The following is a 72,089-nucleotide window of genomic DNA, read 5'->3' as shown; positions in this document are numbered from 1 at the left end:
GGAGCTAGTCACAGGAGCAGGTATTCTTCTGGGATTTTCAGTCACCTCTTTGTGAGGATGGTGGGTTTCTGCCCTGCCCCAAGAGAATAACGCCATAGCAAGCCTGCTGACCTGATATTCTCAATTTCAGACATTCTGCATTTTCAGAAAGTAAAGCTCAGTAGATCGTACTCTTTTCTGCTTCATCAACAGGGTAGGAGGGGGTGTTGGGTGTTTCGGAGTGTGTTTTCGATTTAGCAGTTTACTATAATAATGTTTGATTTTTCATGTGGAGATATTTGGCTGTCACTTAGACAATATTATTTCTTTATCCAAGTTCATTTGTGGATTCGACTGCACTAGTGTGATAACTAATGCATACTGAGGTGGCATCCTTCAACCAACCTATAACAAGCAACCTGAGACTCAAGACTTTTCTCTTGCCTGAAGGGTGAGTGGCCATTACAGATGGGTGGTTGTTCCAAAGGGACTTAATATTCTGAGGGGTTTGAAGTAAACTCTCGATGAGAAGGGTGGGTATATTCCATGTTATGAGAGCATTACCCTTTGTAAATCTTCTAACTTCACATTCTAAAATTCAACATTATGGCCCTTGGAGAAACCAAGTCTATGAAAACAGGATTTGTTTTCCCTGCCTGTCAGCAAAGTCGAAGCTTAGTGTGTGCATGTGTGGTTGTGTATGAGTATGTTTGTGTGGGATTTAAAATTTTCGTATGACAATGAATGCATTTTTATGGAGAGATATTAGGTTAACCACTCTAACGTATGAAAATATATAAGGTGCTTTACAAATACAACTTCACTGCCTTAATCAGTAATATATGATGAGGTGGCATCTGTGAATCAACTTACAACAATTTAGGACGGATTCCAAAATTTAAATCTTACCTTGAGTGTGATTGTCCAGTACAGAATGGAGATGTTTCCACTAGCCAGTAATCTTCTGGGAGTTTCTAAATCAACTTTTCTTGAAGAGGTTGTGTTTATTCCCAGTGGCAAGAGCAATACCCTCTATGAAGCTTCCTGACATCATATTTTAAAATTCTATAGTCCTGGAGTTGTGAAGCTAGGTAGGAGAAAATCATACGTTTTCTTCGTTCATAGTTGAGTTTTAGCGTGTTTGTGGGTGGGTGTGGGTGTGCGTGTGTATGTTTGTGTGTGCGTTTGTATGTGTGGGATTTAGAAGTTTGCTTTAACAATGAATGAGTATACATACAGAGATATTGGGTTATCAAATCAAGCATGTTATGCAAAGGTATTAGCTGGTTTGCAGGTTCAACTTCGTTGCCTTGATTAGTAATAGATAGTGAGGTGGCATCTTTGCATCAACTTCAAACGATATACGTCAAATTTGCAGATTTCTCTCTTGCCTTCCGTGTCAATGGCCAACGTAGAGTGGAAGTGCTTAAAGTGGCAGCAATATTTTGGGGTCTTCTAGGTTCACTTTTGGTGTGAAGCGGAGGTTTATCCCCTGTTACCAGAGCAATAGCGTAGGTGAAGCTTCCTGACCTCCTCTGTTATATGAGAGTTTGAGAAACTAAGTATGAGAAAGTAGAAAATTTTCTTCGTGTTCACGAGTGTTCGAATGTGTGAGTGTGTCTTTGTGTGTTTTTGTCAGTCAGCCCACTGTTTTACAAGTTTATTATCACCCTCATCGAATTTATGTGGAGATATTTTTCAGTTACTTGTTACCTATTACCAAAATGTATAAGGTGGTTCCAAGATGCCCAGTCACTACATTGAGAAATAATATGTAGTGAGGTGGCATCTTTCAATCAACCTATAACAGTATATGTCAGATTCAAAGATATAAATCTTGCCTTCAGCGTCTATCTCCAATGCACCATGGAGGTGCTTAAAAGGGCCGGTAAAGTTTGGGCGTTTCTAAGTCAACTTTTGGTGAGGAGGGTGGGATTCTTCCCTGTTACAGGAGCAATGCCCTATATGAAGTCTCCTGACCTCATATTTTAAAATTCTGTAGTACTGGAATTTGAGAAATTAAGAATGGGAAAATAGTAAATTTTCTTCCCCCCTTAAAAGGGGTAGGGTCGTGCGTCTGGGTGTGTGTGCGTATGTGTGTGGGTGTCTGGGTGTCTGTGTGTCTGTGTGTGTCTGTGTGTGTGCAGGACTTACAATTTTACTCTAGTAATGATTGAGAATACATGGAAAGAATTTTGGTTACCAAATAAAGCATGTTATGAAAAGGTAAAAGTTGGTATGCAGATTCAACTTCATTACCTTGATTAGCAATATATCGTGAGGTGGCATCTTTGCATCCACTTCTAACAATATACCTCACATTTACAGATTTCTCTCTTGCCTTCAGTGTCAATTTCCCATACACAATGGAAGTGCTTAGAGTTGGCATAATATTTTTGGGACATCGAAGTCCACTTTGGGTGTGGAGCATGGGTTTATCCCCTGTTGCCAGAGCAATAACCTCTTTGAAGCTTCCTGACCTCACGTTTTAATATTGTGTTGTAGCAGAGTTCCAGATGCTAAGTATGAGAAAGTAGAAACTTTCCTCCATCTTCAAGAGAATTGGAGCATGTGAGTGTGTCTGTGTGTGTGATTTTCAGTGAGTCCGGCGTTTGTAAATTTTATGATAATAATCATTGAGTGTATTTGGAGATATTTTTCTGCGATGTGTTAAGTCTTATCAAAATGTGTAAGGTGGTTTCAGGATGCCACACCACTACATTGATAAGTAATATGTAGTGAGGTGGCATCACTGAATCAACTTATACCAATGTGCGTCACATGCAAAAATTTCAGTGGTACCTTCAGCGTGAGTGTCCAATAGAGAATGGAGGTGCTTCAGATGGCCAGTACTCTGCTGGGAACTTCTCCATCAACTTTTCGTGAGGAGAGTAGGCTTATTCCATTCCAAAAGCAGTATCCTATGTGAAGCGTCATGTCCTCATGTTTTATAATTCTGTAGTACTTGAGATTGAGAAAGTAAGGATGGGAAAATAGTAAGTTTTCCCCCTCCTCAACCGCGTTGGAGCGGGTCTGTGTGTGTCTGCGTGTGTGTGAGTGTGTGTCTGAGTGTTTTGTGTGTGGGTGTGAGAGAGCATGTGTGTTCATAGCCAGGGTATTTCCAAGTTTGTTGTAATAATCAGTGAGTTTTTGTGGACAAGTTGGGCTGTCACTTGTTGAATATTCTCACCATGTGTAAGGTGGTTTAAAGATACCAACTCACTGCACTGATATATGATATGTAGTGAGGTGGCATCTTTGAATCAACTTATAACAAAAAACTGCAGATTCAAAGAATTTGTTCTTGCTGTAAGTGTGGATGGGCAAAAGTGATTGGAGCTAGTCACAGGAGCAGGTATTCTTCTGGGATTTTCAGTCACCTCTTTGTGAGGATGGTGGGTTTCTGCCCTGCCCCAAGAGAATAACGCCATAGCAAGCCTGCTGACCTGATATTCTCAATTTCAGACATTCTGCATTTTCAGAAAGTAAAGCTCAGTAGATCGTACTCTTTTCTGCTTCATCAACAGGGTAGGAGGGGGTGTTGGGTGTTTCGGAGTGTGTTTTCGATTTAGCAGTTTACTATAATAATGTTTGATTTTTCATGTGGAGATATTTGGCTGTCACTTAGACAATATTATTTCTTTATCCAAGTTCATTTGTGGATTCGACTGCACTAGTGTGATAACTAATGCATACTGAGGTGGCATCCTTCAACCAACCTATAACAAGCAACCTGAGACTCAAGACTTTTCTCTTGCCTGAAGGGTGAGTGGCCATTACAGATGGGTGGTTCTTCCAAAGGGACTTAATATTCTGAGGGGTTTGAAGTAAACTCTCGATGAGAAGGGTGGGTATATTCCATGTTATGAGAGCATTACCCTTTGTAAATCTTCTAACTTCACATTCTAAAATTCAACATTATGGCCCTTGGAGAAACCAAGTCTATGAAAACAGGATTTGTTTTCCCTGCCTGTCAGCAAAGTCGAAGCTTAGTGTGTGCATGTGTGGTTGTGTATGAGTATGTTTGTGTGGGATTTAAAATTTTCGTATGACAATGAATGCATTTTTATGGAGAGATATTAGGTTAACCACTCTAACGTATGAAAATATATAAGGTGCTTTACAAATACAACTTCACTGCCTTAATCAGTAATATATGATGAGGTGGCATCTGTGAATCAACTTACAACAATTTAGGACGTATTCCAAAATTTAAATCTTACCTTGAGTGTGATTGTCCAGTACAGAATGGAGATGTTTCCAGTAGCCAGTAATCTTCTGGGAGTTTCTAAATCAACTCTTCTTGAAGAGGTTGTGTTTATTCCCAGTGGCAAGAGCAATACCCTCTATGAAGCTTCCTGACATCATATTTTAAAATTCTATAGTCCTGGAGTTGTGAAGCTAGGTAGGAGAAAATCATACGTTTTCGTCTTTCATAGTTAAGTTTTAGCGTGTGTGTGGGTGGGTGTGGGTGTGTGTGTGTATGCATTTGTATGCGTGGGATTTAGAAGTTTGCTATAACAATGAATGAGTCTACATACAGAGATATTGGGTTATCAAATCAAGCATGTTATGCAAAGGTATTAGCTGGTTTGCAGGTTCAACTTCGTTGCCTTGATTAGTAATAGCTAGTGAGGTGGCATCTTTGCATTAACTTCTTACGATATACGTCAAATTTGCAGATTTCTCTCTTGCCTTCCGTGTCAATGTCCAACGTACAGTGGAAGTGCTTAGAGTGGCAGCAATATTTTGGGGTCTTCTAGGTTCACTTTTGGTGTGAAGCGTAGGTTTATCCCCTGTTACGAGAGCAATAGCATATGTGAAGCTTCCTGACCTCCTCTGTTATACGAGAGTTTGAGAAACTAAGTATGAGAAAGTAGAAAATTTTCTTCGTGTTCATGAGTGTTCGAATGTGTGAGTGTGTCTTTGTGTGTTTTTGTCAGTCAGCCCACTGTTTTACAAGTTTATTATCAGCCTCATCGAATTTATGTGGAGATTTTTTTCAGTTACTTGTTACCTATTACCAAAATGTATAAGGTGGTTCCAAGATGCCCAGTCACTACATTGATAAATAATATGTAGTGAGGTGGCATCTTTCAATCAACTTATAAAAGTATATGTCAGATTCAAAGATATAAATCTTGCCTTCAGCGTCTATCTCCAATGCACCATTGAGGTGCTTAAAAGGGCCGGTAAAGTTTGGGCGTTTCTAAGTCAACTTTTGGTGAGCAGGGTGGGATTCTTCTCTGTTACAGGAGCAATGCCCTATATGAAGTCTCCTGACCTCATATTTTAAAATTCTGTAGTACTGGAATTTGAGAAATTAAGAATGGGAAAATAGTAAATTTTCTTCCCCCCTTAAAAGGGGTAGGGTCGTGCGTCTGGGTGTGTGTGCGTATGTGTGTGTGTGTCTGGGTGTCTGTGTGTCTGTGTGTGTCTGTGTGTGTGCAGGACTTACAATTTTACTCTAGTAATGATTGAGAATACATGGAAAGGATTTTGGTTATCAAATAAAGCATGTTATGAAGAGGTAAAAGTTGGTATGCAGATTCAACTTCATTACCTTGATTAGCAATATATCGTGAGGTGGCATCTTTGCATCCACTTCTAACAATATACCTCACATTTACAGATTTCTCTCTTGCCTTCAGTGTCAATTTCCCATACACAATGGAAGTGCTTAGAGGTGGCATAATATTTTTGGGACATCGAGGTCCACTTTGGGTGTGGAGCATGGGTTTATCCCCTGTTGCCAGAGCAATAACCTCTTTGAAGCTTCCTGACCTCACGTTTTAATATTGTGTTGTAGCAGAGTTCCAGATGCTAAGTATGAGAAAGTAGAAACTTTCCTCCATCTTCAAGAGAATTGGAGCATGTGAGTGTGTCTGTGTGTGTGATTTTCAGTGAGTCCGGCGTTTGTAAATTTTATGATAATAATCATTGAGTGTATTTGGAGATATTTTTCTGCGATGTGTTAAGTCTTATCAAAATGTGTAAGGTGGTTTCAGGATGCCACACCACTACATTGATAAGTAATATGTAGTGAGGTGGCATCACTGAATCAACTTATACCAAAGTGCGTCACATGCAAAAATTTCAGTGGTACCTTCAGCGTGAGTGTCCCATAGAGAATGGAGGTGGTTCAGATGGCCAGTACTCTGCTGGGAACATCTACATCAACTTTTCGTGAGGAGAGTAGGCTTATTCCATTCCAAAAGCAGTATCCTATGTGAAGCGTCATGTCCTCATGTTTTATAATTCTGTAATACTGGAGATTGAGAAAGTAAGGATGGGAAAATAGTAAGTTTTCCCCCTCCTCAACCGCGTTGGAGCGGGTCTGTGTGTGTCTGCTTGTGTGTGAGTGTGTGTGTGTGAGTGTTTTGTGTGTGTGTGAGAGAGCATGTGTGTTCCTGGCCAGGGTATTTCCAAGTTTGTTGTAATAATCAGTGAGTTTTTGTGGACAAATTGGGCTGTCACTTGTTGAATATTCTCACCATGTGTAAGGTGGTTTAAAGATACCAACTCATTGCACTGATATATGATATGTAGTGAGGTGGCATCTTTGAATCAACTTATAACAAAAAACTGCAGATTCAAAGAATTTGTTCTTGCTGTAAGTGTGGATGGGCAAAAGTGATTGGAGCTAGTCACAGGAGCAGGTATTCTTCTGGGATTTTCAGTCACCTCTTTGTGAGGATGGTGGGTTTCTGCCCTGCCCCAAGAGAATAACGCCATAGCAAGCCTGCTGACCTGATATTCTCAATTTCAGACATTCTGCATTTTCAGAAAGTAAAGCTCAGTAGATCGTACTCTTTTCTGCTTCATCAACAGGGTAGGAGGGGGTGTTGGGTGTTTCGGAGTGTGTTTTCGATTTAGCAGTTTACTATAATAATGTTTGATTTTTCATGTGGAGATATTTGGCTGTCACTTAGACAATATTATTTCTTTATCCAAGTTCATTTGTGGATTCGACTGCACTAGTGTGATAACTAATGCATACTGAGGTGGCATCCTTCAACCAACCTATAACAAGCAACCTGAGACTCAAGACTTTTCTCTTGCCTGAAGGGTGAGTGGCCATTACAGATGGGTGGTTCTTCCAAAGGGACTTAATATTCTGAGGGGTTTGAAGTAAACTCTCGATGAGAAGGGTGGGTATATTCCATGTTATGAGAGCATTACCCTTTGTAAATCTTCTAACTTCACATTCTAAAATTCAACATTATGGCCCTTGGAGAAACCAAGTCTATGAAAACAGGATTTGTTTTCCCTGCCTGTCAGCAAAGTCGAAGCTTAGTGTGTGCATGTGTGGTTGTGTATGAGTATGTTTGTGTGGGATTTAAAATTTTCGTATGACAATGAATGCATTTTTATGGAGAGATATTAGGTTAACCACTCTAACGTATGAAAATATATAAGGTGCTTTACAAATACAACTTCACTGCCTTAATCAGTAATATATGATGAGGTGGCATCTGTGAATCAACTTACAACAATTTAGGACGGATTCCAAAATTTAAATCTTACCTTGAGTGTGATTGTCCAGTACAGAATGGAGATGTTTCCACTAGCCAGTAATCTTCTGGGAGTTTCTAAATCAACTTTTCTTGAAGAGGTTGTGTTTATTCCCAGTGGCAAGAGCAATACCCTCTATGAAGCTTCCTGACATCATATTTTAAAATTCTATAGTCCTGGAGTTGTGAAGCTAGGTAGGAGAAAATCATACGTTTTCTTCGTTCATAGTTGAGTTTTAGCGTGTTTGTGGGTGGGTGTGGGTGTGCGTGTGTATGTTTGTGTGTGCGTTTGTATGTGTGGGATTTAGAAGTTTGCTTTAACAATGAATGAGTATACATACAGAGATATTGGGTTATCAAATCAAGCATGTTATGCAAAGGTATTAGCTGGTTTGCAGGTTCAACTTCGTTGCCTTGATTAGTAATAGATAGTGAGGTGGCATCTTTGCATCAACTTCAAACGATATACGTCAAATTTGCAGATTTCTCTCTTGCCTTCCGTGTCAATGGCCAACGTAGAGTGGAAGTGCTTAAAGTGGCAGCAATATTTTGGGGTCTTCTAGGTTCACTTTTGGTGTGAAGCGGAGGTTTATCCCCTGTTACCAGAGCAATAGCGTAGGTGAAGCTTCCTGACCTCCTCTGTTATATGAGAGTTTGAGAAACTAAGTATGAGAAAGTAGAAAATTTTCTTCGTGTTCACGAGTGTTCGAATGTGTGAGTGTGTCTTTGTGTGTTTTTGTCAGTCAGCCCACTGTTTTACAAGTTTATTATCACCCTCATCGAATTTATGTGGAGATATTTTTCAGTTACTTGTTACCTATTACCAAAATGTATAAGGTGGTTCCAAGATGCCCAGTCACTACATTGAGAAATAATATGTAGTGAGGTGGCATCTTTCAATCAACCTATAACAGTATATGTCAGATTCAAAGATATAAATCTTGCCTTCAGCGTCTATCTCCAATGCACCATGGAGGTGCTTAAAAGGGCCGGTAAAGTTTGGGCGTTTCTAAGTCAACTTTTGGTGAGGAGGGTGGGATTCTTCCCTGTTACAGGAGCAATGCCCTATATGAAGTCTCCTGACCTCATATTTTAAAATTCTGTAGTACTGGAATTTGAGAAATTAAGAATGGGAAAATAGTAAATTTTCTTCCCCCCTTAAAAGGGGTAGGGTCGTGCGTCTGGGTGTGTGTGCGTATGTGTGTGTGTGTCTGGGTGTCTGTGTGTCTGTGTGTGTCTGTGTGTGTGCAGGACTTACAATTTTACTCTAGTAATGATTGAGAATACATGGAAAGAATTTTGGTTACCAAATAAAGCATGTTATGAAAAGGTAAAAGTTGGTATGCAGATTCAACTTCATTACCTTGATTAGCAATATATCGTGAGGTGGCATCTTTGCATCCACTTCTAACAATATACCTCACATTTACAGATTTCTCTCTTGCCTTCAGTGTCAATTTCCCATACACAATGGAAGTGCTTAGAGTTGGCATAATATTTTTGGGACATCGAAGTCCACTTTGGGTGTGGAGCATGGGTTTATCCCCTGTTGCCAGAGCAATAACCTCTTTGAAGCTTCCTGACCTCACGTTTTAATATTGTGTTGTAGCAGAGTTCCAGATGCTAAGTATGAGAAAGTAGAAACTTTCCTCCATCTTCAAGAGAATTGGAGCATGTGAGTGTGTCTGTGTGTGTGATTTTCAGTGAGTCCGGCGTTTGTAAATTTTATGATAATAATCATTGAGTGTATTTGGAGATATTTTTCTGCGATGTGTTAAGTCTTATCAAAATGTGTAAGGTGGTTTCAGGATGCCACACCACTACATTGATAAGTAATATGTAGTGAGGTGGCATCACTGAATCAACTTATACCAATGTGCGTCACATGCAAAAATTTCAGTGGTACCTTCAGCGTGAGTGTCCAATAGAGAATGGAGGTGCTTCAGATGGCCAGTACTCTGCTGGGAACTTCTCCATCAACTTTTCGTGAGGAGAGTAGGCTTATTCCATTCCAAAAGCAGTATCCTATGTGAAGCGTCATGTCCTCATGTTTTATAATTCTGTAGTACTTGAGATTGAGAAAGTAAGGATGGGAAAATAGTAAGTTTTCCCCCTCCTCAACCGCGTTGGAGCGGGTCTGTGTGTGTCTGCGTGTGTGTGAGTGTGTGTCTGAGTGTTTTGTGTGTGGGTGTGAGAGAGCATGTGTGTTCATGGCCAGGGTATTTCCAAGTTTGTTGTAATAATCAGTGAGTTTTTGTGGACAAGTTGGGCTGTCACTTGTTGAATATTCTCACCATGTGTAAGGTGGTTTAAAGATACCAACTCACTGCATTGATATATGATATGTAGTGAGGTGACATCTTTGAATCAACTTATAACAGAAAACTGCAGATTCAAAGAATTTGTTCTTGCTGTAAGTGTGGATGGGCAAAAGGCATTGGAGCTACTCACAGGAGCAGGTATTCTTCTGGGATTTTCAGTCACCTCTTTGTGAGGATGGTGGGTTTCTGCCCTGCCCCAAGAGAATAACGCCATAGCAAGCCTGCTGACCTGATATTCTCAATTTCAGACATTCTACATTTTCAGAAAGTAAAGCTCAGTAGATCGTACTCTTTTCTGCTTCATCAACAGGGTAGGAGAGGGTGTTGGGTGTTTCGGAGTGTGTTTTCGATTTAGCAGTTTACTATAATAATGCTTGATTTTTCATGTGGAGTTATTTGGCTGTCACTTAAACAATAGTAATTCTTTATCCAAGTTCATTTGTGAATTCGACTGCACTAGTGTGATAACTAATGCATACTGAGGTGGCATCCTTCAACCAACCTATAACAAGCAACCTGAGACTCAAGACTTTTCTCTTGCCTGAAGGGTGAGTGGCCATTACAGATGGGTGGTTGTTCCAAAGGGACTTAATATTCTGAGGGGTTTGAAGTAAACTCTCGATGAGAAGGGTCGGTATATTCCATGTTATGAGAGCATTACCCTTTGTAAATCTTCTAACTTCACATTCTAAAATTCAACATTATGGCCCTTGGAGAAACCAAGTCTATGAAAACAGGATTTGTTTTCCCTGCCTGTCAGCAAAGTCGAAGCTTAGTGTGTGCATGTGTGGTTGTGTATGAGTATGTTTGTGTGGGATTTAAAATTTTCGTATGACAATGAATGCATTTTTATGGAGAGATATTAGGTTAAACACTATAACATATGAGAATATATAAGGTGCTTTACAAATACAACTTCACTGCCTTAATCAGTAATATATGAAGAGGTGGCATCTGTGAATCAACTTACAACAATTTAGGACGGATTCCAAAATTTAAATCTTACCTTGAGTGTGATTGTCCAGTACAGAATGGAGATGTTTCCACTAGCCAGTAATCTTCTGGGAGTTTCTAAATCAACTTTTCTTGAAGAGGTTGTGTTTATTCCCAGTGGCAAGAGCAATACCCTCTATGAAGCTTCCTGACATCATATTTTAAAATTCTCTAGTCCTGGAGTTGTGAAGCTAGGTAGGAGAAAATCATACGTTTTCTTCGTTCATAGTTAAGTTTTAGCGTGTGTGTGGGTGGGTGTGGGTGTGCGTGTGTATGTTTGTGTGTGCGTTTGTATGCGTGGGATTTAGAAGTTTGCTATAACAATGACTGAGTATACATACAGAGATATTGGGTTATCAAATCAAGCATGTTATGCAAAGGTATTAGCTGGTTTGCAGGTTCAACTTCGTTGCCTTGATTAGTAATAGCTAGTGAGGTGGCATCTTTGCATCAACTTCTTACGATATACGTCAAATTTGCAGATTTCTCTCTTGCCTTCCGTGTCAATGTCCAACGTAGAGTGGAAGTGCTTAGAGTGGCAGCAATATTTTGGGGTCTTCTAGGTTCACTTTTGGTGTGAAGCGTAGGTTTATCCCCTGTTACCAGAGCAATAGCGTATGTGAAGCTTCCTGACCTCCTCTGTTATACGAGAGTTTGAGAAACTAAGTATGAGAAAGTAGAAAATTTTCTTCGTGTTCACGAGTGTTCGAATGTGTGAGTGTGTCTTTGTGTGTCTTTGTCTGTCAGCCCACTGTTTTACAAGTTTATTATCACCCTCATGGAATTTATGTCGAGATATTTTTCAGTTCCTTGTTACATATTACCAAAATGTATAAGGTGGTTCCAAGATGCCCAGTCACTACATTGATAAATAATATGTAGTGAGGTGGCATCTTTCAATCAACATATAACAGTATATGTCAGATTCAAAGATATAAATCTTGCCTTCAGCGTCTATCTCCAATGCACCATGGAGGTGCTTAAAAGGGCCGGTAAAGTTTGGGCGTTTCTAAGTCAACTTTTGGTGAGGAGGGTGGGATTCTTCCCTGTTACAGGAGCAATGCCCTATATGAAGTCTCCTGACCTCATATTTTAAAATTCTGTAGTACTGGAATTTGAGAAATTAAGAATGGGAAAAGAGTCAATTTTCTCCCCCCCTTAAGAGGGTATGGTCGTGGGTCTGGGTGTGTGTGTGTCTGGGTGTGTGTGCGTATGTGTGTGTGTGTCTGGGTGTCTGTGTGTTTGTGTGTGTCTGTGTGTGTGCAGGACTTAAAATTTTACTCTAGTAATTATTGAGAATACATGGAAAGGATTTTGTTTATCAAATAAAGCATGTTATGAAAAGATAAGAGTTGGTATGCAGATTCAACTTCATTACCTTGATTAGCAATATATCGTGAGGTGGCATCTTTGCATCCACTTCTAACAATGTACCTCACATTTACAGATTTCTCTCTTGCCTTCAGTGTCAATTTCCCATACACAATGGAAGTGCTTAGAGGTGGCATAATATTTTTGGGACATCGAGGTCCACTTTGGGTGTGGAGCATGGGTTTATCCCCTGTTGCCAGAGCAATAACCTCTTTGAAGCTTCCTGACCTCACGTTTTAATATTGTGTTGTAGCAGAGTTCCAGATGCTAAGTATGAGAAAGTAGAAACTTTCCTCCATCTTCAAGAGAATTGGAGCATGTGAGTGTGTCTGTGTGTGTGATATTCAGTGAGTCCGGCGTTTGTACATTTTATGATAATAATCATTGAGTGTATTTGGAGATATTTTTCTGCGATGTGTTAAGTCTTATCAAAATGTGTAAGGTGGTTTCAGGATGCCACACCACTACATTGATAAGTAATATGTAGTGAGGTGGCATCACTGAATCAACTTATACCAATGTGCGTCACATGCAAAAATTTCAGTGGTACCTTCAGCGTGAGTGTCCAATAGAGAATGGAGGTGCTTCAGATGGCCAGTACTCTGCTGGGAACATCTACATCAAATTTTCGTGAGGAGAGTAGGCTTATTCCGTTCGAAAAGCAGTATCCTATGTGAAGCGTCATGTCCTCATGTTTTATAATTCTGTAGTACTGGAGATTGAGAAAGTAAGGATGGGAAAATAGTAAGGTTTCCCCCTCCTCAACTGCGTTGGAGTGGGTCTGTGTGTGTGCGTGTGTGTGAGTGTGTGTGTGAGTGTTTTGTGTGTGTGTGTGAGAGCGCATGTGTGCTCATGGCCAGGGTATTTCCAAGTTTGTTGTAATAATCAGTGAGTTTTTGTGGACAAGTTGGGCTGTCACTTGTTGAATATTCTCACCATGTGTAAGGTGGTTTAAAGATACCAACTCAGTGCATTGATATATGATATGTAGTGAGGTGGCATCTTTGAATCAACTTATAACAGAAAACTGCAGATTCAAAGAATTTGTTCTTGCTGTAAGTGTGGATGGGCAAAAGGCATTGGAGCTACTCACAGGAGCAGGTATTCTTCTGGGATTTTCAGTCACCTCTTTGTGAGGATGGTGGGTTTCTGCCCTGCCCCAAGAGAATAACGCCATAGCAAGCCTGCTGACCTGATATTCTCAATTTCAGACATTCTGCATTTTCAGAAAGTAAAGCTCAGTAGATCGTACTCTTTTCTGCTTCATCATCAGGGTAGGAGAGGGTGTTGGGTGTTTCGGAGTGTGTTTTCGATTTAGCAGTTTACTATAATAATGTTTGATTTTTCATGTGGAGATATTTGGCTGTCACATAACAATATTAATTCTTTATCCAAGTTCATTTGTGGATTCGACTGCACTAGTGTGATAACTAATGCATACTGAGGTGGCATCCTTCAACCAACCTATAACAAGCAACCTGAGACTCAAGACTTTTCTCTTGCCTGAAGGGTGAGTGGCCATTACAGATGGGTGGTTCTTCCAAAGGGACTTAATATTCTGAGGGGTTTGAAGTAAACTCTCGATGAGAAGGGTGGGTATATTCCGTGTTATGAGAGCATTACCCTTTGTAAATCTTCTAACTTCACATTCTAAAATTCAACATTATGGCCCTTGGAGAAACCAAGTCTATGAAAACAGGATTTGTTTTCCCTGCCTGTCAGCAAAGTCGAAGCTTAGTGTGTGCATGTGTGGTTGTGTATGAGTATGTTTGTGTGGGATTTAAAATTTTCGTATGACAATGAATGCATTTTTATGGAGAGATATTAGGTTAACCACTCTAACGTATGAAAATATATAAGGTGCTTTACAAATACAACTTCACTGCCTTAATCAGTAATATATGATGAGGTGGCATCTGTGAATCAACTTACAACAATTTAGGACGGATTCCAAAATTTAAATCTTACCTTGAGTGTGATTGTCCAGTACAGAATGGATATGTTTCCACTAGCCAGTAATCTTCTGGGAGTTTCTAAATCAACTTTTCTTGAAGAGGTTGTGTTTATTCCCAGTGGCAAGAGCAATACCCTCTATGAAGCTTCCTGACATCATATTTTAAAATTCTCTAGTCCTGGATTTGTGAAGCTAGGTAGGAGAAAATCATACGTTTTCTTCGTTCATAGTTAAGTTTTAGCGTGTGTGTGGGTGGGTGTGGGTGTGCGTGTGTATGTTTGTGTGTGCGTTTGTATGCGTGGGATTTAGAAGTTTGCTATAACAATGACTGAGTATACATACAGAGATATTGGGTTATCAAATCAAGCATGTTATGCAAAGGTATTAGCTGGTTTGCAGGTTCAACTTCGTTGCCTTGATTAGTAATAGCTAGTGAGGTGGCATCTTTGCATCAACTTCTTACGATATACGTCAAATTTGCAGATTTCTCTCTTGCCTTCCGTGTCAATGTCCAACGTAGAGTGGAAGTGCTTAGAGTGGCAGCAATATTTTGGGGTCTTCTAGGTTCACTTTTGGTGTGAAGCGTAGGTTTATCCCCTGTTACCAGAGCAATAGCGTAGGTGAAGCTTCCTGACCTCCTCTGTTATACGAGAGTTTGAGAAACTAAGTATGAGAAAGTAGAAAATTTTCTTCGTGTTCACGAGTGTTCGAATGGGTGAGTGTGTCTTTGTGTGTCTTTGTCAGTCAGCCCACTGTTTTACAAGTTTATTATCACCCTCATCGAATTTATGTCGAGATATTTTTCAGTTACTTGTTACATATTACCAAAATGTATAAGGTGGTTCCAAGATGCCCAGTCACTACATTGAGAAATAATATGTAGTGAGGTGGCATCTTTCAATCAACATATAACAGTATATGTCAGATTCAAAGATATAAATCTTGCCTTCAGCGTCTATCTCCAATGCACCATGGAGGTGCTTAAAAGGGCCGGTAAAGTTTGGGCGTTTCTAAGTCAACTTTTGGTGAGGAGGGTGGGATTCTTCCCTGTTACAGGAGCAATGCCCTATATGAAGTCTCCTGACCTCATATTTTAAAATTCTGTAGTACTGGAATTTGAGAAATTAAGAATGGGAAAAGAGTCAATTTTCTCCCCCCCTTAAGAGGGTATGGTCGTGGGTCTGGGTGTGTGTGTGTCTGGGTGTGTGTGCGTATGTGTGTGTGTGTCTGGGTGTCTGTGTGTCTGTGTGTGTCTGTGTGTGTGCAGGACTTAAAATTTTACTCTAGTAATGATTGAGAATACATGGAAAGGATTTTGGTTATCAAATAAAGCATGTTATGAAAAGGTAAGAGTTGGTATGCAGATTCAACTTCATTACCTTGATTAGCAATATATCGTGAGGTGGCATCTTTGCATCCACTTCTAACAATGTACCTCACATTTACAGATTTCTCTCTTGCCTTCAGTGTCAATTTCCCATACACAATGGAAGTGCTTAGAGGTGGCATAATATTTTTGGGACATCGAGGTCCACTTTGGGTGTGGAGCATGGGTTTATCCCCTGTTGCCAGAGCAATAACCTCTTTGAAGCTTCCTGACCTCACGTTTTAATATTGTGTTGTAGCAGAGTTCCAGATGCTAAGTATGAGAAAGTAGAAACTTTCCTCCATCTTCAAGAGAATTGGAGCATGTGAGTGTGTCTGTGTGTGTGATATTCAGTGAGTCCGGCGTTTGTAAATTTTATGATAATAATCATTGAGTGTATTTGGAGATATTTTTCTGCGATGTGTTAAGTCTTATCAAAATGTGTAAGGTGGTTTCAGGATGCCACACCACTACATTGATAAGTAATATGTAGTGAGGTGGCATCACTGAATCAACTTATACCAATGTGCGTCACATGCAAAAATTTCAGTGGTACCTTCAGCGTGAGTGTCCAATAGAGAATGGAGGTGCTTCAGATGGCCAGTACTCTGCTGGGAACATCTACATCAACTTTTCGTGAGGAGAGTAGGCTTATTCCGTTCGAAAAGCAGTATCCTACGTGAAGCGTCATGTCCTCATGTTTTATAATTCTGTAGTACTGGAGATTGAGAAAGTAAGGATGGGAAAATAGTAAGGTTTCCCCCTCCTCAACCGCGTTGGAGCGAGTCTGTGTGTGTCTGCGTGTGTGTGAGTGTGTGTGTGTGAGTGTTTTATGTGTGTGTGTGAGAGAGCATGTGTGTTCATGGCCAGGGTATTTCCAAGTTTGTTGTAATAATCAGTGAGTTTTTGTGGACAAGTTGGGCTGTCACTTGTTGAATATTCTCACCATGTGTAAGGTGGTTTAAAGATACCAACTCACTGCATTGATATATGATATGTAGTGAGGTGGCATCTTTGAATCAACTTATAAGAAAAAACTGCAGATTCAAAGAATTTGTTCTTGCTGTAAGTGTGGATGGGCAAAAGGGATTGGAGCTAGTCACAGGAGCAGGTATTCTTCTGGGATTTTCAGTCACCTCTTTGTGAGGATGGTGGGTTTCTGCCCTGCCCCAAGAGAATATCGCCATAGCAAGCCTGCTGACCTGATATTCTCAATTTCAGACATTCTGCATTTTCAGAAAGTAAAGCTCAGTAGATCGTACTCTTTTCTGCTTCATCAACAGGGTAGGAGGGGGTGTTGGGTGTTTCGGAGTGTGTTTTCGATTTAGCAGTTTACTATAATAATGTTTGATTTTTCATGTGGAGATATTTGGCTGTCACTTAGACAATGTTATGTCATTATCCAAGTTCATTTGTGGATTCGACTGCACTAGTGTGATAACTAATGCATACTGAGGTGGCACCCTTCAACCAACCTATAACAAGCAACCTGAGACTCAAGACTTTTCTCTTGCCTGAAGGGTGAGTGGCCATTACAGATGGGTGGTTCTTCCAAAGGGACTTAATATTCTGAGGGGTTTGAAGTAAACTCTCGATGAGAAGGGTGGGTATATTCCATGTTATGAGAGCATTACCCTTTGTAAATCTTCTAACTTCACATTCTAAAATTCAACATTATGGCCCTTGGAGAAACCAAGTCTATGAAAACAGGATTTGTTTTCCCTGCCTGTCAGCAAAGTCGAAGCTTAGTGTGTGCATGTGTGGTTGTGTATGAGTATGTTTGTGTGCGATTTAAAATTTTCGTATGATAATGAATGCATTTTTATGGAGAGATATTAGGTTAACAACTATAACGTATGAAAATATATAAGGTGCTTTACAAATACAACTTCACTGCCTTAATCAGTAATATATGATGAGGTGGCATCTGTGAATCAACTTACAACAATTTAGGACGGATTCCAAAATTTAAATCTTACCTTGAGTGTGATTGTCCAGTACAGAATGGAGATGTTTCCACTAGCCAGTAATCTTCTGGGAGTTTCTAAATCAACTTTTCTTGAAGAGGTTGTGTTTATTCCCAGTGGCAACAGCAATACCCTCTATGAAGCTTCCTGACATCATATCTTAAAATTCTATAGTCCTGGAGTTGTGAAGCTAGGTAGGAGAAAATCATACGTTTTCTTCGTTCGTAGTTAAGTTTTAGCGTGTGTGTGGGTGGGTGTGGGTGTGTGTGTGTATGTTTGTGTGTGCGTTTGTATGCGTGGGATTTAGAAGTTTGCTATAACAATGAATGAGTATACATACAGAGATATTGGGTTATCAAATTAAGCATGTTATGCAAAGGAATTAGCTGGTTTGCAGGTTCTACTTCGTTGCCTTGATTAGTAATAGCTAGTGAGGTGGCATCTTTGCATCAACTTCTTACGATATACGTCAAATTTGCAGATTTCTCTCTTGCCTTCCGTGTCAATGTCCAACGTACAGTGGAAGTGCTTAAAGTGGCAGCAATATTTTGGGGTCTTCTAGGTTCACTTTTGGTGTGAAGCGTAGGTTTATCCCCTGTTACCAGAGCAATAGCGTAGGTGAAGCTTCCTGACCTCCTCTGTTATACGAGAGTTTGAGAAACTAAGTATGAGAAAGTAGAAAATTTTCTTCGTGTTCACGAGTGTTCGAATGGGTGAGTGTGTCTTTGTGTGTTTTTGTCAGTCAGCCCACTGTTTTACAAGTTTATTATCAGCCTCATCGAATTTATGTGGAGATATTTTTCAGTTACTTGTTACATATTACCAAAATGTATAAGGTGGTTCCAAGATGCCCAGTCACTACATTGAGAAATAATATGTAGTGAGGTGGCATCTTTCAATCAACATATAACAGTATATGTCAGATTCAAAGATATAAATCTTGCCTTCAGCGTCTATCTCCAATGCACCATGGAGGTGCTTAAAAGGGCCGGTAAAGTTTGGGCGTTTCTAAGTCAACTTTTGGTGAGGAGGGTGGGATTCTTCCCTGTTACAGGAGCAATGCCCTATATGAAGTCTCCTGACCTCATATTTTAAAATTCTGTAGTACTGGAATTTGAGAAATTAAGAATGGGAAAAGAGTCAATTTTCTCCCCCCCTTAAGAGGGTATGGTCGTGGGTCTGGGTGTGTGTGTGTCTGGGTGTGTGTGCGTATGTGTGTGTGTGTCTGGGTGTCTGTGTGTCTGTGTGTGTCTGTGTGTGTGCAGGACTTACAATTTTACTCTAGTAATGATTGAGAATACATGGAAAGTATTTTGGTTATCAAATAAAGCATGTTATGAAAAGGTAAGAGTTGGTATGCAGATTCAACTTCATTACCTTGATTAGCAATATATCGTGAGGTGGCATCTTTGCATCCACTTCTAACAATGTACCTCACATTTACAGATTTCTCTCTTGCCTTCAGTGTCAATTTCCCATACACAATGGAAGTGCTTAGAGGTGGCATAATATTTTTGGGACATCGAGGTCCACTTTGGGTGTGGAGCATGGGTTTATCCCCTGTTGCCAGAGCAATAACCTCTTTGAAGCTTCCTGACCTCACGTTTTAATATTGTGTTGTAGCAGAGTTCCAGATGCTAAGTATGAGAAAGTAGAAACTTTCCTCCATCTTCAAGAGAATTGGAGCATGTGAGTGTGTCTGTGTGTGTGATTTTCAGTGAGTCCGGCGTTTGTAAATTTTATGATAATAATCATTGAGTGTATTTGGAGATATTTTTCTGCGATGTGTTAAGTCTTATCAAAATGTGTAAGGTGGTTTCAGGATGCCACACCACTACATTGATAAGTAATATGTAGTGAGGTGGCATCACTGAATCAACTTATACCAATGTGCGTCACATGCAAAAATTTCAGTGGTACCTTCAGCGTGAGTGTCCAATAGAGAATGGAGGTGCTTCAGATGGCCAGTACTCTGCTGGGAACTTCTACATCAACTTTTCGTGAGGAGAGTAGGCTTATTCCATTCCAAAAGCAGTATCCTATGTGAAGCGTCATGTCCTCATGTTTTATAATTTTGTAGTACTGGAGATTGAGAAAGTAAGGATGGGTAAATAGTAAGGTTTCCCCCTCCTCAACCGCGTTGGAGCGGGTCTGTGTGTGTCTGCGTGTGTGTGAGTGTGTGTGTGAGTGTTTTGTGTGTGTGTGAGAGAGCATGTGTGTTCACGGCCAGGGTATTTCCAAGTTTGTTGTAATAATCAGTGAGTTTTTGTGGACAAGTTGGGCTGTCACTTGTTGAATATTCTCACCATGTGTAAGGTGGTTTAAAGATACCAACTCACTGCATTGATATATGATATGTAGTGAGGTGGCATCTTTGAATCAACTTATAAGAAAAAACTGCAGATTCAAAGAATTTGTTCTTGCTGTAAGTGTGGATGGGCAAAAGGGATTGGAGCTAGTCACAGGAGCAGGTATTCTTCTGGGATTTTCAGTCACCTCTTTGTGAGGATGGTGGGTTTCTGCCCTGCCCCAAGAGAATAACGCCATAGCAAGCCTGCTGACCTGATATTCTCAATTTCAGACATTCTGCATTTTCAGAAAGTAAAGCTCAGTAGATCGTATTCTTTTCTGCTTCATCAACAGGGTAGGCGGGGGTGTTGGGTGTTTCGGAGTGTGTTTTCGATTTAGCAGTTTACTATAATAATGTTTGATTTTTCATGTGGAGATATTTGGCTGTCACTTAGACAATATTATTTCTTTATCCAACTTCATTTGTGGATTCGACTGCACTAGTGTGATAACTAATGCATACTCAGGTGGCATCCTTCAACCAACCTATAACAAGCAACCTGAGACTCAAGACTTTTCTCTTGCCTGAAGGGTGAGTGGCCATTACAGATGGGTGGTTCTTCCAAAGGGACTTAATATTCTGAGGGGTTTGAAGTAAACTCTCGATGAGAAGGGTGGGTATATTCCATGTTATGAGAGCATTACCCTTTGTAAATCTTCTAACTTCACATTCTAAAATTCAACATTATGGCCCTTGGAGAAACCAAGTCTATGAAAACAGGATTTGTTTTCCCTGCCTGTCAGCAAAGTCGAAGCTTAGTGTGTGCATGTGTGGTTGTGTATGAGTATGTTTGTGTGGGATTTAAAATTTTCGTATGACAATGAATGCATTTTTATGGAGAGATATTAGGTTAACAACTATAACGTATGAAAATATATAAGGTGCTTTACAAATACAACTTCACTGCCTTAATCAGTAATATATGATGAGGTGGCATCTGTGAATCAACTTACAACAATTTGGGACGGATTCCAAAATTTAAATCTTACCTTGAGTGTGATTGTCCAGTACAGAATGGAGATGTTTTCACTAGCTAGTAATCTTCTGGGAGTTTCTAAATCAACTTTTCTTGAAGAGGTTGTGTTTATTCCCAGTGGCAAGAGCAATACCCTCTATGAAGCTTCCTGACATCATATCTTAAAATTCTATAGTCCTGGAGTTGTGAAGCTAGGTAGGAGAAAATCATACGTTTTCTTCGTTCATAGTTAAGTTTTAGCGTGTGTGTGGGTGGGTGTGGGTGTGCGTGTGTATGTTTGTGTGTGCGTTTGTATGCGTGGGATTTAGAAGTTTGCTATAACAATGAATGAGTATACATACAGAGATATTGGGTTATCAAATCAAGCATGTTATGCAAAGGTATTAGCTGGTTTGCAGGTTCAACTTCGTTGCCTTGATTAGTAATAGATAGTGAGGTGGCATCTATGCATCAACTTCTTACGATATACGTCAAATTTGCAGATTTCTCTCTTGCCTTCCGTGTCAATGTCCAACGTTCAGTGGAAGTGCTTAGAGTGGCAGCAATATTTTGGGGTCTTCTAGGTTCACTTTTGGTGTGAAGCGTAGGTTTATCCCCTGTTACCAGAGCAATAGCGTAGGTGAAGCTTCCTGACCTCCTCTGTTATACGAGAGTTTGAGAAACTAAGTATGAGAAAGTAGAAAATTTTCTTCGTGTTCACGAGTGTTCGAATGGGTGAGTGTGTCTTTGTGTGTTTTTGTCAGTCAGCCCACTGTTTTACAAGTTTATTATCACCCTCATCAAATTTATGTGGAGATATTTTTCAGTTGCTTGTTACATATTACCAAAATGTATAAGGTGGTTCCAAGATGCCCAGTCACTACATTGATAAATAATATGTAGTGAGGTGGCATCTTTCAATCAACATATAACAGTATATGTCAGATTCAAAGATATATATCTTGCCTTCAGCGTCTATCTCCAATGCACCATGGAGGTGCTTAAAAGGTCCGGTAAAGTTTGGGCGTTTCTAAGTCAACTTTTGGTGAGGAGGGTGGGATTCTTCCCTGTTACAGGAGCATATGCCCTATATGAAGTCTCCTGACCTCATATTTTAAAATTCTGTAGTACTGGAATTTGAGAAATTAAGAATGGGAAAAGAGTAAATTTTCTTTCCCCCTTAAAAGGGGTAGTGTCGTGCGTCTGGGTGTGTGTGTGTCTGGGTGTGTGTGCGTATGTGTGTGTGTGTCTGGATGTCTGTGTGTCTGTGTGTGTCTGTGTGTGTGCAGGACTTACAATTTTACTCTAGTAATGATTGAGAATACATGGAAAGGATTTTGGTTATCAAATAAAGCATGTTATGAAAAGGTAAAAGTTGGTATGCAGATTCAACTTCATTACCTTGATTAGCAATATATCGTGAGGTGGCATCTTTGCATCCACTTCTAACAATATACCTCACATTTACAGATTTCTCTCTTGCCTTCAGTGTCAATTTCCCATACACAGTGGAAGTGCTTAGAGGTGGCATAATATTTTTGGGACATCGAGGTCCACTTTGGGTGTGGAGCATGGGTTTATCCCCTGTTGCCAGAGCAATAACCTCTTTGAAGCTTCCTGACCTCACGTTTTAATATTGTGTTGTAGCAGAGTTCCAGATGCTAAGTATGAGAAAGTAGAAACTTTCCTCCATCTTCAAGAGAATTGGAGCATGTGAGTGTGTCTGTGTGTGTGATTTTCAGTGAGTCCGGCGTTTGTAAATTTTATGATAATAATCATTGAGTGTATTTGGAGATATTTTTCTGCGATGTGTTAAGTCTTATCAAAATGTGTAAGGTGGTTTCAGGATGCCACACCACTACATTGATAAGTAATATGTAGTGAGGTGGCATCACTGAATCAACTTATACCAAAGTGCGTCACATGCAAAAATTTCAGTGGTACCTTCAGCGTGAGTGTCCAATAGAGAATGGAGGTGCATCAGATGGCCAGTACTCTGCTGGGAACTTCTACATCAACTTTTCGTGAGGAGAGTAGGCTTATTCCGTTCCAAAAGCAGTATCCTATGTGAAGCATCATGTCCTCATGTTTTATAATTCTGTAGTACTGGAGATTGAGAAAGTAAGCATGGGAAAATAGTAAGGTTTCCCCCTCCTCAACCGCGTTGGAGCGGGTCTGTGTGTGTCTGCGTGTGTGTGAGTGTTTTGTGTGTGTGTGTGAGAGAGCATGTGTGTTCATGGCCAGGGTATTTCCAAGTTTGTTGTAATAATCAGTGAGTTTTTGTGGACAAGTTGGGCTGTCACTTGTTGAATATTCTCACCATGTGTAAGGTGGTTTAAAGATACCAACTCACTGCATTGATATATGATATGTAGTGAGGTGGCATCTTTCAATCAACCTATAACAGTATATGTCAGATTCAAAGATATAAATCTTGCATTCAGCGTCTATCTCCAATGCACCATGGAGGTGCTTAAAAGGGCCGGTAAAGTTTGGGCGTTTCTAAGTCAACTTTTCGTGAGGAGGGTGGGTTTCTTCCCTATTACAGGAGCAAAGCCCTGTATGAAGTCTCCTGACCTCATATTTTAAAATTCTGTAGTACTGGAATTTGAGAAATTAAGAATGGGAAAATAGTAAATTTTCTTCCCCCCTTAAGAGGGTAGGGTCCTGGGTCTGGGTGTGTGTGTGTCTGGGTGTGTGTGCGTATGTGTTTGTGTGTGTGTGTGTGTGTGTGTGTCTGCCCACCCACTGCATTTCAAGGTTATTTTAATAATCATTGAGTTTATTTGGAGATATTTATTGTCACTTGTTAAATATTCTCAAAATGTGTAAGGTGGTTTGAGGATGCAACATCTCTGCATTGATATATAATAGGTATTGAGGTGGCATCTTTGAATCACTTTACAAGAAGAAACCTCAGGTTTACACATTTCACTCTTGCCTTTAGGGTGAATGGCCAAAATAGATTTTAGCTGCTCAAAGTAGTAGGTAATCTTCTGGAATTTTAAGTCACCTGTTGGTGAGGCTGGTGGGTTTATTCGCTGTCACAGGAGAATAACCCCACTGGAAGCCTGCTGATCTCATACTTTAAAATTCAGAAGTTTTGGAGTTTCTGAAACTAAATCTCAAAAAGTAGTACTCTTTTCTCCCTGGTCAACACATTACGAGGGGGTGTTGTGTGTTTGTGAGTATGTTCTGCATTTGCAAGTTTACTGTAATAGTGTTTGAGTTTTCATGTGGAGATACTTGGCTATCACTTAAACAGTGTTATGAATATGTGTAATTCTTTTTGAGATTGACCTCACTATGTTGATAAATAATATATAGTGAGTTGGCATGCTTCAATCAACTTATAACAGGAAACTTCAGATTCAAAGATTTCTCTCTTGCCTTAAGGGTGAGTGGCCATTACACATGGGTGTTGCTTACAGCAGCCAGTAATCTTCTTGGCGGGTGGGGGGAGGGGTTAAAGTGAACTCTTGGTGAGGAAAGTGGGTTTATTCCCTGTTATAAGAGCATTATCTGATTGTAAGTGTGCTGAGTTGACATTTTAAAATTCTGCAGCATGGCAGTTGGAGAAATTAAGTCTGAGAAAATAGTATTTTTTTCTTCCCTATCAGCAGAGTAGCAAGGTGGGTGTGCGTTGGTGTGTGGGTGTATGTATGTGTATGTGTGTGTGTGTGTGTTATTTAAAAATGTGCTATAATAATGATTGAGTTTTCATGCAGAGGTATTTGGTTATCAATTATAACATGTTATGAAAATGTATAAGGTGGTTTGCAGATGCAATGTCATTGCCTTGTTTAGTAATATGTAGTGAGGTGGCACGTGTGAATCAACTTATAACAAAATACGTGTCTTCACCGTGAATGTCCACTACAGAATGGAGGTGCTTACAGTGGTCCGTAATCCTCTCGGGGCTTCTAAGTCAGCTTTTGGTGTGGAGCATGGGGTTATTCCCTGGTAAAAGAGCAATACCCTATATGAAGCCTCCTGATTTCATATTTTAAAATTCTGTTGTACTCCTATTTGAGAAACTAAGCATGAGGAAATAGTAATTTTTCTCCCTCAGCAAGGTTGAAATGTGTGTGTGTGTCTGCATGTGCATGGGATTTACAAGTTTATTATAATAATCATTGAATTTATGTGGAGATATCTGGCTGTCATTTGTTAAATATTATCAAAATGCATAAGGTGATTTCAGTACGAAACCTCACTATGTTGATAAATAATATGTAGTGAAGTGGCATCTTTGAATCAACTTATGACAATAGAAGTCAGATTCAAAGATTTCAACCTTGCCTTCACATGAATGTCCAATACTGAATGGAGGTGCTTACAGCAGCCTGTAATCTTCTGGGGGCTGCTAAGTCAACTTTTGGTGAGGATGGTGAAATTCCTGTTACACGAGCAATACCGTATATGAAGCTTCCTAACCCCATATTTTAATATTCTGTAGTACTGGAGTTTGAGAAACTTAGTATGAGAAAATTGTAAGTTTTCTCTCTCCTCAACAGGCTTGGGGCGTGGGTGTGTGTGTGCATGTGCGTGTCTGTGAGCGCACACAGGATTTACAAGTTTATTATAATAATCATTGAGTTTATATGGAGATATTTGGCTGTCACTTGATAAATATTATCAAAATGCATATTGTGGTTTGATAAAGGAACATCTCTACATTGATAAATAATATGTACTTAGATGGCATCTTTCGATCAACTTGGAACAAGAAACCTAAGATTCAAAGATTTCCTTCTTGCTTAAAGGGTGAGTGACAGTTACAGATGGCTGATGCTTACAGTGGCCAATATTCTTCTGGGAGGTTTCAAGTCAACTGTTGGTGAGAAGGGTGGGTTTATTCCCTGTTGTAAGAGCATCACCCCATTGTAAGCCTGCTGACTTCACATTTTAAAACTCTGAAGTATGGGAGTTATAGAAACTAAGTCTGAGGAAAGAGTATTTTTTTCTTCCCTCTCAGCAGAGTAGGAGGGTGGGGTGTGTGTGTGTTTGTGTGTGTGTGGGTGGATGTGGGTGTGTATCATGCGATTTAGAAGTTTACTATAATAATGATTGAGTTGTCATAAAGAGATATTTGGTTATCAATTATAACACATTATGAAAATATATAAAGTGGTTTGCAGATGCAATTTCATTGCCATGATAAGTAATATGTACTGAGGTGGCATCTGTGAATCAACTTATAGCAATATATGTCAGGTTCAAAGATTTAAACCTTACCTTCACTGTGAATGTCCAGTACATCATGGAGGTGTTTATGGTGGCCAGTAAGTCAACTTTTTTTTTATTTAACTTTTAACATTCATTTTCACAAAATTTTGGGTTCCAAATTTTCTCCCCTTTCGTCCCCTCCCCCCCCAAACACCAAGCATTCTAATTGCCCCTATGACCAATCTGCTCTCTCTTCTAGCATCCCTCTCTGCCCTTCTCTCCATCTTCTCTTTTGTCCTGTAGGGCCAGATAACTTTCTATCCCCCTTTACCAGTATTTCTTATCTCCTAGTGGCAAGAACAGTACTCGACAGTTGTTCCTAAAACTTTGAGTTCCAACTTCTTTACCTCCCTCCCTCCCCACCCCTTCCCTTTGGAAGGCAAGCAATTCAGTATAGGCCAAATCTGTGTAGTTTTGCAAATGACTTCCATAATAGTCGTGTTGTATAAGACTAACTATATTTCCCTCCATCCTATCCTGTCCCCCATTACTTCTATTCTCTCTTTTGATCCTGTCCCTCCCCATGAGTGTTGACCTCAAATTGCTCCCTCCTCCCCATGCCCTCCCTTCCATCCTCCCCCCCCACCCTGCTTATTCCCTTATCCCCCACTTTCCTGTATTGTAAGATAGGTTTTCATACCAAAATGAGTGTGCATTTTATTCCTTCCTTTAGTGGAATGTGATGAGAGTAAACTTCATGTTTTTCTCTCACCTCCCCTCTTTTTCCCTCCACTAATAAGTCTTTTGCTTGCCTCTTTTATGAGAGATAATTTGCCCCATTCCATTTCTCCCTTTCTCCTCCCAATATATTTCTCTCTCACTGCTTGATTTCATTTTTTTAAGATATGATCCCATCCTCTTCAATTCACTCTGTGCACTCTGTCTCTATGTATGTGTGCGTGTGTGCATGTGTGTGTGTGTGTACTCCCACCCAGTACCCAGATACTGAAATGTTTCAAGAGTTACAAATATTGTCTTTCCATGTAGGAATGTAAACAGTTCAACTTTAGTAAGTCCCTTATGACTTCTCTTTGCTGTTCACCTTTTCATGCTTCTCTTCATTCTTGTGTTTGAAAGTCAAATTTTCTTTTCAGCTCTGGTCTTTTCATCAAGAATGCTTAAAAGTCCTCTATTTCATTGAAAGACCAATTTTTCCCCTGAAGTATTATACTCAGTTTTGCTGGGTAGGTGATTCTTGGTTTTAGTCCTAGTTCCTTTGACTTCTGGAATATCCTATTCCATGCCCTTCGATCCCTTAATGTGGAAGCTGCTAGATCTTGTGTTATCCTGATTGTATTTCCACAATACTTGAATTGTTTCTTTCTAGCTGCTTGAAATATTTTCTCCTTGACCAGGGAACTCTGTAATTTGGCCACAATGTTCCTAGGAGTGTCTCTTTTTGGATCTCTTTCAGGAGGTGATCGGTGGATTCTTTCAATATTTATTTTGCCCCCTGGTTCTAGAATCTCAGGGCAGTTTTCCTTTATAATTTCATGAAAGATGATGTCTAGGCTCTTTTTTTGATCATGGCTTTCAGGTAGGCAAATAATTTTTAAATTGTCTCTCCTGCATCTATTTTCCAGGTCAGTTGTTTTTCCAATGAGATATTTCACATTATCTTCCATTTTTTCATCCTTTTGGCTTTGTTTTGTGATTTCTTGGTTTCTCATAAAGTCATTAGCCTCCATCTGTTCCATTCTAATTTTGAAAGAACTATTTTCTTCAGTGAGCTTTTGAACCTCCTTTTCCATCTGGCTAATTCTGCTTTTGAAAGCATTCTTCTCCTCATTGGCTTTTTGAACCTCTTTTGCCAATTGAGTTAGCCTATTTTTAAAGGTGTTATTTTCTTAAGCATTTTTTTGTGTCTCCTTTAGCAGGGTGCTGACCTGCTGTTCATGCTTTGACTGCATGTCCCTCATTTCTCTTCCCAGCTTTTCCTCCACCTCTCTAACTTGATTTTCAAAATCCTTTTTGAGCTCTTCCATGGCCTGAGCCCATTGAGTGGGCTGGGATACAGAAGCCTTGACTTCTGTGTCTTTCCCTCATGGTAAGCATTGTTCTTCCTCATCAGAAAGGAAGGGAGGAAATTCCTGTTCACCAAGAAAGTAACCTTCTATAGTCTTATTTCTTTTCCCTTTTCTGGGCATTTTCCCAGCCAGTGACTTGACTTCTGAATATTCTCTTCACACCCACTTCACCTCCTGATCCTCCCAGCCAGCGCTTGGGGTCTGAGATTCAAATGCTGTTTCCCAGCCTCAGGGCTTTGGGCGGGGGCAAGGCTGCTATTCAGTGTGAGATTAAGTTCAGGTGCTCAGGTGGGGGCAGGGCCACCTCATGAGCTCAGTTTCCTTAGGGGGTTTATGCGGAGACCTTCAACAATGGATCCTAGCTCCTGCCTGCTTGGGGAGCCCTGGTCTGCTCCTGCCTCTGCTGCTGCCTCCCGAGGGGGCCTGAGTTATGGGGGCACCCCACTCCCCTCTTGACCTGCCAAAGAAACCCTCTCACCGACCCCCATCACCTGTGGGTGGAGGGAACCACATGGCTGCTGGAGAGTCTGTCCCCGAAGCCCACTTGGATCTGCTCCTCTCAGTGCTGCGGCCAACGCAGGGCTGTGCTCAACTCCCGGTCCACAGCGTGACGGACCTTTTGCAAGAGGTTTGAAGGGCTCTCAGAAACAGAAATCTCCTCCTCTCCACCATTCTGTGGCTTCTGCTCCTCCAGAATTCGCCGGATGTTTTGTTTTTTTTTACAGATGTTCTATGGGCTGTGGGTTCGGAGCTATGTGTATGTGCGTATTTCTACTCCGCCATCTTGGCTCTGCCCTTCCAGTAAGTCAACTTTTGATGAGGAGGGTGGGGTTATTCCCTGTTAGAAGAGCAATATTTGGCTATGATTCATAAAATATTATGAAAATATCTAAGTTTGATTTGAGATGCAACTGTACTACATTGATAAATAATATGTAGGGTAGTGGCACCTTTTTTATTTTATTTTTCAGTGTTCTACAATCACTTCCATATAACTTAATATTTTCCCTCTCCCTCCCTCCTCCCTCCTCCTCTTTTCCCCCTCCCTCCCCCTTTTATCCCCCTCTCTCCCCCTACCCAAGTAGGCATTCAATTTTATATTGGTTCTACACATACATTCCTATTAAATGCATTTTCACCTTAATCATGTTGCATAGAAAAATTAAAATCAATGGGAGAAGTCATAAAACAAACCAAAATATAATACAAAAGAAAATAATCTGCTACATTCTGTGATCAAATTCCCTGCATCTTTCTCTGGATGTGGAAGGCATTTTGCTTTAAAAGACCACTGGGAATTTTTTAAGTCCTTGCATAGCAATGACGTTCTAAGTCTGGGGCAGCTAGGTGGTGCAGTGGATAGAGCACCAGTATAGGAGTCAGGATGATCTGAGTTCAAATCTCACCTCAGACACTTGACACTGTGTCAAGCTGTGTGACCTTGGGCAAGTCACTTAACCCCAATTGCCTCATCCTGGGTCATCTCCAGTCATCCTGATGAATATCTGGTCACTGAATTCAGAAGGCTGTGGAGGAGAAGTGAGACTGGTGACCTGCATAGCCCTCCCTCACTCAGAACAAGGTCAAGTGCTAGTCATGTCACTATTTCTCTGATGGCATGGTCTTTTTCGGCAACGAAGGACAAGCATATACACGTTCTAAGTCTACCAGAAAAGATCTTCCCAAACTGTGGTTGTTGTTGTGTATTAAGTTCTTCAGGTTCTGCTCCTTTCATTCAGCGTCAGTTCGTATAAATCTTTCCAGGCCTCTCTGAACTCTTCCTGTTCATCATTTCTTACAGCAAAATAGTATTCCCTTACCTTCATGCACCACAATTTGTTCAGCCATTCCCCAATTGATTGGCATCTCCTAGATTTCCAGTTTTTGGCCACCACAAAGAATGCTGCTATACATAATTTGTACATGTAGGACCCTTCCGCATTTTTATGATCTCTTGGGGATACAGTCCTAGAAGCAGTATTGCTGGGTGAAAGGGCATGCACATTTTTGTATCCCTTTGGGTATAGTTCCAAATTGCTCTCCAGAATGACTGGATCAGCTCACAGCTCCACCAACAATGAATTAGTGTTCCAACTCTGCCACATCTTCTCCAACATTTATCATCATCCTCTTTTGTCATGTTAGCCAATCTTATAGGTGTGATGTGGTATCTCAGAGTTGTTTTGATTTGCATCTCTCTAATCAATAGAGCATTTTTTATATAAGTACAGATAGTTTTGATTTCTTCCTCAGAAAACTGCCTATTCATATCCTTTGACCATTTATGAGTTGGAGAATGACTTGTATTGTTGTACATTTGACTCAGCTCTCTATACATTTTAGAAATGAGGCCTTTATCACAAACACTAGTTGCAAGAATTCTTTCCCAGTTTTCTGCTTCCCTACCAATCTTGATTGCATTGGGTTTGTTTGTTCAAAAACTTTTTAATTTAATGTAATCAAAATTATCCATTGTGAGCTTCATAATGTTTTCTGTCTCTTGTGTAGTCAAAAATTCTTCCCTTCTGCATAAATCTGATACACTATTCCTTGCTCCACTGATTTGTTCTTAGTTTCAGTCTTTATACCTAGATCATGTACTCATTTGGACTTTATTCTTGTGTACGGTGTCGGGCATTAGTCAATGCCTAGTTTCTGGCACACTGTTATCCAGTTTTCCCAGCAATTTTTGTTGAACAGTGAGTTCTTATCCCAGAAACTGAGGTCCTTGGGTTTATCAATCAGTAGATGGTTATATTCATTGACTACTGTGTCTTGGGTACCTAACCTATTTTATGGGTCTACCCTTCTATTTCTTAGCCAGTACCAAGTGGTTTTGATAATTGCTGCTTTATAGTACAATTTGAGATCTGGTAGGGCTAGGCCACCTTCCCTAGCATTTCTTATAATTAGTTCCCTTGATATTCTGGACCTTTTAGCCGGTAATCTTCTGGGGGGATTTAAATCTACTTTTGATTAGGAGGGTGGATTTATTCCCTGTGACAAGAGCATTAGGCCATAGGAAACTTGCTGAACTAATATTTTAAAATTCTGAAGGTCTGGTGTTTGAGAAACTAAATCTCAAAACATAATGCTTTTTTCTCCCTCATGAATGAGGTAGGAGGTTGTTCTGTGTGTGTGTGTATGTTTGTATGTGCGTGATTTATAAGTTTACTATAAGAATGATTGAGTTTTCATGTGTAGATATTTGGATATACTTATAAAATATTATGAAAATATATAAGGTAGTTTCAAGATGCAACTTGACTACATTGATAATTAATATGTAGTGAAGTGGCATCTTTGAATCAAGTTATAAGAATAAACCCCAGATTTAAAGATTTCACTCTTGACTTAAGGGTGAATGGACAAGAGGGGTTGGAGGTGTTTACAATAACCAGTAATCTTCTGGGAACTTTTAAGTCAACTATTGGTGAGGCGAGTGGGTTTATTCCCTGAGACAGGAGCACTACCCCATTCTGAAGTACTGCAGTTTGAGAAACTAAGTCTCAGAAAATGGTGTTTTTCCCCCTCATCAACAGAGTAGGTGGGTGGTGTGTGCGTGCGTGTGTGTGTGTGTGTGTGTGTGTGTGTGTGTGTGTAGTATTTACAAATTTACTATAATAATGTTTTTTTGTTCATGTGAAGATTTTTGGCTATCAGTTATATTATGAAAATGTAAAAAGTAGTTTTGAGATGCAACTGCTCTACGTTGATAAGTAATATGTAGTGATGTGACATCTTTGAATCGACTTATGACAATTTAGGTCAAATTGAAAGATTTCTGTCTTGACTTAAAGATGAATGGCCAATACAGATTGGAGGTGCTTACAGTAGCCAGTAATCTTCTGGGTTTTTAAGTGCACTTTTGGCGAGAAGGGTGGGTTTATTCCCTGTGACAAGAGCATTACCCCATAGGAAGTCTGCTAACCTCATATTTGAAAATTCTGAAGTATTTGAGCTTGAAAAACTAATTCTGAAACAACAGTATTTTTTTCTCCCTTCTCCACTGGGTCGGAGGGTGTGATGTGCGTGCGTGTGTGTGTGTGTGTGTGTGTGTGTGTGTGTGCATGCGTGCATGCATTTTTGTGTGTATATGTGAGTTCCAGATTTACAAGTGTATCATAATAATGACTGAGTTGTCATATGAAGATATTTGATTATGACACAAGAGTATGAAAATGTATAAGGTGGTTCTAAGGTGCAATTTCATTTCGTTGATGAATAATTTGTAGTGAGGTAGCATCTTTAAATCAAATTATAACAAAACCTCAGATTCAAGCTTTCACTCTTGACTTAAGGATGAATGGCCAATAGAGATTGGAGCTACTTACAGTAGCCAGTAATCTTCTTGGTGGTTTTAAGTTAACTTTTGGTGAGGAGGTTGGGGTTATTGCCTGTGACAAGAACATTACCCCACTGGAAGCCTACTGACCTCATAGTTTAAAATTCTGAAGGATTGGTGTTTGCGAAACTAAGTCCGAGGAAATAGGATTTTTCCCCCTCGGCAACAGGGTAGGAGGGTGTGGTGTGTTTGTGTGCAGGATTTACAAGGTTACTATAATAATGATTGAGTTTTCATGTGAAGATATTTGGCTACCACAAAATTGTATGAAAACGTATAAGGTGATTTTAAGGTGCAACTTGACTACGCTGATAAATAATATGTAGTGAAGTGGCATCTTTGAATGAACTCATAGCAATAAACCTCATTCAAAGATTTCACTCTTTCCTTATGGGTGAATGATCATTACAGATTGCTGATAGTTACAGTAGCCGGTAATCTTCTAGGATTTTCAAGTCAACTGTTGGTGAAGAGGGTGGGTTTATTCTCTGTGACAAGAGAATTACCCCATAGGAAACCTGCTGTCCTCATATTTTGAAATTCTGAAGTACTGGAGTTTGAGAAACTAAGTCTGAGCAAATAGTATTTTTTCTCCCTCGTAAATGGGGTAGGATGGTTTGATGTGTGTGTGTTTGGGGGGGTGGTATTTACAAGTTTACTATAGTACTGATTGAGTTTTCATGTGGAGATATTTGGCTATCACTTATAAAATGTTATGAAAATATATAACGTGATTTTTATGCAAATTAGCTACGTTGATAAATAATATGTAGTGGGGTCGCATGTTTGTATCAACTTAACAACAATAAACTTCATATTCAAGGATTTCACTCTTGCCTTTCTGGTGAAGGACTCATACAAATTGGAGGTGACAGTAATCTTTTGTGGGCTTTTAAGTTAACTATTGTGTATTGCACAGTCTATGTGTTCAACCTTTGAAAGTCATTTTTCTTCATTTCTAAATGAAGTATAAATGAAATACCCTTATATTTTTGTTCCTCGTTGACTACTGTTTGAACATTTGAGTTAAAAATAATTGCCCAGCTCTAATTTGTGACTAGAGAAATTCTACTATTTGTGGTAAAATTGCTTGCGGCTGTAATTTAATATTGTTCTGAGTTTGATTTCAGATATGGTTGTCTGAAGTTGTCTGAATAAAGCAGTACTCTACCCTTCAGGAAGAACATGGTATGTGCTGCAGTCTGAGAACTTCTACCAGTGGATGTGTGTCTCTGGGTATAGTTGAGGGGATGACTTTGGCACACTCTATGTTAAGATCCTCTTGACTCAATTTCCCCATGCTACTTTTTTTTTCTTTTTGAACAGGAAATTTCCCATCCAGTTAATCTTCAGCCTCGGTTTTGATACATTTGAGTAATGTGGAACTCTGCCCCGTAACTGGCTGTTAAATATACATGGTGCCTGGAATCAAAATAGAGCTAAGGGAGTTTTTTCTCTATTAGGGTTCATTTTATCCCAGTCTTTGCCCTTAAGGGGATAAGTCTTGATACTGTCATCACTCTTTTTTCCTTTCATAGCAGATTTCTATAATAGGATGAGTGAACTGTAGAAATTTGTTTGATTTATAGGTTTAGTACTGCAATATATAGAAGTTTTTTTGTGATTGTGCTGAATCTATGAATAAAGTAATACTACAACATTTGAGTTCAAATTATAATATAGCAATTATATCATTCTGAGGGAGAAGTTAGACAAAGTAAGAAGACAAAGATGTAATGTAAAAGTTTTTTTTAAATTTAATGGAATAGCAGATTTTGAAAGAGCAACAAGCTTAGACTTTTCTCCAAGAACTAGGCTATATGCATATGTATATAATTGTTTCTGATGGGAATTTCAGGCTTTGAGTATATTATAGTAACAAGTTCTCAAAGTTAGATTAAGGATTTTACACATATAAGTGCATTGATACTTTAAAAGAAGTGAAATCATTTTTCTATTTTGAAGTGTCTGTTTAACAGATAGAAGGGCTCATTTTCCAAGTGATGCCCTCATGACATTTTGAAACTATTGTCCATATGAGGTACAGGGTTTACATCAAGACAGCAAGGCTTATGTGAAAACTGAAATTCTTTGATGTTTCAGGTGAATTTCAGGTTTCTAATTTGATGTTCTTATTGCTCTGTTGTTGCTACGATGAGAATCATAAGGCTTCAACTGGTTTTCACCAAATGTAGGAGGCTGTACTAAATTGTATTCAGTCTTTTTACTGACAAATTTTAGCAGAATTACCTAGGAATCTTTACTACAATTGACTTAGAACCAAAGAAGTAGATCCCACTTCAGAGCTGTCCTGAGAATGAGACCTATTCAAAATGTCCAAGAGAAGATATTTCCAAGGACCAGACTTGGGACTCAAGATGAAATACGCTGGTTAACTGGACATTGGAAGTGAGTTACAAGAACACAAAGAGATTTAGTTTTACTTGATGATGATCATTATTGTAGCTGTTTTAGTAAGCTTTGTGAGAAGATAATTCCTATTGGTCTTTTCTTCGCACATAATTCAGATAATGAACATAGGAAAAACTTTCTAAAGCTAGCCTAGATCAGTGATCCATTGTGGTGTGGGCTGGTCCCTCCCCAGGGATCAAAGGAGGGAATTATGTGAACCAAACTGACTCTATCTTGTAAAACTGATCCTATTTTGAGACTTAGGTTTCATTGTCTCCTCTCCCCCTCCCAACTTTTGAAATTGAGTGACATTCTGTTTCACATCTGGGAAAATCATGAAACTCACTCTCCCCCTCCCAACTTGGTAAGGCCCTAATCTTTCCTCCAATAAGAAGCCATATTATTTAATCTTACATCTTGGGTTTATTGTTTTCATATAATGTATAAGAATCTGTTCAAAATCTTTATTTGAGGTCCAGTGCCTACTGAGGGGCTTGATCCAGATTTTTTGTGCAGCTTGCCAATAAATCAATATGCTCAGAAACTTGAACCTCTGTTTCCTCAGTTGTTGCTGATTTCACTCACCACAAGGATATCCATGGAAACAAAAGTCTTCAGTGGACTCTTTATGGTGAATTATTTTAGGATGATTTCATGAAACGGGAATTGATATCATTAAAATAAAGCCTTCCTTCATAAATAATTATGCATTTTTGTTATTAATATGGCAGGGGGTATGTGAACAATAAATAATACATGCTTCTCCATGCCTTACCCACTAAAATAACAGGAGAATCTTGTCATAGAAAAATAGTATATTTTGTCTAATCAGAGGCCTGGTTATGCTTCATTTATCCCAGACTATCTCTCTCATTAGTAATCCAGTTGTGCCAGCCCACTCAGTACTCCCAGATAGGTTTCATGACTAGGAATTATAATTGTGACTGTTGGTCATTGATCTTTGTTCCCTTCCAGTCCCTGATACATCATAAGGCTTTTCCTAAGCTAGACTGGAAATGACTTCCATATACAAGGGAACATTCTCAAATACTTATCTTTTTCATTTTTCAAGTAATTTTAAAATATATACCCATTAAATAATTCCAACAAAGAGATATGCTAAATGTTAGGGCTTGGATCAGAATATTTGGTGGATTAAAAGATAGAAGGGTATTCCTTGAAGGCCAAGCCTGGGCTACAATCTAGGTATCTCTTTATTGATATCTTCCCCTTTTATGGTTACACCTCGGTCATGACCCAATAGCTTTTACTTCTTAAGGGACCATATAGGGCTAGGAACAGAGAAGTGATACACATGGATCTTTGACCATACTGAGATATATCTTAAACAAAGCTGTTACTGAAAAGAGACTGGGGGCTGAGGCAGGAAGCACAACTCTAGTGGGAGCCTTTCATACTCAAAAGTGCTTCAAACCCTGTCATATAATTCTGTAAAATGATGAATCTGTGGTCTCAATTTAATTATCAGATAGCTTAAAAGTTTTTATTGTAAAGATATGTTTTGCCATTGAGGTGTAAAAGTTAAAATTAAACATATTGGTTTTGATTATCTCTTTCTCAAAGGGCCCAGAAAATGATAAAGTGCCTGAGGATCTTCGTAGAGTGTAGCATGTCAGAGATACAATCCACAAAGCCAATTCAGTACTTTATCCCCTCCCTTGAAGAAGTCAGTCCTCATGAAGAGATTCATTGATTTGGCTGACTATAAAAGTATGACTTCAGAGAGCTCCACAACCCTGGAATTCTGCTAGGGAGAGAGTCTAATCATTGGCTTCATTACATCAGGTATTCAGGAGCCATTGCTCTTTGAAGTTCTTTTCCAACTTGCCCAGTTTCTTGATGGTGAAAACCTGCCCACATCTGGCTACCTTAGTGGATAAAATCACCCCCTGCTCTGGGGAGTACTATTAACAGAAGTCTGTAGCTTTTTTTGTAAAGGTACTTTTTAATACATCTGAAAAGAATGCACATATAAGAATTGAGACATGAGAAAAGCATTGGACCAACACTAATGAAGCTATAAGAATTAGAATTTTGGGAAAGTGAATAAAATTCCCTTCTTTTAGTTGCCTGTATATATTGGATATTAAACTCTTATCAGAGATATGTTACATAAAGACTTTTTCCAGTCAGCTACTTTCGTTGTTATCTTAGATACATTAATTTCATTTGTTCAAAAGCTTTTCAATTTAATGTAATCAGAACTACATATTATCTTTTGCCTTTGCCTATATCCCTTCTTTGATTAAGAATTGATACACCTGTGAAAGGTAAGTTGCTTCTTTTCTAATTTGTAATGTAACATTCAAATCACATATCAATTTTGAATTTATTTTGAAATAATTTGTAAGATATTGGTGTAAGCCTAATTTTTGCCAGACTATTATCCAGCTTTCCCATCTGTTCTTATTATATTGGGAATTCTTTCCTAGCTAATTTGTTTTCAAATTTATCTAACATTGGGCTATTGAGGTCTGTGATTTCTGATTCATCCTTGTCTGTTCTACTGTTTTCAAACCAGTATCAAATATTTTTGATGATTGCTGTTTTAAAATAAAATTTGAGGTCTGCAAGTGCTATTCCTATTTTTTCATTATTTCCCTTCATATTCTAGATCTTTTATTCCTCCCAGAGAATTTTATAATTATTTTGTTTAGCTCTGTCAAGTATCATTTTGGTAGTTTGATTAACATAGCGTATAAATTCTTTATAATTTTATTTTTGCTGTATTAGCACAGCACAGCCATGAGCATGAATTTTCCTCCAGTTATTTAAGTGGTTCCTTATTTCTTAAAGGAGTTCTTTGCAATAGAATTTCTTCATGTATAGAGTATGCTACTGGTACATTGACTCCTAAATATTTTATGCATTTTGCAGTTATTATGAATAGACCTTTCCTTTCTATTATTGCCTCTTGGATTTGGTTATTACTATATGGAAAAGCTATTGATTTTTGTGGATTTAGCAAGTGAAACTTTAAAATACCATTAGTTTACTGGTCAGTTAGCCAGCAGATAGTTTGATCCCTGGAGCTATAGCTTTTAAAAATGTGTATTCTGAATCTACATATTGAATGTTCCAGTGCAACCAATAAGCACCCAGAGAGTATACTTCATATCCTTTGTTCAACCTAACAAATTTTATTATGTAATGAAAATGAATCCTAAGCTCTTCATTTTCTGTATACTGCAACTGGATTATAAAGGCCTCAAAGTTTACAAATTCTATATTTTATATCACATATCTAGGATTATTCCAGGAATTCTTACGAATCAGTCAGGTTCTCTTGGGGCTTGATGTCTCACCCATCACAGAAGCCTACCAAATCCCACATGACTCCTCTCCAGAATCCCTGAGTGTTAGTGTGCCTCCAACACTGACTCTTCCCACCTTTTGCCACCTTTGCCAATTTTCTGGGAGTAAAATAAAACCTTAATTGTTTTGATTTGCATTTTTTATTAATAACAATATAAAATATTTGAGAGCCATTCTACCAGTTGCACACATGATACTAGAAGAGATTCTTTTACATTGTGAGTGACTATACTGTCATCCTGTGAGCTCCTAGACATACTTCCCTGGCTATACGTCAGAAGGAACTCTATATGTATTGTAGACTGTCAGGACAACAGTGATAAATGAAGTTAATTAGGATCCCTAGCTGATCATTTAAGAAATCCTCAGGTTGCGTTCTGTCTGTTGGGCTATGTCAGTCTGTTGAACAATCTCCCCCGTTAATTAGGACAAGAGTGTGCTATGGTTGCCTAGCACAGAATTGATGTGGTTTTTTCCCAAAGTCACATGAAACTAATTCAGTTGGGATCTTGTAATAAGGACAGTGACTCATTTTAATTGTCCCAATAAGTGGTTTCTTTCTAGGTCTTTATGTCCATTACAGGCTGGGATGGCCATGGGATGGGCCAGAGGTGGCCAATGATATCTTGTTTCCCTTCCCAGATAGTAAGGTCATTCAGGGGTTATTAAGATATGTGTGTGTGTGTTTGATAGTTGTGTGTGTGTGTGTGTGTTTGATAGTTATCTGAACTAGACTGGTAGCTGTCCTCTCAGAAGAGTGAGACTACTGGAAAAGAATAGGTTATTAAAGAAAGGATCATTAATCCCCAATTGATAAATGGTCAAAGGATATGAACAGGCAGTTTTCAGAGGAAGAAATTAAAGATATTTATAGTCATGTGAAAAAACGCTCTAAATCACTTTTAATTAGAGAGATGCAAATCAAAACAACTCTGAGATACCACATCACACACACACACACACACACACACACACACACACCTATCAGATTGGGTAACATGACAAAACAGGAAGATGATAAATGCTGGAGAAGATGTGGGAGAGTTGGAACAATAATTCATTGTTGGTGGAGCTGTGAGCTGATCCAACCATTCTGGAGAGCAGTTTGGAACTATGCCCAAAGGGCTACAAAAATGTGCATACCCTTTGACGCAGCAATATCACTTATAGGTCTGTATCCCAAAGAGATCATAAAAATAGGAAATGGTCCCACATGTACAAAAATATTTATAGCAGCACCCTTTGTGGTGGCCAAAAACTGGAAATCAAGGGGATGTCCATCAATTGCGGAATGACTGAACATTAGTATACAAATATAATGGAATACTATTGTGCTCTAAGAAATGATGAACAGGAAGATCAGAGAGGCCTGGAAGGACTTGTATGAACTGATGCTGAGTGAAGGGAGCAGAACCAGGAGCACTTTGTACACAGCAACAATAACAGTGTGAGAGGAATTTTTCTGGTAGACATATTCCTTTGTAGCAAAACAAGGACCCAAAAAATTCCCAATGGACTTTTGAGGCAAAACACCTTCTACATCCAGAGAATGAACTATGGAATTAGATGGCAGAATGAAGCAGACCATTTACTTTTGTATTATGTTTTGTTTTGTTTTATGGTTTCTCCCATTCATTTTAATTTTTCTATTCAACATGACTAAGGTGAAAATATATTTAATAGAAACATATGTGTAGAACCTATATAAGATGGCATGCCGTCTTGGGGAGGGAGGGAGGAGAGATGGCAGAAGGAGGGGGAGGGAGGGGAAAAAAATCTAAGATATATGGAAGTAATTGTAGAATGCTGAAGACAAATAAAATAATTAATAAAAAAGAAAGGATCAATTTTGTGTTTTCTACCATAGAATGTGCAAAAAATTGTTTAGGTTCTGTAACAAGAAAGCAATATAATCCAGCCAATGCATATTTCTAGTCACAGAAACCATGGTGATATCTATTCCCTTACAAAATGCAATAATATTATTATAAAGAACAGTATGGTTATCAATTGTAATAATTTGTGCTCAACCATTTATATTCATTTTCCTAGCAGTATGCACACCTGTCAAATCCATTAAAGAACACATCTGTGACCACTGAAGCAGGAAGCTATAGTGAAGGCAGTTAGCTGCTACAAAACCTGAGTAACAAGACATCTCCATTTCGAGCTAACTCTTTCCTGGTTCCCTACAGAGAGGTGCTCCTCCGGATTTGGCAGAATGAATGAATGAATGAATGAATGAATGAATGAATGAATGAATGAATGAATGAAGCATTTATTAGATGTTTGCTACTGTGCAAAGCTCTGAGGATACAAATAGAAAAATATAAATTCTGTTATTAATGAGCCTCGTTCCAAAGGAGGAGGCAACACATATGGAAGATGGTCTCTAGGGTTCCCTGTCAAGACAGATGCTAACATCTCTTTAATGTCATTTCAACTAATAAAATAATGTTTGATCAGTTTCTGCCGTTAAACTGTTTGACAGTGCCAGGGCCTGTGGTGGTAAGAACTTTCTTTTGTTAGTCCTCAGTAGCTTTGGCTGCAGCACCTACAGCACCTGTGGCCAGGCTGCATCTCCACAGGGGATTGCTTCCCAGGACGTGGTGGAGGGCACTCCCAGCGTTCTTTGGTTCAGGGTCCTGGCTGCTCTACATCAGGGTCTAAGAGGAGATGGTTGTCAAGATGTTGCTAGTTGGACTTGTCTGGTACCTGCTGTCTCCTGTCTCTCCCTCCCTCAGGGTGCCCGGCTGCTTCAGCTAGGCTGGATTGAATGCCCTGTGGGTGACAAATGGTTGACAGTTGGTAGCCCCTTCTCACAGGAGCCACCTCCTCAGATGATGGCAGTGAGTGGTAGGCTGGCTGGAAGAAGGACTAGGAGAAAGGAGGGGTGGGGTTAACGTGGCAAAAGTTGTTTTACAGTAGGATGCATGACTGAAGACCTTAGCTCTTAGGAGCAATTTCTTTTTTTTTTTTTTTTGTAATGTTTAACAATCACTGCCATACAATTGCGATTTTATCCCTCCCCACCTACTCCCCACTACCCCCCTCCCTCCTCACGACTGCATACAATTCTGTATAGATTCTACATATACTTTCCTATTGAGTATATTTTCACTATAGTCATGCTATGTAGTCAGACTAAGATAAATGAAAGAAATCGTGTAAAATCAGAACATGATACAAAAATACATACACATACACAAACATGATCTGCTACAATATGTGAGTGACTTCCATATTTCTCTCTCTGAGTGTGGCAGGCATTTTGCCTTGAGATCCTCCATTGGGATTTTTTTTTTTTTTTGGTAAGAAGTTCTTTTGTTATTACAAAAATCTAAGTCTACCAGAAAAAACTCTCACACACTGTGGTTGTTGCTGTGCATAAAGTTCTCCTGGTTCTGCTCCTTTCACTCAGCATCAGGTCATATAAGTCCTTCCAGGCCTCTCTGAAGTCTTCTTGTTCATCATTTCTTATTGCACAATAGTACTCCATTACATTCATATACCATAATTTATTCAGCCATTCCCCAATTGATGGACATCCCCTTGACTTCCAGTTTTTGGCAACTACATAGAGTGCTGCTATAAATATTTTTGTACATGTGGGACCCTTTCCCATTTTTATGATCTCTTGGGGATATAGTCCTAGTAGCGATATTGCTGGGTCAAAGGGTATGCACATTTTTGTAGCCCTTTGGGCATAGTTCCAAATTGCTCTCCAGAATGGTTGGATGCGCTCGCAGCTCCACCAACAATGAATTAGTGCTCCAACTTTCCCACATCCTTTCCAGCATTTACCATTTTCTTGTTCTGTCATGTTTGCCAATCTTATAGGTGTGATGTGGTACCTCAGAGTTGTTTTGATTTGCATCTCTCTAACCAATAGTGATTTAGAGCATTTTTTCATATGATTATAGATAGCTTTAATTTCTTCCTCTGAAAATTGCCTGTTCATATCCTTTGACCATTTATCAATTGGGGAATGACTTGTATGATTATACATTTGGATCAGTTCTCTATATATTCGAGAAATGAGGCCTTTATCCCCGAGCTTAGCTGTAAAAATTCTTTCCCAATTTACTACATCCTTCCGGATTTTGGTTGCATTGGGTTTGGTTGTGCAAAAACTTCTCAGTTTAATGTAATCAAAGTTATCCATTTTGCATTTCATAATGCATTCTATCTCTCCTTTAGTAAAGAATTCTTCCCTTCTCCATAGATCTGATAAATACACTATTCCTTGCTTCTCCAGTTTATTCATGGTATCAATCTTTATACCTAAATCCTGTACCCATTTGGACTTTATTCTTGTGTACGGTGTCAGGTATGGGTCTATGCCTAATTTCCGCCACACTGTTATCCAGTTTTCCCAGCAATTTTTGTCAAACAATGAGTTCTTATCCCAGAAGCTGGGGTCCTTGGGTTTATCAAACAGAAGGTTGCTATATTCCTTGCCTACTGCATCTTGAGTGCCAAGTCTATTCCACTTGTCTACCTCTCTGTTTCTTAGCCAATACCAAGTGGTTTTGATAATTGCTGCTTTATAGTACAGTTTGAGGTCTGGTAGCGCTAGGCCACCTTCCCAAGCATTTCTTTTCATTAGTCCCTTTGATATTCTGGACCTTTAGTTTTTCCAAATGAATTTTGATATTATTTTGTCCAGCTCTAGAAAATAATTGTCTGATAGTTTAATTGGTATGGCACTAAATAAGTATATTAATTTGGGTAGAATTGTCATTTTTATTATATTAGCACGGCCTACCCATGAGCAACTAATGTTTTTCCACTTACTTAAATCTGACTTTATTTGTGCAAAAAGTGTCTTGTAATTGTGTTCATATAATCCCTGGGTTTGTTTTGGCAGGTAGACTCCTAAGTATTTTATACTGTCTACCCTAACTTTAAATGGGATTTCTCTTTCTATCTCTTGCTGTTGGACTTTGTTGCTAATATATAGGAATGCAGAAGATTTGTGTGGGTTTATTTTGTACCCTGCAACTTTGCCAAAGTTGTTTATTAATTCAAGTAATTTTTTACTTGAATCTCTGGGATTCTCTAGGTAAATCATCATATCATCTGCAAAGAGTGATAACTTAGTTTCTTCTTTGGCTATTTTAATTCTTTGGATATCTTTATCTTGTCTAATTGCTACAGCTAATATTTCTAGTACCATATTAAATAATAGTGGTGATAATGGACAACCTTGTTTCACCCCTGATCTTATTGGGAATGCATCTAGCTTATCCCCATTGCATATAATGCTTGCTGAAGGTTTTAGATAGATACTGTTTATTATTTTATGGAAAGTTCCCTTTATTCCTACATTCTCCAATGTTTTTAGTAGGAATGGATGTTGTATTTTGTCAAAAGCTTTTTCTGCATCTATTGAGATAATCATGTGGTTTTTGTTAGCTTTGTTGTTGATGTGATCGATAATGTTAATAGTTTTCCTAATATTGAACCAGCCCTGTAGTCCTGGTATGAATCCTACCTGATCATAATGTATTAATCTCGTGATAAGATGCTGTATTCGTTTTGCTAGAATCTTATTTAAAATTTTTGCATCTATATTCATTAGGGAAATTGGTCTATAATTTTCTTTCTCTGTTTTGTCTCTTCCTGGTTTGGGTATCAAAACCATATTTGTATCATAGAAAGAATTTGGGAGGACTCCTTCTTCCCCAGTTTTCAAGAATAGTGTATGTAGTATTGGAATTAACTGTTCTTTAAATGTTTGATAGAATTCACTTGTGAATCCATCTGGCCCTGGAGATTTTTTCCTAGGGAGTTCATTGATGGCTTGTTCAATTTCTTTTTCTGAGATGGGGTTGTTTAAGTATTCAACTTCCTCTTCTGTTAATCTGGGCAATTTGTATTTTTTAAAATATTCATCCATCTCGTTTAGATTATCGAATTTGTGGGCATAAAGTTGGGCAAAGTAGTTTCTAATTATTGTTTTAATTTCCTCCTCATTGGAGGTGAGTTCACCCCTTTCATTTTTAATATTAGTAATTTGGTTTTCTTCTTTCTTTTTTTTAATCAGATTGACCAAAGGTTTATCAATTTTATTAGTTTTTTCATAAAACCAACTATTGGTTTTATTTATTAATTCAATAGTTTTCTTTATTTCAATTTTATTAATCTCTCCTTTGGTTTTCAGTATTTCTAATTTGGTATTTACTTGGGGATTTTCAGTTTGTTCTTTTTCTAGCTTTTTCAACTGCAAGCCTAAGTCATTGATCTCCTCTTTCTCTGTTTTATTTATGTAAGCATTCAGAGATATAAAACTTCCCCTAATAACTGCTTTTGCAGTATCCCATAAGTTTTGGTATGTTGTCTCACTATTGTCATTCTCTCGAATGAAATTGTTGATTATTTCTATGATTTCTTCTTTAACCCAACCCTTCTTTAGAATTAGATTATTTACTTTCCAATTGATTTTTGGTTTCTCTTTCCATGGCCTTTTATTACATGTAATTTTTAATGCATTATGATCTGAAAAGGATGCATTGATTATCTCTACCTTTCTGCACTGGATTGTGAGATTTTTATGTCCTAGTACATGGTCAATTTTTGTAAATGTTCCATGTACCGCTGAGAAAAAGGTATATTCCTTTCTATTCCCATTTAATTTTCTCCAAAGATCTATCATATCTACCTTATCCAGAGTTTTATTTACCTCCTTAACCTCTTTATTGTTTATTTTGAGGTTGGATTTATCGAGTTCAGAGAGGGGGAGGTTGAGGTCCCCCACTAGTATAGTTTTGCTATCAATTTCTTCCTTCAACTCCCCCAACCTCTCCTCTAAGAATCTGGATGCTATACCACTTGGAGCATACATGTTTAGTAATGATATTGCTTCATTGTTTAATGTGCCTTTTAGCAGGATATAGTTTCCATCCTTATCCCTTTTGATTAGATCTATTTCTGCTTTTGCTTTGTCTGAGATTAGGATTGCTACTCCTGCCTTTCTTACATGAGCTGAAGCACAATATACTCTGCTCCATCCTTTGACCTTTATCCTATGTGTATCCCCCCGTCTCAAATGTGTTTCTTGTAAGCAGCATATTGTTGGATTATGGCTTTTAATCCATTCTGCTATCCGTCTCCGTTTTATGGGAGAGTTCATTCCATTCACATTCACAGTTATGATTACAATCTGTGTATTTCCCTCCAACCTCTTTCCCACCATTTGTGCTTTTAGCTCTCCCATCTCCCTTCCCCTCCTCTATAGTATTCACTTTTCCCCCCCTCCTCCTGCAGCCTTCCCCTCCTTCTTTTGACCCCCCTCCCTTTTAGTCCCCTTTACTCTTATTGCTTCTTTCCTCCCTTTTAGCCACCCTCCCCTTTCTTCCCCCTTCCCCTCCTACTACCTATAGAGCTAGTTAGGCTTATCTACTTAAGATTATTCTTCCCTCCTTTGAACAAATCAGATGAGAGTACCTCTCAAACAATGCTCATCTCCCTCCCCTCCTTCCCTCTACTATAGTTTTGTACTTCTTCCTGTGATATAATTTGCCATTTTCTGCTTCCCCCTTTCCACACCTCCTATTACATTCCCTTCTCATACTTAAATCATATTTTTGACATGACATCATTTACTTTATGCCCGTTCCCTCTACATATATCCCTTTTATCATAATAGCTGCACAGTTCTCAAGATTAACAGGTATCATCTTCCCTTATAGGGAGGTAAACAGTTTGCCCTAATTGAGTAGCAAGTTTTTGTTTTTGTTTTTTCCCCTCTGTTTACCTTTTTATGATTCTCTGGAGACCTGCATTTGAAGATCAAATTGTCTATTGAGTTCTGGTGTTTTGGTCAGGAAGCTCTGGAAATCCCTTATTTCGTTGAATGACTTTCTCCTTGCCTGAAATGTTATGCTGAACTTTGCTGGGTAGTTGATCCTTGGTTGAAGTCCCAACTCCTTTGCCTTACGGAATATTGGGTTAAAATTCTTTTGATCTTTTAATGTAGAAGCTGCAAGGTCCTGTGTGATCCTGACTGTGTGTCCTTGATATTTGAATTGTTTCTTTCTGGCTGCTTGTAGTATTTTCTCCTTCACTTGATAGCTCTGGAATTTGGCAACTATATTTCTTGGGGTTTTGAGTTTGGGATCCCTTTCGGGAGGGGAACGGTGGATTCTTTCGATGACTATTTTGCCCTCTGAGTCTAGTACTTCTGGACAGTTTTCCTTGATGATTTCCTGGAAGATATTGTCCAGACTCTTTTCTTCATCATGGGTTTCTGGCAGGCCAATAATTCTTAGATTTTCTCTCCTGGATCTATTTTCCAGGTCAGTTGTTTTTCCAATTAAATATTTTACATTTTCTTCTATCTTTTCATTCTTTAGATTTTGTTTGACTGATTCTTGTTGCCTCATTGAGTCATTAGTTTCTACTTGCCCAATTCTAATCTTCATCGTAGTGTTTTCTTCAGTTAGCTTTTCCATCTCCTTTTCCATCTGACCAATTTTTCCCTTAAAGGAGCTATTTTCTCCATTTAATTTTTGTACTTCTTTTTCCATTCGACCAATTTTCCCAGTTAGGTTTTGGGTTTCCTTTTCCATCTGATCAATTTTCCCAATTAGGTTTGGGTTTCCTTTTCCATTTGATTAACTCTTCCTTTTAGGGAATTATTCTCTCCAGTTAATTTTTGAACTTCCTTTTCCATTTCTTCAATTTTCTTTTTCAGGGTGATGTTCTCATCAGTGAATTCTTTTTTTATAGTTTTAAAATCATTGGCCAGTTTTTCTTTTATATCCTTCTTCAGACGTTCCAGGTAATCTAGTTGTGCTTGCGAGAAATTCATAGTCCCATCTGAGGTTTCAGATGGAAGTACAGTCTCAGCTCTAACCTCTTTGGTGTTTGTGTTTTGGTCCTTATCCCCATAGAAAGATTCTATGGTTTTTTCACTTTTCGTCTGCTTTTTCCGATTCATGATGTTGGCTGAGTGTTGTAGCTTTTGGTTCTTTCAGTCAGAAGGTACAGATCTTTAAGTTGAGCTGATGTGTGTCTAGGCTAAAAGCAGGCTTTTGTTTTTTGTTTCCCCGATCAACACTGGGGTTAGCTTGTTAGGTGTGTGGGAGGGGTGGTCTGGTCTCAGGATATCTCCTCAGCTGACTTGAGGCAAAGGCAAGGTCAGGGGATGGTGATCCCAGCTTCCCTATTGTCTTCCCTTTTCCCCTGGAGGGCTGGGGCACGCCTAGAAGCTAATGCGTGTTCCCGCCCCTCCTGGGGCTCGTCTCCCGGTTCTGAGGCTTGCCTGGGTCTCAGTGCGAATTTTCTCTGCCCTGGGTCGTCTGTCCCTCCAGCCATCTCCGCCACCATAGGAAGAATCCCCCTTTGCCACTTTTCCAGCCTCTGGTGTTATGAGACCACCCGCCCCCTTCTGCTGTTCCCGCTGATCCAGGATTAATCTGGGGAAGAATTTTATGGTTTCCTCACGGTCATCAGGGGGGAGGAGAGAGCACTTACTGATCACTCTGCCATCCCAGTTCCTGGAAGTTCAAGTAGTGACCCACCGAAGTCCGTCTTCAGGCTGAAGATTTCAAGGGCTGCTGCGCTGATGTCTGGCACTCAGCAGCTCTCACCAGCTCGGCCTGGCTTATCTCCTGCTCCGCTGGTCTCGCCCGCCACTCTCGGGCTCCTCTGGTCCCCTCCGCCCTGCCGCGCCGACCGCGCTGCGCTGTGCGCCGGGGTCTTACCCCCGTGGAACAGATTCCTCCCATGGACCCTCCGGTCCAGCCTGGGCTCCGAATCCGTCAAAGTCCGTCACCCACTGGATTCTACACCTCCAAAGTCTGGTCAGACTCTCCCCCCAGAGATATCCAGAGGAGTTTTTCCAGGAGCTTAGGTGAGTCGTTGCTTTCACTCCGCCATCTTGGCTCCGCCCCCTTAGGAGCAATTTCTGTGGTTAATACTCTGATTATAAAGTCAGAAATTTCTTGGTGACTACTTTGAAATCTTTTTTAGTAATAGGGTAATATCATCCTGGTGACTGAGAGGAACAGAGACATAGAGTCAAAAAGACAGAGACAGTCAAAGAGACGCAGAGAGGGCAGAATTAGCATTTACAAATTCCAAAAAATTACTAATCTTTGGAATGTGGAAACAAAAATTGAGGGTGCCAGGGAATTCTTGGGAATTCTGAAATCATAGTCTGTATTTTTCATAACATTTTATTTATACTTTTAAATAATAATGAATGACCATAATAATAAACAATGAATCATTTTGCTATGATAGTGTTTTACTAAAAGTTTCAGAGGTCTTAGGTAAAAAAAAAAATTAAGAATAAATGCATGGTTTATCATCATCATTATCATGAACCAATATATTGTGACAAGATTATATATTTTCATATCATGATATCTACCTAATATATTATATATCCATTAGATTATGATCTTCTCAAGGCTAGAGGCTGTCTTTTGCCTTACTTTGTATCCCGGCACTTGACTCAGGGCCTGATACATAGTAGGCACATATAAAGCTTATTGCCTGGCTGGCTGATACAGACATTTGATAATACACAACATTATAAGTGGAAAACATTTACATAAAGTAAATGTCAACTAAAAATCACTTAAAATTGAAAGATAACACTATATTTAATATTTAAAGTTTATTGGGTTTTTTTTAAATTTTACATTAAGTTTATTTACAAAGAACTATAGTCTCTAGTGAACATTCAAATGCTAGAAAACTTAAGTGAATGTTATTGAGGAGTATTTGAATAACATAATATTCATGTCTCTTAGCAGGTATTAATAGCATCATACAGAATCATGCATCAAAGCTGCAATTTAAGGACTTGTTTTGCTTTCAAACCTTGTTATTTCTAGGAACACTACTTGAAGGATATATATATATTAATATATGTAACATATTAATATATATTACATATTATATTATATATATATGTATTATATTATATATATTATATACATAATTATATATATTTTTATATAATTAATATAATAGTAATATGTATGTAATATGTATGTAATATATATATGTAATATATACAGCATGCTGTTTATTAGCTTATTAATATTTTATTGTAAGAATGTGCAAATGTACATCATTAGCTACAGACATGGTCACATACACAACTCTAACACGGCAGTTGTTACAAGCAAGACTGACTAGATCACGAATGCTTCTCTCCTATGTGCTCCTGTCCTGTTTTCCAGAAAAGTTCACCTTGACCTTCAACTCCATGTGTCAGCATTTCTTCCTCTTGATTTCAACTTGATGTCAGTAAATTCCTTTGAACCAGTAATGTCTTTATGCTGAATGTTGAATTTTCATTCTCATATGGGAGTTATAATACTTTTTTTCTAATTTCTTGACTTTTCCCCATAATTTGGGATTTTGAAAAACAAATTGCTGGAGAAAGCCAGATAGTAGGTCCTGCATGGAAACACTACCTGCTTGTGTAGGCCTGAAGGAAAAAAGAATGTCTTCTTTTACTGTAGCCTTGTCTGAAATCAAGATTGCTACCTGTATTTTTTGAGTTCACTCATGTATAACAGATTCTGTTCCAGTAGCCCCCCATTTTAACTCTATGGTTCAAGCATATTTCCTGTAAACAACATACTGTTAGATTTTGCTTTCTAATCTGTTCTGCTATCTTCTTCCAATTTTCTGAGTGAGTTCATCCTGTTTATGTGCACAATGATAACTTTTAGCTATATATTTACCTCTATCCTGACCTCTTTTCTGTTTTTGTCCTTTTGCCCCGACCCCTCTCTTTACAAGGAAGGTGGTGAAAGAGGAATATGCCTAACATTTATGGCTAATAAATGATGCAGTCTGGTTCCTTTCCATTGTCCCTCTTTCTTTCTTTCCCTTGCCTTCTCTATCACCTATTTTTACTCTTTCTTTTTTTCATCCCCCCTTCATGTTCCCTACTCAGAAATTGGTATTTGTTTTCCTGATAGTTATCACTTCATTTATCCTACCCTCTCTCATAAACTGTCTTCCCCCTCTCTGTCCCCACTTATTTCTCTGTTGATATTAATGTATTTCTTTACCATGCTCTTTCTATGTGTGTATATGGACATGTGTGTTTTCAGTCTTCCTTTTTCTCCATTCCTTCTTCCATGTTTGTACATTCTTCATCATACACACTCCTTTTACATGAGATGGTGCATTCCCTTTGCTCCCTCCCCTGGATATAATTTCTTATTTTTGCCAATTCCTTTCCCCAATTGCATCAAAATAGAACGAAACTATCACTTGGCCCACTGCATGTCTTATTTAAGCACCGTGACTCATAAAAACATTAGGGCTCTGAGATGATATTATTTCTTCTTTCCCTATGATCGTGTAAACAGTTCATTCTTACACAATTCCTTCAAGTTGATCAAATGTAAGTACCTCGTATATTTCTCATCTCTTGCATTTACATTTCAAAGTGCTCACTAACTTCTGACCTTTTCATCACAAATTTTTAGAACTCTCCTGTTTTTTTAAAGGTCCATTTTCACTTTTTCTGGATAGGTTATTCTTAGCTTTTTAAAATCATTTGCTTTTTGGAATATCATTCCAAGATCTCCTCTCCTTTTTGATTAGTATCTGCCAAATATTATGTAACTCTGACTGTGATTCCTTAGTACTCTAACTCTTTATTTCTGGTTGCTCGTACTATTTTTCTTTGGCCTGAAAGCCCTTTACACCCCTTACCCCACCCGACACACATTTCATACACCACAAGTAAACCATATGCATACGTACAGTCTTCACACCACACACCACTCCTGGTGTATTTGTAGAGCACTAATGGAGAGTTTGATCTGTGCCCTTCTAGGTCCTAGCCCATGATTCTCTTACCATAATCCCACCTCTTTCTATACAGTCTACCATCCAGTTATGCTAACCTACTTAATCTTCCTCTCAGTTGACAGTCTAGTTCTGATTTCTGTGTTTTTGAAATCTGTCCAGTGTCCAGAATGCCCTCTCACTACTTTTACCTTTTAGAATTCCTGACTTGGAAATGTAGCTCGACTGCCAGCTTCTTCAGGTCTTTCCCAAGCCCCCAGTTAATGGCATTCCTCTTTTAATATTACCTTTCATCTACTGTATATATTTTTTACATACCTTTTGGCTCTCCTATTAGAACATAGGCTCCTGGTGTCGACCTTTTTCTTTGTATCCCCAGCCCTCAGCACACTACCCAACATATGGTGGTTGTTGTCCTTCATTTTTGAAGAGGACCAAAATGACATCACCATAATAAAGTGAAATTTCAGTGTGTCCTACTGTGGCTGATCAAACCAATACAAGCTCTGAATGCTCTACCACAAATTGGGCACAGATAGTCCGTGTGAACATTTGGGGTGGATATTCCAAATTTGCTCAACCTGCATTTACTTTGTGACCCAGCATATAATAGGAATTTAAAATAAGTAATCTATAGGATTTTTCTAATTTATTCAAAAGGAAAATAGATTAGATGGGCAGAACTTGTTCTTAAAGAAGCTGTAACTCCTTTTGGTTACTGATTACTTTCTAGGTATTCCCTAAGTACTATTTTATTAAAATATGTTTTGTAATTTAGCCAAGAAATGAGTTTATTCATCATTGGCCTAGAATTCCTCTGATTAGTGGCCAGAATCCCTCTGATTTTTCAAAAATTGGACATTTGGTCCTTCAATCCTATGTCGCCTCTCACTTTCTCCATTTTTTTCTCCACAATCACTAACTGGCTCAGCAATCATACCTCTAAATTCTTTCATCAGCAGTGTTTTGTTACCTGGGACTTATCAAGAGTATTCCAATGATATCTCACCATGTCCCTCCTCTTGGGCTTCACAAAACCTCAGAACATCAGTGTTGGTGGGGAGCTCAGTGACCATAAGGTTTCTCTTTCCTGAGTAACAGTTCCCTCTCCACCATCCCTAAGAACCCATGATGCTTTGATGTGAGAAAATCAAATTGATTTTGATTCCATTGTTAAATTGACTTTATTCTGTTTTTCCACCAACATTTTGTATAAATACCTAAAGTCAGTCTTTAAGTTCACAATTTGTTTAAAGTTTAGCTTTCCTATAATGACCAGTTTTCCTCTGAGTTAAGTTTAAAAGTTAGCTTGTCCTATAAATCACTTTTAATTGAAAGAAATCTGTTATCTCCATACCACCAGCTATCCTTGACCAATTAGAGAAAATCTGATAGCTCTCTACCACTAGTTGCCCTGGCACAGCTAAAGGAAATATGTTACCTATATGTCACTAGTTATTCTTGTAGGATGCAGGTGGTCTCAGTCAGCAATTTCCTATGGACAGGACAGAAGGAGTTGTTGCCCCAAATGACTGATGTCCTTGTATTCATATTGCCCAATCCCATTCCTGTGATGCTTCAAACTTTGTAACCAGTCATACAGTTTTCCCCATGTGTGATGCTGCCTTCTGGTTTTTGGATATTCTTCCTTTTGTCTGTAAAAATGATCTGTCTGCCCTCATTCGAGGTCTTTCAGTTTGCTGAGGAGCTAAAGGCCCCACTTGTTGGTAACTGCTAGTCATAAGAATACACTGAATATGTTTGGAGCGTTGTGCCTTAGTTTACAATGGGTGGAATGTTTTCCATGAAGGGGAGTCCATTCTCCCCAGAGGATGCCTATTCTGCTTTGGCCCAGCTGTCCTTGCTAAGGCCCTTTCAGTCCCTGCAGGCCAAATGGGCCTCTTTGCCACTTTCTTCCCATTCCTCCTAATGCTATCCTGGGTAGCCAAGGAGAAGGAAGAGATAAATAAAGCAGAAATAAAGATAGTCAGAGCCAGTATCTTTGGTTTAGCATCTCATTGAAAAAATAAATCATCCCCTAATATAAACTTTGAAATCATGGGATGATTGAAATGGAGTTGTCCATAATGAAACAGAACAGATGATGGTTGCTATTTTACAACAGACTGTTGCAGGGCCAGTGAGAATATGAAAGCTTTGATGACAGTTTCATCACAGCTCACAGAAAGTGTGTGACAAAGGTTAGAAGCACTGAGCATGAGCGATTTCAATGAGAAATGGGGTTTCCCCTTTTCCCCAGCTCCCAATAAAAAAATTCACTTTTCAGTAACTTGTATACTCAGGTCATTTCTGAATCTGGTTACAGGTCCACAGGCTTCTCCATATTCAGTCCTGCATGTTCCTTTATGAAATGTTACTAGGTCAGTGAGGGATGTACCAATGTAACACTGGAGTTTTCAGGAAAGAAAAGGGATGCTTAGATTGATCCCTTTCTCTATAAGCTTATCGAAGACCATTATCTTCCTGAAGCTACTGTAGACCTTTGGGGACTTCAGTCTGTATCTGTGTCTTCCAGATATATTGGTCCTGGTTCTCACACTTAACAACTGAAATTACAGCTGGAATTAATCAATGGATATATTTTTATGAATTACTTGAAGCATGAAAAGATAAGTACATGAGAATGCCCCCCTTTGTGGATGGGGTTATTTCCAATCTAGCTACAAAGTGGCCCTCTGATGCCTCCCTGATGCTCCCTTCTTTCCCATTTTTTTCATTATTTCAATTGAGACTCTTTGAACTTTCTTTGTTTAGATGATTTCATTATTACTTTTTTCTAGCTCTATAAAATAGTCATTTGGTCCTTTGATTGGTATGACACTGTACACATCTTGTTAATAGAACAGCAGGAGGCCACTGTCACCGGATTGAAGATTACATGTTGGAAGGCATAAGAAAGTTGGGAAGGTAGAAGTAGGCTATCTTATGAAGGGCTTTGAATGCCAAATGGAACATTTTGATTTGCTCCTGGAAGCAATAGGGGAGGTGACATAATCAGACCTAGACTTTAGAAAATTCACTTTGTTTCCTGAATGGAGCATGAATGGATTGGGGTGGGGAGATACCTAAGGCAGGCAGGCTGCCCAGCAACCTATTACAATAGTCCAGGTGTGAAAGGATGAGGGACTGAACCAGGGGGGTTGCAGCATCAGAGGAGAAAAGCAGGGTGTGTTGGAGAGATGGCATAAGGGTGATATCAACAGGCCTTAGCAACAGCTTGAACCTGGTGGGTAAGAGATAGTGAGGAATCCAGAATGACTCCTGGGTTGTGAGCTTGAGGGAGTGGGAGGATGGTGTTCTCCTTGACAGTAATGGGGAAGGTGGGGGGGAGGGTTTAGAGGAAAAAGTAATGAACTCTGTTTTGGACATGCGTATTTTAAGGTGTCTACTGGACATCCGGTTTGACATGTCCAAAAGACAGCTGGAGATTGGAGGTTAGCAGAGAACTTAGGTCAGGAAAGGTCAGTTTGAAATTCATCAGTATAGAGAGGGTCATTAAATTCATGAAGTCACCAAGTGAAGTACTTAGTGTAGAGGGAGCAGGGGGTCCAGGACAGAAACCTGAGGGTCACCTATGGTTAGATCTGAAGGAGAAAAGGAGACAGAAAAGGAGCAGTCAGAGAGGTAGTAGGAGAACCAGGAGAGAAGAGAGGATTCAGGAGGACAGGGTACTCAACAGCATCAGAAGCTGCAGAGAGAATGAAGAGACTGAGGACTGAGAAAACAATAATAGATCTGGCGACTAAAAGACCACTAGAAACTTGGGCAAGAGCAGTTTCATTGGAATGAGGGAAGAGGTTGAGAGCCAGATTAGAAGGGGTGAAAGAAGAGAGTGAGAGGAACAGGAAAGCAGAGTAGAGTGGGCAGCCAGCCTCTTCAAAGACTTAAGCAGTACAGGGCAGAAGAAAAATCAGACCATAGTTGGTGGGGATGGAAGGGTCAAACTAGGGTTTTTGCAGGATAGAGGAAACATGAGCATGGTCATGGGCTTTCGTAAGCCCTTATTAAGAGCTTGTGGACTTGACTTGATTTCTCCTGGGCAATCTTTTCCACATAGGCACACCAAGGTTAAAGGGAGCAGTGGGCAGAAGCCACTTTGAGAAAACTTCTGAGAAGGTGGAAAAGCTGACCTGTGGTCCTGGGCCCGGGGTCTGCCCCATGAAGCATTTCCAGAGGATTAGTGCAGATGCAAATGTCTAAGAGAAGCTGGGGGGGGGGGGCAGGGGGCAAAGGAGAGGTCAAACCCATGTGGGAGGGCCCTTTGAGGAAGTAGAGAGAACACTTCCAGCTGGGAGGTCTGGAAAGGCCACAGAGGAGGTAGTCCCTGAACTAAGCCTTGAAGAGGGGTCTTGGGGGTGGTACCTAGGAGTTGGATGGTGTCCTGCTTGTGCTTTCAAATGGAACCTTCTAACCCATAGTGTAATGGGGATGGAATTGGAGGTGGAGAAGCCTCCCTTTGTGCTTGTTGCCTGACAGTGTCCTTGGGCTCCCTGAGACATACCCTGGGGCTCTGCCCTGCTGAGGGAGCTAGTTGTGACTCTATGCTTGTCAGTGGAGGGTCGAAGTTACTCAGTGTCCCTGGGACACAGGGAAGGGTGGGACAGTCAATTCTCCCCTCAGCCTCAGGAAAGTGTAAGGCAGTGGAAAGGTCCCCGGATCTGGGGCCAGAGAATTTGGGTTCTAGTTCGGCTTCACTTCCTCCATGACCTTGAAGAAGTTACTTCATGGTCCTAAACCTTGGTTCTTTTATCTATAAATTGAACAAGTGGGACTCAGTGACCTCCCAAGTTCCCTTTCTGGGATCTTCATCTCAACCTTATTCTGTGGGTCTGTTTGTTCACTGATGGAATGTACTGATGTTCTTCTTTTAATCTCTGCATCATCATTTACCTCCTGCTACCTCCCCCCAACCTATTTTCTACTAGACTCTTTGGAGACTGGTTTTATTGTCAAGGAAGGACATCTTGGGTCCTATCTCTACCCACTGGCGCCACAATTCTTTCCCATGGGTGGCATGGCCCCATTCATGCATAGGACAACTTCACAGGAGTAACTGACCTGCCAATATATTTGTAATGCTAATAACTAAGCTAAGTTATGGAAAACTGTAACCTCTGACATTGAGTTTAAAATTCACAACAATCTCATGAGTTAGGAATGGTGGCTTCTTCTCTTGGTGTTTTATAAGTAAAGAGGAGGCTCAGAGAGCTTTAACCATGGGCCATATAGTTTCCACAACATCCTTCTAGCCCAAGGGTGAAGTGATGGGAACAGTCCCAGTGGCTCCCACTCCAGCAGGTTGTGGCTGTGGCTTGAGATCTCTTTTCCCTCCTGCGTTCACCAGGGCATCAATCTGTTGACTGATGTGAAGGAGCCATACTCAGGATGGAATGCAGAGATGAGCAGGTTAGGGACCTGGCAAAAGAGGTCACTTTCAGGGCAGGATTCTTTGATGCTCCTATGGGTGCTCATGGAAGTAGGAATAACTCCGTGTGCTCTTACATCTCCATTAGTTTTCAGCTGTTACCATTTTGGTTACTGCTTCCCATAGTGACTGTCCTCACCTGGGCAGCAGTTGCTCTCAACAGTCAGCTTCTTGGTAGACCCCCACCTTGGTCTCCAAATAAAATGGTAAAAAGCTAAGAGTATAATTCCCCTTACATCAGTGTAAATGGCTCCTGAAATGATCATTCATTGGATTTTAATTCTACAGTGGCCAAGTCCTATTGGAAGGAAGATGAAAGTGAAATACATTCTCTCCTTTCACCGAAGGACCTCATCTTACCTTTATCTGTCCTGTTTGGTTCAGCTGGGTACTGTGTATAAATAAGGCCTTCTCCTGGCATTCTTGGTGTTTTAGGAACATGAACCTCAGGTCATAACTCTGAGAGAAAAATTGCTAACTAATTTTGGGGGGTCACTTGTGCATAGAAATTTTATACCAATGTAAGATACATGCATGTGCAATCTAATCTAAGCATGTCTATATAATAGGTTGTGTCAATGTGACTCATGGGCAGCAATGCAGAGTTTTATCTGTACTCTGATCCCAACCCCAGATTTTTCTGGTCTAACAATTCAGCTACCCTGGATGTTGTCCCTTAAAGGAAGAAGACTGGGTCATAGTTCCCACTTTACTGATTTGTTTACTTCCCTTCAAACTCTAGTTACACCACAAATGACAATTAAAAACAGTGACAATGGAGTAAAGTCATTCATTCCCACAAAATAGGCAGAAACCATCTCCTGAAAGTCAGCTGTCCCCTAAAGCTCTCAGTGTTAGAGGGAGTGTGGGACACTACAGCATTATGTACTTTGAAGCAGATATCATAGGTATATGAGGAGAGGGGTATCATGCCCCTAGACTTGTCCTGGGAGATAGATAGGGAATGGAGGAAGAGGTACACACCTATATTCCCCACTCTCCAATCAAGTCCTTCCTCTTGGGCCAATCACATGTTCTACTCTCAATGCCTGGGCCCCCATAAGAATTTGCAATGAGACAATCAGCAACTTTCCCTTTTCTTTCTCACCCTTTCACTTCCCCCTTACCAAGAAGACACCACAGGCCATGAGAGTTGGTGCTGTGAGAGGAGCCAAAGGAGAAAAGAAGGCAAACCTCTTATACTTGTATTCAAGGTCAAGGGTCATATCCTCATGACAGATATGCTAGGGCCCAGGCCAGCCAGGTTTGCAAGGATTAAAGAAGGGAGAGTCTTGATGCCACCATCCTGGTAGCAAACATTAGGGGCTCACCTGGGGAGGGGTGCCAGGTTTTGGCTTTGTATTAAGGGGGATAGGAGAGCCTTAACTCTCACGTTGAGGTTAGTCCTTGTGGTAGGAGCACTCTGCCTCAGTATTCTCTGGCATTCCAGAAGGGCTTGGGCCTGTTCCACCCATAAAAAGGAAAGATTCTGTACATCAGGCCCCCGCCATCCTGACCTGGCACTGACAGTGTAGGGGTGGGGTTAGTGGGGCAATGAACAACAGAGCAAAGGGTACCTGAGGCAAAGCAGGCACCCAGGGCAAGGCTGGGGTATGGTGAGGGCTGCCAAGGGTGGGGGGGGGGTCTCAAGTTCTCCTTTCTATGCTGTCCACATGAGGGAGAAGGATCCAAGAGGTCATTGTCTTGAAAGGTGCCACAAATAACCTTCTTTGAAGGAGAGATTAAGAATTCCAAGAATATGGAGTCAAGATAAAGTCTCTTTAATATATTGAGCAGAGGATAGGCTCGAGGAGGCAAAACTTCCTCTCTCCTCAGTGATGGTGGTGGTAGGCAGTTCACTTTCACTGCCCTCTTGAGGACAGCAAGGATCTGAGAGGACTAATGAGGGAAGCTCCTGATCAAAGCCACTGATCTCAGGAAATCAGCCAATGAGGTCACCATAGGCTGAGCTGGGTACACATCTCCTGGCTGCTGGTGGCCACTTCAAGTTCCCAGTGTTCACAGGGAATGAGGTACAGCCTAGCATTAAGTACTTTGAAGCTGAAATCAAGGGAACATCAAGGGAAAGCTCAGGGTAGAATTGAACAGCTGCCATTGTCCTGTAGGGCCCAGTGCCAACACAATCAGTTCTGAGTTTCAAGTTGAGAAGGTGACTGGGCCCTGCCTCTGGCCCAGGACTTGTGGCCTCCTCCACTGGCCCTCCTCTTGTCAAAAGCTGGTCCCATTCCAGAGATGACACACTGCAGAGATGGAAGCAAAGGAGGGCAAACCGTAAAATGATGGAAACATCTTTAAGTAGCAGGTTGGGAGAATTTCCATTAGAGCAACTAGAAATCAGTCCTTTACATATATCATGGGTGGAAAGTCATATGGGTAAAAATGCATTGCCCTGCACTGCTCAGTCCTAATAGTGCATCATGTACCTTATTATCAGGGAAGAAAATATTCTAGTTGCCACTAATGGCTATCTGGGATTTTTCTCTGTGTGTGTGTGTGTGTGTGTGTGTGTGTGTGTGTGAGAGAGAGAGAGAGAGAGAGAGAGAGAGAGAGAGAGAGAGAGAGAGAGAGAGAGACTTGGATGGTTTTCCCTCAGGTACTTGAGACCCTCCCCTTGTCACCCTCGTCGCCTCCCAGCCCCCAGTCTAGCAGCAGAAGTTTGGAAGAGCATCCATAGCTGCCCAGGGCCTGGCCCTTGAACTTCCATGGGCAGATCCCATTACATTCATAAATTCAGCCACAAGTCAAATGTAGCCACAAGGTCCTGGCTGATGGAAAGATTTGAAGCACATGTTGTAATCTCTACCAGCCAGGAAAGATGCTTCCATGAATGGGTGCCACACCCCAGGCAAAGAGAGGACCTGTTCAGGCAGGGGGATCTTCCCCCTGGCCAGGGTCTCTAGGCTTTCCCTAGCATACTCCTGAGAGGCGCCAGGGGGACAGAGGGAGAAAATATATACAACCCTCCCTCTCCCCTTCAAGATCTTCTTCCTGGGCCCATCACACTCTCAGCCAATGGGCTCCCAGAGTTGTTTGAAATGGGCCAGTGAGTGGCTTTCCCTCCTCCTGCATCCTGCCCTTTCACTCCCCTTACCAAGATGGCCACTGCTTCCAGCCCATTTCACAACCCTCAAGGCAACCTTGTAAAGAAGGGGACACCAAAGTGGACCCCAGAAAATGAAACTCACGGTGGGCTCAGCTCTTTTTTTGTAGCCTCTTTTTTCCCCTCACCCATTCCCCAGCTTCAGACTCTCCTGCCCCACCCCCCTCCAGGGGATTGTTCTAGTCATTCAAGGTTCAGGTCAGTGAGGGGAGGGAAGAGAGAATGATACGCATTCTTGGGCTTCCTTCCTGGACATAACCATGGCCCAGTGGGAAGGAGGGGTGTGTTCCTGACTTCTTACTTGTAGGTGGAGAGGCTATTGCTGTCTTGGGGCCTCCCCACTTTGTCCACTGTTGTCCTGGACTAGCTCTGCCCAGGTCATGTCCACTGAGGGGCTGTTGGAGCAAGGGTAGGAAAGGGGGGCAGCTCTCGAGGGGTTGTCCTGGCAGAGGATTATGAGCTGGGCCTGTTCCCTGGCCCCCCACCCCCTTCTGCTGCTGCCCTGCGGGAAACCAGCCTAGAAAAAGAGGCTGAGGTGGTGGAGGCCCCACCCCTAGAGGAGAGATGGAAGCTGGAGGTTTTATTGAGGCCTTAACCCTTACCCTTTTGAGCTAGATAGTCCCCTTGCCTCCTATGTCTCCTGCACTTCCCCCTGCTGCCTGGGGGCTGCTCCTGCAGTTTAGCTCCTTCCTCCCTCCTCCCTCTCTCTCAGCACTCCAACCCCTCCTTCAAACCATTTGCCTTTTAGATGAAAGATGCTTGTCCCTGCCTTGCTCCCATCTCTGAAAACAAGAAACTTACTGGGACTGAGGGGGTGAGCTCTGCCCTTGTTTAAGGAAACCTTCCCCCAAACCCTTAGACATGCTCACTTTCTATCTTCTTACCTCCTCCTTCACCTAGCCCTGGTGTACCCTAGGTATGGACTCTAGAAGGCACTTGACTTGTCCCTGAATCTGCCCAAGCCTCAGTTTGCTCTTCTACAAAATGGGAATTATAATCCTATTTTTACTTCTGCCCTCCCATGGTTGTAAAGAGGCTCAAATCTGGGAATGCATATCATCTGCTTTGCAATTGTAATCCCTCAGTGGAGGAACCTGAGTTGGTCACCATTGCAGGGTAACACCTGGGCAACCCTCGGCAGCCTGCCCTCTCAATGGCAATTCTAGAGTCCAAGGCAGGTCTACCTATTCAAACTCTGGTGGCAGGCGGAGGGGTAATAACCTCCCCCTCCTCACCACTACAGCTCTGGAGGGTCTACCTGTGACTGTGAATACTTTTACATAAAACTACCCTCCCACCATGATGACACCATCAGAACCTAAACATACCCATTTCCTTCCCAAGAGGACTCCAGAAAAACATGGCAAAACAATCTGGGCTTTTCAGTCTACACAAAAACATTGGCTCCCTCTCTGTTTCCAGCAGACTCCACAGCTGGAAGGATGGGATTGCCTTTAGCAGAAAGGACTCTGACAAGGAAGAGATGTAGGAAGAAAAATGGGTTCCTTTTGGCAAGTAGGACTTATAGAGAAGTAGCACATGGGGAAGGATGAACATTCAGTATCTTTCTTAGTAATCCACTCCCAATATCAATCAGCACATCATAATTTAGGGCTCAGATGTCTCACGTAATCAATCTGTTTTTTTAAAATATCTCCTCTTGAGCATTCTGCAGTGGGTCTTCTCAGAGCAGCTCTGAAGGGAAGGGCTTCTCCTAGAAGATCTACTTCTCCGCTTTAGGCTCTTACATATTTCTGCTAAAATATTTTGCAAAATAGATTTCAATACAATTTAGTACAACCTCTTAAATTTTACTCTTCCAGCAACTAGGTCATGTGGTGAAAACCAGTTCAAATCTTATGGTCCTAATCCTACGAACAACAGAGGTATAAGAAAAATCCATAGTTCTTTTTAAACTTCAGAGAATTTGTTTTTACATACTCCTTGCAATTTCTCTGTATGAAACTCTGTACCTGATATGAACACTGCCAACAACAGGCTGAAGGAAGGATCTTCAAAAGAATCTCTGAGGATCTGACTTGTAAAATCAGCCCCTTCTGGTTAAAGATTTAATATTTACCAAAGTAGACATGTAAGCTAAGGTTAAGAATGGTTTTTTTTTATATTGGCATTGACTCCACTAACATTCAGATTCCTAAGACTGACATTCATCCACTTTACTCTTTATCTCAGACAAGCTTCACAAAAAGAAAAACTTCAATTTTACTACTTATAATTGTGCTGTGATATGTTAGCAAATTGTTACAGATTCAAATGCCTACTAAGAAACCAGAATCTAAACATTTTTAAATGCTTGGTTTATGTAGAGGGTAAAGAATATAATTTTATATATAAAATCCTGAACACAATTTTTAAAACTAATTATTAGAACATGCTCAAGGCCTGTATATCCCACTAGAATAGTTTACATTTGATATATATGATTGTTGGATCTTGTCGCTTTCTCAAAAATTTTCACTCCGATTAATTCTTCCCTGAATCCTATACAAGAACACACAGGTAACGACACTCTTTGTGAGTAGATGACGTCTATGCCTAGGTTCAATGGCTACACAAATGAATTTACTTAAAAGATGCTAGTTTTACTCTAATTATAACAAAAGACCTGGGATGGGATATGCAAATATACTAAATAATTAATTCCAAACTGTACACAGAGAACAGAGTGTATCAAATGAGTTGTCTATAGTAAAACATGTTCAGTTGTTAACCATGTTCAAATGAAGTAGATATCACATACACATAGACCACTGTTCTTAAAAACCCTCTAAACAATGGGGACGTATTTAAAGTAACTCTTGTGTAATATGCTTGCATTTCAGAGCATGGTGTACATATGATGGCCTAGCCAGAGATGGGGAACCTACAGCCTCAAGGTCACATGTGACCCTCTAAGTTCTCAAGTGTAGCCCTTTGACTGAATCCAAACTTCACAGAATAAATGCCCTTAATAAAAGGATTTGTTCTTCATTACTTGGACTCAGTCAAAAGGTTGCACCCAAGGATATAGAAAGCCACATGTGGCCTCAAGGCCAAGGGGTTCCCCACCTCTGATTAAGCTCACACATGAATACATAAATATTAGCAGGCAGATGGCAAATGTAAGTACTCATCTACTTAGTTATTTAGGACGTGGAAATTACTATGATTTCAGATTGAAAACATAAGACCTCACATATGTGCATTTTATTATAGTTACTTAGAAGTGTTTCAGTATTAATCTATTAAATCATGAAATGAGTATTGTGCTCGTATCTTCTACTGACCACCTTCCTTGAGCAAAGAAACTTGTGAGAAAAGGAAAAAGAGAGATATAGTTATAGTAAGGGGAAGTTGTTCCCTAGCCTTGTGTTAATTCCAGGAAAGAGTCATATAGGCAGTCAACTGTATGACAGGATATCCCAGCCAAACTTAGAATTAACCAGATGGGAAAACTTTCTTTTATGGGAAATTGAGTCAAGAGGGTCATACTTTTAGTCTTTCCAAGGTCATCCTTAAACTATTTCCCAGGGATGGATATGCACCAGTAGCAGTCTAGACATGTCACTCCCATCAAGCTGTGGGCATTTTGTTGAAGCGGTAGCTTAATGCCACAAACCTGAAAATAAAGATCAAAAAGAAAGGGCACAGTCCCCCAAGATTTAACCTTAAACAACAGTTTCACTAATCATAGCTCAGGGCTGGATACAGTCTTTATTACTCTCATGTTGTTGCAGCAGTATAGTTAGTAATAAAAATTTATCAGACCCCAAACACACACACACACACACACACACACAATTTCACTCAACATCCTTTATATCTCCTTTTTATTCCTGTTCTCTAGGTGAAACTCAACTTGGTGTAAAAATTGATCACTGGGGGGGGAGGGGGAGGAGGGGGGAGGGCAGAGCCAAGATGGCGGAGTAGAAAGATTTACGTACTCTACCTCTGCCCCCATAGCCCACAAAATACCTGTAAAAAATGACCTTAAACAAATTCTAGAGCAGTAGAAGCCACAAAACGACAGAGTGAAAGAGATTTCCAGCAAAAGAGAGCCTAGAAGGACCACAGGAAAGGTCTATCACACCAGGCTCAGAGAAGAGCACAGCCTCTTGGAGTACAGCCCAGGAAAGGTCTATCACACCAGGCTCACAGCAGAGCACAGCCCTTGGAGTGCAGCCCAGCCTTGGCAGCATGGCAGAGACAGGACTGGAGCATGCTTCAGAGTGGCAGAATCACGAGCAGCAGCTGCTCAACTTTGCTGGGCCATTGATCCTTGGTTGTAGTCCCAGCTCCTTTGCCTTACAGAATATCATATTTCAATTCCTTCGATCTTTTAATGTAAAAGCTGCAAGGTCCTGTGTGATCCTGACTGTAGCTCTTTGATATTTGAATGGTTTCTTTCTAGCTGTCTGTAGTATTTTCTTCTTCACTTGACAGATCTGGAATTTGGCAATGATATTCCCTGGTGTTTTTACTTTGGGATCCCTTTCAGGAGGTGAATGGTGGATTCTTTCAATGATTATTTCACCCTCCGGATCTAGTGCTTCTAAGAAGTATTCCTTGATGATTTTTTGGAAGATATTGTCCAGGCTCTTTTATTCATCATGGCTTTCTTGTAGGCCAATAATTCTTAGATTTTTTTCTCCTGGATTTATTTTCCAGGTCAGTTGTTTGTTTCAATTAGATATTTTACATTTTCTACTGTCTTTTCATTCTTTAGATTTGGTTTGACTGATTCTTTATGTCTCAAAGAGTCTTTAGGTTCTACTTGCCCAATTCTAATGTTTATCAAATTCTTTTCTTCAGTTAACTTTTGCATCTCCTTTTCCATCTGTCTAATTATTCCTTTTAAGGAATTGTTTTCTCCAGTTAGTTTTTGTACTTCCTTTTCCATTTGTCCAATTTTCCTTTTTAAGGAGCTTTCCTCTTCAGTGAATTATTTTTTCATACTTTTAGAATCATTAGCTAATTTTTCTTCTATTTCTCTAATTTGGCTTTTAAAATCCATCTTCAGCTCCTCTAAGAGTGCTCTTTGTGCTTGCGACCAGTTCATAGTCACTTCTGAAGTTTCAGATGGGAGTACAGTCTCAATGCTGACCTCTATGGTATTCGTGTTTTGGTCCTTGTTCCAATAGAAAGATTCTATGGTATTTTATTTCCTGCTTTGCTTCTTACTCATGATGATGAGGCTTGTGTATTGTGGCCTCCAGTTATTTCAGCTAGAAGCTAAAAAACCTGGTGCTGAGCTGACTGGTGTGAGAAAGCAGAGGCCAGGTGAAGTCTTTTTTGTGTTTCCCTGGATTTTCCCCAGAGTTAATTTGTTAAGTGTCGGGGAGGGGTGGTCTGGCCACAGGAGGTCTCCTCAGCTAAGCTAGAGCAAAGGGAAGCTCAGTGGTTGGTGATCCTGGCTGCCCTAGTGTCTTTCCACTTCCCCTGGGGTGCTGAGGCATGCCTGGGGTCCTATTGGTGGTGGTTGTGAGGCTCCATCCCCCTGGGGCTCTGGATCTCCTCCTGGTTCACTGAGGTGGGGTCATCTGGGACAGTTCTGGTCCTCTGCCACAGCATCCTCCTTAGGGATTTTCCTAGCCTCATGTGCTATGAGATTGTTTGCTCCTTCTGCTGATGCTATTGATCCAGGTTTTTTCTGGGGAAACATTTTATGGTTCTTTCAAGTTTAACAAGGGGAGGGGGAAAGAGCATTTATCGATCACTCCACCATTTTGCCTCCTGGAAGTGCAAGTAAGTGACTTATAGACATTTAATCTGTGGGCTAATAGTCTCAGGAGCAGCTGCTGCAGATACCTGGATCTCCATGGCCCTCACTTGTTTGATTCTGCTGGACTCCTTTCCTGAGCTGATATGCCCAAGTTGAAGCAGTGAAGTCACTGCCTGAGACCACTCAGGGCTTCCTGCTCAGCCCTGCCACAGCAGGGATGTGGTGCACTGTGTGGTGTGTGCTCCTCTACCCCTACAGAACAGAATCTTCCCATCAACCTTCCAATCTGTCCTGGGTTGAGAACCTACCACAGTCTGTCTCCTATTGAATTCTACCCCTCCAAAATTTGGACAGATTCTCTTTTTAGAGGTATCTGAAGGAGTTTGTCTAAGAGCTTAGGTAATTCCAATACTATAAAGACTATTTGGGAAAATTGGGAAAGGAGTCCTCCCAAATCCATTTTAGGATACAAATATGGTTTTGATACCTAAACCAGGAAGAGCCAAACAGAGAAAGAAAATTATAGACCAATTTCTCTAATGAATATAGATGCTAAAACTTTAAATAAGATTACAGCAAAAAGAATGCAGCACCTTATCATGAGAATAATACATTATGATCAGGTAGGATTCATACCAGGAATGCAGGGCTGGTTCAATATTAGGAAAACTATAGCATTATTCATCAAATCAACAACAAAACTAACAGAAACCACATAATTATCTCAATAGATGCAGAAAAAGCTTTTGACAAAATACAACACCCATTCTTATTGAAAAAACCGGAGACCATATGGATAAATGGAATTTCCCATAAAATAATAAGCAGTATCTATCTAAAACCTTCAGCAAGTGTTGTATGCAATGGAGATAAGCTAGATGCATTTCCAATAAGATCGGGGTGAAACAAGGATGTCCATTGTCCGCCATTATTCAATATGGTACTAGAAATGCTAGCGGTAGCAATAAAAGAACAAGAAATTGAAGGGATTAGAATAGGCAAAGAAGAAACTAAGTTATCACTCTTTGCAGAAGATATAATGATATACTTAGACAATCCCAGAGATTCAAGTTAAAATGTACTTGAAATAATAAACAACTTTGACAAAGTTGCAGGTTACAAAATAAACCCGCAAAAATCTTCTCCCTTTCTGTACATTACTAACAAAGCCCAACAGCAAGAGATAGAAAGAGAAATCCCATTTAAAGCTAGGGTAGACACTGTAAAATATTTGGGAGTCTACCTGCCAAAACAAAGCCAGGGACTATATGAACACAATTACAAAACACTTTTCACACAAATAAAGTCAGATCTGAGTAAGTGGGAAAACATCAGTTGCTTGTGGGTACACCAAGCCAATATAATGAAAATGATAATTCTACCTAAATTAATTTACTTATTTAGTGCCATACCAATCAAACTATCAGATAATTATTTTCTAGAGGTAAAAAAATAATATCAAAATTCATCTGGAAGAAGAAAAGATCCAGAATATTAAGGGAACTAATGAAAAGAAATGCTATGGAAGGTGGCCTAGCCCTACCAGATCTCAAATTGTACTGTAAAGCAGCAATTATCAAAACCATTTGGTACTGGCTAAGAAAAAGAAGGCTAGACCAATGAAATGGGTTAGGTACTCAAGACACAGTCATCAATGAATATAACAATCTACTGTTTGATAAACCCAAGGATCCCAGCTTCTGGGATAAGAACTCAGTTTTACAAAAATTGCTGGGAAAACTAGATAACAGTGTGCCGGAAACTAGGCATAGACCAATGCTTGACAGCATTCACAAGAATAAAGTCCAAATGGGTAAATGATCTAGGTGTGAAGACTGAAACTAAGAATAAATTAGTGAAGCAAGGAATAGTGTATTTATCAGATTTATGGAGAAGAGAATAATTTTGGACTAAACAAGTGATAGAAAGCATTATGAAGTGCAAAATGGATAATTTTGATACATTAAACTGAAAAGTTTTTGCACAACCAAACCTAATGCAACCAAGATTAGGAGAGAAACAGAAAACTGGGAAATAATTTTTGCAACTAGTGTCTGTGATAAAAGCCTCATTTCTAAAATATATAGAGAACTGAGTCAAATGTACAAGAATACAAGTCATTCCCCAATTGATAAATGGTCAAAGGATATGAGCAGGCAGTTTTCAGAGAAAGAAATTAAAGCTATCTATAGTCATAGGAAAAAATGCTCTAAATCACTATCGATTAGAGAGATGCAAATCAAAACAACTCTGAGATACCACATCACAGCTATCAGATTGGGTAACTTGACAAAACAGGACAAAGATAAATGTTGGAGAAGATGCTGGAGAGTTGGAACACCAATTCATTGTTGATGGAGCTGTGAGCTGCTCCAATCATTCTGGAGAGCAATTTGGAACTATGCCCAAAGGGTTACAAAAATGAGCATACCCTTTGACCCAGCAATACCACTTCTGGTATTGCTTCACCAAGAGATCATAAAGATGGGAAGGGTTTCCACATGTACAAAAATGTTTATAGTAGCTCTCTTTGTGGTGGCCAAAAACTGGAAATCAAGGGGATGCCCATCCATTGGGGAATGGCTGAATAAATTGTCGTATGTGAATGGAATGGAATGCTATTGTGCTATAAGAAATGATGAACAGGAAAACTTCAGAGAGGCCTGGAAAGACTTATATGAACTGATGCTGAATGAAAGGAGCAGAATCAGGAGAACTTTGTACCCAGCAACAACCACAGTATGTGAGGAATTTTTCTGGTAGACTTAGTACTTCATTGCAATGCAAGGACTTAAATAATTCCCAATGGTCTCTTAAGGCAAAATGCCTTCCACATTCAGGGAAATAACTATGTAATTCAATCTCAGAATGAAGCAGATCCTTTTCTTTTCTATTATGTTTTGGTTTGTTTTATGACTTCTCCCATTCATTTTAATTCTTCTATGCAACATTACTAAGGTGAAAATATATTTAATAGGAATGTATGTGTAGAACCTATATAAAACTGTGTCCTGTCTTAGGGAGGAAGTGGAGGGGAGGGGGAAAATCTCAGACTTATGGAAATGATTATAGAACACTGAAAACAAATAAAAAAATTAGAATGGAGTAGATGGAAGCTAATGACTTTATGACAAACCAAGAAATTTTAAAACAAAATCAAAAGAATGAAAAACTTGAAGACAATGTGAAATATCTCATTGGAAGAACAATTGACCTGGAAAATAGACGCAGGAGAGACAACTTAAAAATTATGGGACTACCTGAAATCCATGATCAAAAAAGGAACTTAGACATCATCTTTCATGAAATTATCAAGGAAAACTGCCCTGATATTTTAGAACCAGAGGGTAAAATAAATATTGACAGAATCCACCAATCACTTCCTGAAAGAGATTCAAAAAGAAACCTCCTAAGAATATTGTAGCCAAGTTCCAGAATTCCCAGGTTAAGGAGAAAATATTGCAAGCAACCTAAAAGAAACAATTAGAGTATTGTGGAAATACAATCAGGATAACACAAGATCTAGCAGCTTCTACTTTAAGGGATCGAAGGGCTTGGAATATGATATTCCAGATGTCAAAGGAACTAGGATTTAAACCAAGAACCACCTACCCAGCAAAAAAGAGTATAATAATTTAGGGGACAAAATGATCATTCAATGAGATAGAGGACTTTCAAGCAGTTTTGATGAAAAGACCAAAACTGAATAGAAAACTTGACTTTCAAACACAAGAATCAAGAGAAACATGAAAAAGGAAAAAGAAATCATAAGGGGCTTACTAAAGTTGGACTGTTTACATTCCTACATTGAAAGATAATATTTGTAACCCCTGAGACTTTTCTCAGTATTTGGGTAGTTGGAGGGGTTATATACATACAGACAGAGAGCACAGGGTGAGTTGAAAAGGAAGGGATGATATCTAAAAAAAATAAAATTAAGGGGTGAGTGAGGAATATATTGGGAGGAGAAAGAGAGAAATGAAATGGGGCAAATTATCTCTCATAAAAGAGGCAAGAAAAAGCTTTTTCAATGGAAGGGAAAAGAGGGAAGGTTAGGGGGAAATAGTAAAGCTTACTCTCATCACATTTGGCTTATGGAGGGAATAATATGCACACTCAATTTGGTATGAAAATCTATCTTACACTACAGGAAAGTAATGGAGAAGGGGATAAGTGGGGTGTGGGGAGCGTGATAGAAGGGAAGGCAAATGGAAGAAGGGAGTAATTAGAAGTAAACAATTTTGAGGAGGGACAAGGTCAAAAGAGGGAATAGAAGAAATGGGGGGCAGAATAGGATGGAGAGAAATGTAGTTAGTCTATCACAACATGACTATTATGAAAGTCTTTTGCATAACTACACATATATATTGAATGGCTTACCTTCTCAGTGGGGATGGGTGGGGAGGGAAGAAAGGAGAGAAGTTGGAACTCAAAGTTTTAGAAATGAATGTTGAGAACTGTTTTTGCATGCAACTGGGAAATAAGAAATACAAGTAATGGGGTATAGAAATCTATCTTGCCCTACAAGAAGAGCGAAGATGAGGATAAGGGAAGGAAGGGGTGTGAAAGAAGGGAGGGCAGATTGGGGGAAGGGGTAATCAGAATGCATGATGTCTTGGGGTGAGGGGAGGGGAGAGATGGGGCAGAAATTTGGAACTCAAAATCTTGTGGAAATGAATGCTGAAAACTAAAAATAAATAAATAAATTTTAAAAATCGATCATTAGAAATTAAGAAAATAATAACTTTCTGGAATTTCACATAGATACTGAATATGTTATCATTCACTCAACCTCACCATGCCCCCTATCCCTGCCCTGCCCCCTGAATACAGTGGCTAATTGCTATGAACCTCCAGACTAACAGATAATTCATCTTTGAAGGTATTCTATATTAACCCCTTTAAGCAAAATTAAATCCCTAAGACTGGAGTCTGTTAAAACTAAGTTGGTTCAAGATATAACTTACACCCACACACACGTACATATACATATATATGTGTGTTTATCTATCTATATATACACACATGCACACATATACACATATATATTTGTTTATTGTGAAAATTATGGTTGTACCTGGAAACACACACACACACATACATATGTGTGTTCCCAGGTACAACCATAATTTTCACAACAAACAAACTTGTAAACCATTCCCCTTTGTCATGGAGTATTTGTAATACAAGACGGGATCCCGTTTTCTAAACAAACCAAATCACCAATTCTTTGACAGGTCTGATAAGATTTTATGACCTTGCTCAACAGATGGTCCCAAGAGACTTGACAAATTTATAAAGAAGGATATTTTTACAAAGTTTCTTTCCCTCTTGCTTTCCCTTTCCAAAAAGTAAGCAAATATTATTTTTCCCTTTTAAAAACATATCCAATTAAGTACTTCATAGGTTTTAACATTACAACAATAGCCTCTAATAACTTAATTCATAATTCCAGAGTATCTGAATCAAAAAGAGTTATATTCTCCAATGACACAATCTTAGCATTCCCTAAATAGCATTTGGGCACCTGTTGTTCTGTTTGTCCTTCATTCTCAAAGAGGATCATGACATCGAGATGATGACATGACTTGCCACTGACTTGGATTTGAGTGAGGGAGGGCTGTGCAAGGTCACCAGCCTCACTTTCTTCTCCTGAACCATCTGAGTCTAGTAGCCTGATATTCATCAGGATGACTGGAGATGGCCCATAATGCAATGTGAGAACCTGGCCCTTTCAGGCTAAGGTCTTATCACATTCTCACTTTGAATGAGATGTACCCATTCAATGAGTAGGCCTCTTTAAGTAGTTACTCAAGGGATGACCCCTTTTAATAAGAGCTAAGTGGTGCAGGTCCAGGCCTGGAGTCAGGAAGACTCACTCATCTTCCTGAATTCAAATCTGACCTCCGACACTTACTAGCTGTGGGTCCTTGGGCACACTTTATCCTGTTTGTCTCAGTTTCCTCATCTGTAAAATGAGCTGGAGAAGGAAACAGCAAGGCACTTTAGGATCCTTGCCAAGAAGAACCCAAATGAGGTCATGAAGAGTCAGACATGACTGAAAAATGGCTGAACAACAATTTGAAGCCTTCTTCTTCCCCAACCCCCTCCCTCATCCCAGTGACTACTCAGACAATGCCCCTTAGTAGCAGCAGCAGGGAAGGGCACCCACAGCTCTCCAGGAACTAGCCTTTCTCCACTTTGATTTGTCACTGAGGAGAATTTGAGCAGCAGCAGCAGCTTCACGAATGGCTGTGGGGAGGCCTGTCTCTCTCTGTATCTATACCTCTGCCCTCCAAAACCCACTAGGAACAACCCACAATACCCAGAGTCTGCTGAAGTCCACAGTCAGAGAAACCCAACATGAGAATTTATCTCTGACACACACTTGTTATTGAACAAACAGGGCCTTCAAGGTGGTCAGAGTCAATAGCCAGAGCAGCAGGACTCTCAGATATATAATAACCCCTCATTTCTGGCACTGCCTGAGTTTACTGATCTTCTTGAATAATCTCTGAATGGCCAGCACCACGTGCCCAGGGAAAGGACTCTGCTCAGCCAGCAGGGCACCTTGAGATCAGCAGCAATATTGGAAGTACAGACATCACTACCTTGAAATAAATCAAAATACCCTCCAGACTGACTGAGGCCAGCAGCTAGATGCCCCAGCATCAGAGCTTCTATGACAGGGTCTTAGTGGTGGCACCTCAGCAGTAATAGTAGCATGACAGGGTTGATCATCTTGAATAATCTCCAAAGTGTCAGAACTACAGACCCAGCTAGTGCTCTAGTCAGCCAGCAGGGCACTTTGAGATCAAGAGAAATATTAGAGGCACATATAGCCCTAGCAGGGTAGGACCTTTTCCTCTTTGTCACCCAGGAGAGCTTG

The sequence above is a fragment of the Notamacropus eugenii genome, chromosome X, assembly GCF_028372415.1.
Source record: "Notamacropus eugenii isolate mMacEug1 chromosome X, mMacEug1.pri_v2, whole genome shotgun sequence".
NCBI classification, from domain to species: domain Eukaryota; kingdom Metazoa; phylum Chordata; class Mammalia; order Diprotodontia; family Macropodidae; genus Notamacropus; species Notamacropus eugenii.
The sequence above is the reverse complement of the archived record's forward strand: the minus strand, read 5'-3'. Positions refer to the sequence as shown.